The sequence below is a fragment of the Selaginella moellendorffii genome, unplaced genomic scaffold (assembly GCF_000143415.4).
Source record: "Selaginella moellendorffii unplaced genomic scaffold, v1.0 SELMOscaffold_0, whole genome shotgun sequence".
Taxonomy (NCBI): domain Eukaryota; kingdom Viridiplantae; phylum Streptophyta; class Lycopodiopsida; order Selaginellales; family Selaginellaceae; genus Selaginella; species Selaginella moellendorffii.
In genome coordinates, this window is record NW_003314261.1 from 6,268,968 (window position 1) to 6,338,089 (window position 69,122).

The 69,122-nt window shown below is 43.2% G+C and overlaps 8 protein-coding genes and 1 long non-coding RNA gene across 10 annotated transcripts; 5 read left to right on the top strand and 4 right to left on the bottom strand.

Moving 5' to 3' along the window:
* Positions 1-12,611: 12,611 nt before the first annotated feature.
* Positions 12,612-13,132, bottom strand: LOC112346119. Its single transcript, XR_002992291.1, has 2 exons — positions 12,814-13,132; positions 12,612-12,740 (listed from the first exon to the last, which is right to left on the bottom strand). It is a non-coding gene; the product is annotated as an uncharacterized LOC112346119 (long non-coding RNA).
* A 1,545-nt stretch (positions 13,133-14,677) lies between these two features.
* LOC9643095 lies at positions 14,678-18,140 on the bottom strand. 2 transcript variants are annotated; one of them, XM_024689674.1, is made up of 5 exons: positions 17,097-18,140; positions 16,948-16,999; positions 16,689-16,839; positions 16,544-16,591; positions 14,678-16,492 (listed from the first exon to the last, which is right to left on the bottom strand). In XM_024689674.1, exons 1-5 carry the CDS (start codon positions 17,846-17,848, stop codon positions 16,488-16,490), a joined length of 1,008 nt encoding a protein of 335 aa, XP_024545442.1. In that variant the 5' UTR covers positions 17,849-18,140; the 3' UTR covers positions 14,678-16,487. The 2 variants fall into 2 exon arrangements, with proteins under 2 accessions (XP_024545442.1, XP_024545387.1); XM_024689619.1 differs by having other exon boundaries at positions 16,667-16,839.
* A 73-nt stretch (positions 18,141-18,213) lies between these two features.
* On the bottom strand, positions 18,214-19,703 carry LOC9632792 (RNA-binding protein 42). Its single transcript, XM_024689900.1, has 7 exons — positions 19,465-19,703; positions 19,158-19,403; positions 18,899-19,076; positions 18,735-18,832; positions 18,566-18,662; positions 18,431-18,516; positions 18,214-18,332 (listed from the first exon to the last, which is right to left on the bottom strand). Exons 1-7 carry the CDS (start codon positions 19,609-19,611, stop codon positions 18,285-18,287), a joined length of 900 nt encoding a protein of 299 aa, XP_024545668.1. The 5' UTR covers positions 19,612-19,703; the 3' UTR covers positions 18,214-18,284.
* LOC9632793 (phosphatidate cytidylyltransferase, mitochondrial) lies at positions 19,702-21,429 on the top strand. The gene is made up of 10 exons (XM_002960593.2): positions 19,702-19,883; positions 19,935-19,991; positions 20,056-20,115; positions 20,175-20,243; positions 20,323-20,415; positions 20,484-20,588; positions 20,685-20,762; positions 20,813-20,947; positions 21,004-21,109; positions 21,188-21,429. The coding sequence occupies exons 1-10, from the start codon at positions 19,734-19,736 to the stop codon at positions 21,379-21,381; spliced, it is 1,047 nt and encodes a 348-aa protein (XP_002960639.1). The 5' UTR covers positions 19,702-19,733; the 3' UTR covers positions 21,382-21,429.
* Positions 21,430-21,467: 38 nt separating this feature from the next.
* LOC9632794 (nucleoside diphosphate kinase homolog 5) lies at positions 21,468-22,886 on the top strand. Its single transcript, XM_002960594.2, has 6 exons — positions 21,468-21,947; positions 22,060-22,142; positions 22,203-22,310; positions 22,376-22,476; positions 22,530-22,660; positions 22,725-22,886. Exons 1-6 carry the CDS (start codon positions 21,492-21,494, stop codon positions 22,812-22,814), a joined length of 969 nt encoding a protein of 322 aa, XP_002960640.2. The 5' UTR covers positions 21,468-21,491; the 3' UTR covers positions 22,815-22,886.
* Positions 22,805-24,651, bottom strand: LOC112351513 (pentatricopeptide repeat-containing protein DOT4, chloroplastic-like). The gene has a single exon (XM_024689548.1). The coding sequence runs from the start codon at positions 24,639-24,641 to the stop codon at positions 22,833-22,835; it is 1,809 nt and encodes a 602-aa protein (XP_024545316.1). The 5' UTR covers positions 24,642-24,651; the 3' UTR covers positions 22,805-22,832.
* On the top strand, positions 24,644-25,108 carry LOC9643096 (probable gamma-secretase subunit PEN-2). Its single transcript, XM_002960595.2, has 2 exons — positions 24,644-24,884; positions 24,935-25,108. Exons 1-2 carry the CDS (start codon positions 24,647-24,649, stop codon positions 25,087-25,089), a joined length of 393 nt encoding a protein of 130 aa, XP_002960641.2. The 5' UTR covers positions 24,644-24,646; the 3' UTR covers positions 25,090-25,108.
* A 45-nt stretch (positions 25,109-25,153) lies between these two features.
* On the top strand, positions 25,154-28,476 carry LOC9643097 (zinc finger CCCH domain-containing protein 27). The gene is made up of 7 exons (XM_002960596.2): positions 25,154-25,305; positions 25,380-25,476; positions 25,536-25,654; positions 25,716-26,566; positions 26,614-27,606; positions 27,671-27,892; positions 27,961-28,476. The coding sequence occupies exons 2-7, from the start codon at positions 25,421-25,423 to the stop codon at positions 28,237-28,239; spliced, it is 2,520 nt and encodes an 839-aa protein (XP_002960642.1). The 5' UTR covers positions 25,154-25,305; positions 25,380-25,420; the 3' UTR covers positions 28,240-28,476.
* A 99-nt stretch (positions 28,477-28,575) lies between these two features.
* On the top strand, positions 28,576-29,891 carry LOC9643098 (nudix hydrolase 16, mitochondrial). The gene is made up of 5 exons (XM_002960597.2): positions 28,576-28,845; positions 28,951-29,062; positions 29,128-29,211; positions 29,282-29,428; positions 29,490-29,891. Exons 1-5 carry the CDS (start codon positions 28,775-28,777, stop codon positions 29,616-29,618), a joined length of 543 nt encoding a protein of 180 aa, XP_002960643.1. The 5' UTR covers positions 28,576-28,774; the 3' UTR covers positions 29,619-29,891.
* Positions 29,892-69,122: the final 39,231 nt, after the last annotated feature.

Consider the following 69,122-nt stretch of genomic DNA (forward strand, 5'->3'; position numbering starts at 1 on the left):
CACTTTTGGCTCAAGGATCCAGCAAAGTTCCTGAACCGAAGGTGAGTTTCTGGCGAAATTTTCAGCCAAGCGTTCGGAGTTTCGCGAATTCCTGAACCAAATAGAGCTGATTTTCGCACTTCAACATCAGCGGTACCCCACTCCCGAGTCTCAAATCGGCGCGATTGGGACGTTGCTGGAAGGTGCAACTTTGTCATGGTTTTCTCCTCTTCTGGAGAAGAGCATGAAAGGGGTCGTGGTTCCGGAGCTGATGGATCTTCAATTGTTCAAAGAGAAGCTCGAAGCAAGTTTTGGCGAGACGGATCGGGTTCGGGCTGCTACCACAAAGATGAGACGTCTCTCTTAGGGGTCTCGTCCCGCCTCGATCTCCACTGCAGAGTTCCAACTCCTTGCCTTGGACACTCAGTGGGATGAGTGGGCCCTGATTGACCAATTTCGTTTCGGCCTCAACAACGGTGTCAAGGATTTGTTGCTCACCATGGAGGATCCCAAGGACCTGTCAGACGCCATCAACAAAGCTGTTCGATGTGACAACCGTCTCTTTGAACGTCGTCAGGAAAGTCGCCACACCACTGTTTTTCCGTCCCAGACTCAGGAATCCCAGCTTGAGTCTTCAAGGCATACTCCTGAACCTACTGCTCTGGTTCCGATGGATATTTCTGGTACTCCCCGACTCATTAGAGGGAAGTTGAGTCCTGCTGAGAAGCAACATCGAATATCTCATTATCTTTGCCTCTACTGTGCTGATCCTAATCACAAAGCAGCTGTATGTCCCAAGAAGCCTCCCCGACTGCTCGAGTTCACTCTGCCTCAAAGTCCACCTCTGTTGCAGTCGGGAAACGACCCTGTCCAAACAGAGTAGGAGCTGTCTGTTTGGACTTCCCGAATAAAAATCACTTTTCTTCTTTATCAAGCTCCTCACCACCTTTCATCAAAGCCACCACCAATTCCCGCAACTTTCGTGTCCCATGTCTCCTTTCTTTCATCGAACAATCAGGACTCAAGGCTCTAGCGCTACTGGACTCGGGTGCAACTTCCTGCTTCATGGACACGGACTTTGCTGCCCGACATCACGTTCCTCTTTCTCCTACCATACGGGATCTGAGGGTTGAAGGCATTGGCGGGCATTTTGTGTCTCCATCTTCTGGACTTAGGGAAATGTTGCCCGTTCGAGTACACATTGGGTCCACCGTCACCGATATCGCCTTCAACATCATCAATAGCAAGTCCTCCTCTGTGGTGCTCGGTCTTCCTTGGTTCCAACTACATCAGCCTCAGATCTGTTGGAAAGAATTATAGCTCCTTTCTCCCACATCACCATCTCCCACGGCTTCCCCTACTGTTCATTGAGTCCGAATCAGGAAAAGTTCCCTAAACTCAAATCGGGGTTATGTTCCTGACTCTATAAAGTTTTCACCCTCTTCTTTTTCTTCTCTTCCATCTTACACTGGACAATATCCTCGTCTCATCATTCCATTTAGTCGTACGCCTTCTCCTATCTCCACAATCACTATAAAAGAACTCCTTCATGAAGAACCTCTTTTCCTTTTTGCTTTGCATGTTTCTCCTGTCAGTCTTCTTGAGAAGTATCATGATTTTGGGGATGTGTTTGACAAAAAAAAAGCTAGTGTCTTGCCTGTTCATCAACCTTATGACTGTCCCATTGATTTACAGGAAGGAGCGTTACCTCCGTGGGGGCCTATCTACGGGTTATCCCTATCCGAGCTTCAAGCCCTCAAAGAGTACGTGGATCAGAACCTTGCCTCGGGGTACATTCAGCATTCACAGTCCCCAGCTGGAGCACCTGTCTTCTTTGTCAAGAAGAAGGACGGGAGTTTGTGGCTAGTCATCGACTACCGAGGTTTGAACAAGGTGACTGTTCGGAACCGTTATCTGCTGCCCCTGATCTCGGACCTATTGGAACGCCTCGGTGGTGCCCGCTTCTTCACCAAGATCAACCTCCGTGGAGCATACAACCTGATCCAGATCCAGCCTGGTGATGAATGGAAGACTGCGTTCCAAACCCGCTATGGCCACTTCGAGTACACTGTCATGCCATTTGGCTTGACAAATGCTCCAGCAGTTTTTCAACACATGGCAAACGACATCTTTCGGGAGTTTCTTGATCAGATGGTGATCGTCTACCTCGATGACATCCTCATCTACTCAAAAACTCAGGAGGAGCATGACGAACATGTACATAAGGTGCTGGCAAAGTTGCGAGAACACGGCCTATACGCGAAGCTTGAGAAATGTTCCTTCGATCAGCAGTCTGTGGAGTTCCTTGGGTACATTGTCACTCCTGAGGGTATCACGATGGATCCTGCCAAAGTCAAGACTATTCTCGAATGGGAGCTTCCCCAATCAATGTCGGACGTTCAGGTTTTTCTTGGCTTCGCCAACTTCTATCGCAAATTCATTGATCACTACTCTGACATTGTGCTTCCTCTCACGCATCTCACTCGCAAAGATGTTCCCTTCTCTTGGTCTGCTGCTGCTCAGCAGGCCTTCGACACACTTAAGGCGGCCTTCAGTTCTGCTCCCATCTTGATCCACGCTGATCCCTCACAACCTTTCTTCATCGAGGCTGATGCCTCCGACTTTGCCATTGGTGCTGTGCTGTCTCAACTCGGAGCGGATCAAAAACTTCATCCGGTCGCTTTCCATTCTCGGAAATTCCAGCCGGTGGAGATCAATTACGAAATCCACAACAAGGAGCTCCTTGCTATTGTGGATTCCTTTGGAGAGTGGCGTCGTTTCTTGGAGGGGGCAAGCCATCAAACAACGGTCTGGATGGATCACAAAAATCTCGAGTACTTTGCCACTTCCCAAGTTTTGAGCCGTCGTCAAGCAAGGTGGGCACAATTCCTAAGTTGGTTTGACTTTGTTATCAAGTACAGACTTGGAAAGCTTCAAGGCCTTCCTGATGCTCTTTCAAGGTGCTCCTATCTCAGTCTCAGGCCTGGTAATCCTGCCTTCGATCAACAAGATCAAGTTATCCTCGGTCCTGATCGGCTTCAAGTTATGGCAATTTCCCTGGCCCCTCAGGACTCCTCCTTGATGGATGCGATCAAAAACAATCTTCAATCCAATGATCTCACCAACGACATTTTCCCCCATCTTCAGGTTGGACACCCAGTGACTCCTGACTGCTGGCGATTTGACGAGTTCGAGTTCTTAGATGGCTTATTGTACCGTGGGGAGCAGCTTTACGTTCCTGAAGGTGATGCTCAAAGGTTGGTTCTGATGGCGTGCCACGATAGCCCGACTGCTGGTCACTTCGGCATTGTGAAAACCTATGAGCTGGTTGCACGGGATTTTTGGTGGCCTCACATGGACGACTACATCAAAGCCTTTGTTACCTCCTGTGACACTTCCACTCGGAATAAGGTACCTCACCACCTTCCTTCAGGTTTGCTTTGATCCCTCCCAGTCCCTTCAAGTCCTTGGGAATCCATCTCCATGGATTTCTTGAGTGATCTTCCCAGTTCTAGAGGCTTCAACAGCATTTTAGTTGTGGTGGATCGCTTCACAAAGATGGCGCACTTCCTGCCATGTACCAAGGAGTTTTCGGGCGAGGACATGGCAAAACTGGTATTCAGGGAAATTTTCCGACTTCATGGGATTCCTGCAGATGTGGTTTCGGATCGGGGACCTCAGTTCATCTCTCATTTCTGGCAACGGTTTTTGCAACTGCTAGGAGTGAAGGCCAACCTCTCCTCAGCATATCATCCTCAAACTGATGGACAGTCCGAGTGAACGATTCAGACGTTGGAACAATTCTTGAGGTGCTTCATCAACTATCATCAAGATAACTGGTTCGATATCCTTCCCCTTGCTGAGTTCTCCTATAACAACTCTATTCACTCCTCTCTTCGAGTTTCCCCCTTCTTTGTGAACTCTGGTCGAAATCCTTGATTTAATCTCTCACTTCCTTCTCCATCCGACTCCTTTTGTTCAAATCCCCGCTCTGAGGCATTTGTCTCCAACCTCCAGGAAATCCACAACTCCATCTCCATCGTGCTCAAGAATCTCACAAAACATTTGCCAATATCCATCGTCAGGATTGTCCCCCTTACAATATCGGGGATAAAGTCTGGCTCCTCAGGAGAAATATCTCCACCACCAGGCCCTGTCCAAAACTCGATTTCAAACGCCTTGGTCCATTCCCTATCACTGCCATCATTAATCCTATCACTTATCGCTTTGCACTTCCTTCGTCATATCAAATTCACCCCGTTTTTCACTCCTCTCTCCTTGAGCCTTATATTCCCAGTCCTATTCCAAATCAGGTCATTCCTCCGCCTCCACCAGTGCAGCTCGAGGATGGGTCTGAGGTTCAGGACATCCTTGATTCCAAGATTTCACGGTCTAAACTCTACTATCTGGTCGATTGGAAGGGTTATGGACCTGAGGAGTGCACTTGGGAACCTGTGGACAACCTGATTCATTCTCCTGACCTTGTTCAGGACTTCCACCGCCGCTATCCTTCTCGTCCCAGTCCCCATTCTTTTTCTCCATCTCCCATCCCTCGCCGCTCATCTCATCCTCCTCTTCGTTCACGTTCCCGTCCTCATTCCTCTTGTTCTTGAGGAGGGGGTGCTGTCAGGAATCCCCCAATTCTTGCCACATTCCTGACGCTCACCAGATTCCTGACCTGTAGACCACATTCCTGACTCTCGAGACACTTCCCTATTCCTGACTCTCTGATTTCCTGTACGATTCTTGAGTCTCGAGCCAGATTCCTGATGATGATGTGGTGCCTCCTCGACCTCAACTATATTTAGGCCGTCCTCGATCTAAGAGTGGTGGAACTTCATCAACCTATAGTATATATAGGTTAGCCTTGTTCCATTTCTCCACAATCTGAATCAACACCAGTCTAAGGCCTTTTCTTTGTTTCCACTAGCTTTTCTCTTTGTCTTTTGCATTTTCCAGTCTTGATCTTGTTGGGGGTCTTGACATCCTTGGGTTTGAATAATACTAGGCTGAGTGACCTCCCAGAAAGTCCAAATTCAAGAACTTACATTTGGTATCGAAAGGGAGATTGGAGTGCTGATGACGAGGAAGACAATGGTGGCCAGGATCATGGCGTCGCCCATGGCCGCCAGCATGAGGCCGACTCTGTTGGTTGGCTAGGGGAGTCACACCACAAGTTGATTGACATTTGGCTGGTCCAATTTGCTCCCGTTGGGCTCAACCCGAGGGGTAGCGTGTCAAGAGAGTGGGTCTCTCGGGAGAGCTGTGGCTCTCAGTTTTTGTTCATGAGGGTGTGAGCTTGCAAGGACGCATGGTAGATTGTAAGCAACCAAAGAGAATGACTCGAGATACGGTCTATAGGGTTCAAATATAAAAGGAAAGAGCTCATAAATAAGAGTGCACCCCCTTTTCCAATCGATCAAGGATCTTGGGATAGTTAGAGTTAAGCGTCCTTGGATTTGAATAGTACTAGGCTGGGTGAGCTTCTGGGAAATCCAAAGTTAGGAGCTTACAAATACTTCCTCCAGTGTTTCAGCATTCCTGTCCAAAGTGGATTTGTTCAGATAATAGTCCCACATTTATAACTAAGGCATTTCACATTTTGATATCTCAATTGGGGATATGCCACACTTTCACGAGTGTTTATCATCCATAGTCAAACAATTTGATGGAATAACTTGTTTAGACTTTTAAAGGAATGTGTGAGACACAAATCCTTAAGCCCCATAGTGGAGCCAAAAGAGTGTCATGTGGTAGTTACTAACGTAGAAGCTAAACGAGCGTAACATATTTGGATTGAAAGCTCTGACTTGAAAAGTCAAAAGCGGGAGTGGAACTCCCAATGAAGTACTTGAAGAATGAATACAAAGCGAGCAATAAGTGAGTCTCTAGAAAAGGGACACAAGAGGACTAACACATAACACGTGGGAGTGTCAAGATGGAGTTCGAAAAGGAGTCTGAGATGGACCTAAAGTGGACCCGAGATGGAGTCCAAGAAAGAGTCCAAAATGGAATCTAAGATAAACTTGAGATGGAGTCTGAGATGGATATAAGATGGAGTCTAAAAAAGACCCAAGATGGACTTAAGATAGAGTCCAAGATGGATCTGAGATGGAATTCGAGGTCGAGTCCAAAATGGATTTGAGATGGAGTCTGAGGTCAAGACTAAGATCGAGACCAAAACTAAGGCTAAGATTGAGATTAAGATTGAGTCCGAGACCAAACAAGTCCGAGTCCGAGTCCGAATTTGAATCCAAGTCTAAGTCTGAGTCCAAGTCCGAATTTGAGGGTGAAAACCCAAAGCATTTGTCTAATAGACTCTAAGGGGTTTGGTGAGCTCTAAAAGTAAGGGGAGGACTCCAATGGAGTCAGTTTAGTCAAAAAATACTCATACCCACATGTTAAGTGATGATATAACCATTGAGGAATATAAGGTTAAAGTGAATACAGACAAACAAGTGGAGTAACTTGGTGAAGTGTTTAAGAGCCAACTCTAACTCCTTCAAGAAATCAAATGATCAATGCTCCCAATCTAAGTGTAGGTGGCACCTTATTTGGATACTTAGTGTGGCTTATTAGAACCTCACTTTAACCACATAGCTAGGGCACTTAAAAGTGAAAGGTGGGAAGAGTACTTATGAGGTTTGTGTAAAGTCACGATGTTTCAAAATATTATTCTAAAATCCCAAACTGTGGAAAGGTAGAGGAGGAATTCTCTAATATAATTACCAAAAATACAATCATATGGTGAGGAAGTTTCAAAGAACAATAGGACTTAATGGTTAAACCTTAACCTAATGACGGTGTTGGCAAGCACAACTGTGGATGAAGAGGGATTTAATGAGGATAGAAGAAAGGACATTAAGAAAAGGTGTTCCCCTTTTTATGGGCTAATTGATATGCATATTTTTTGTATTCTTTTTTTACACACAGAGCGTGTAAGAAAAAATTTCATACATTAAAAATAATTTATTTTAAAATATATATAGTTTTATATATATATATGTATAATTTAGCATATTTAGTTATATTTTATCATATTTGACAATACTAAAATTCTAATTATGAAGTGTATTTCTGTAGAAATCCTTTTCACAACTTAAATATTTAAAAAAACTACATTTTCTATATATCTTGTTATAGCTCTTATATAAACCCTTATGAAGCTTTTGGAGCTCCTGGAGCAATCCCTGCCGGAAGTGAGTTTCTACCCCCATCCTAATCCATGTCTTCTAGGCAAGGCGCTGCGACCCACGTCCATCGGTGAGCACCCACCTGGTGGCTATCACCCATGGCCAGATTTCGTCAACAAGGTGGTTGAACACAAGCAGCGCTACTGCGGCGATGATTCCTCGTTTAGCTCGCCACCTGCAGCTCCTCGCGGTGGGCATATCGTCGTCGAGGAGATGGGAATTCGCTGCTTGCTCTACATGTACTGGGGGACGGCAATCAGCGAGATGGGCCGAGAACTTGTGACGAGAGGAGTGACAAGCGAGGCTCTCGAGTTTGCCTGGTCAGATGCTGTCCGAGACTTGCTGGGATGGCCGGATCACGTCCTCCATGTCAATGGCCGCTGCAAAGCTATCATCCTGGCCAAGACACGGCTTGAGCTGGATGATTCTGCCAGTGACTTGGGTGGATTGGTATCGAAGCTTGCCTTGCAGCAGATGCTTGCGTATCTCCGGCTCAACGCGCACTATGGCTTCGGCAGTGTGTATGGAATCCTGACCAACTTTGAGAGTTCTTGGTTCTGCAAGCTCGATGGCGATCGTCTCTTGGTCTCGGAGTCCATCAAGGCTAGCGAGTGTCGACCTGGGATCTACGCAGCGCTGTGGTATCTCTCGCATCTAGTGGTACTCGACGATCCGGGGAACATTGTTTCGTCACCCAGTCATGGTCTAGCTGCAACCAAGCTTGTTCTTGACTCCATTGTCAAGAGGGCGTGCGTGGCCGCGGATTTGCACGAGGCTGACATGCTCGAGTACTATCGGGTCTATGATCTCAAGAGCGTCGAGTTCCACTCTTGCTTGGGCCGTTTTGGATCGTCGAGCGTGTACAGGGCGAGACTGGACGAGGAGGCTGTTGTTCTCAAGGTCTTGGACGTGACGCAGAGACCACACCTGATGCTGGATTTCGTGAGAGAGATTGATGCGTATGACAGGCTTGTTGCGGTTGAAGGAGTGTGCGTTCCAAAGCTCCTCGAGTATGGTTTCTTGTCAGGGGCGCTCTTCTTTCTGGCCTTCTCGGATGCGGGGGTTAACCTGGAGGTGCTTGCGAACCAGAATGGAGGGAGGCTAGGCCCCGAGATGAAGCAGAGCGCCATACAATCTCTCAAATCCATTCACTCCCTCGACATGAGCCACGGCGATATCCGGCTTGCAAACATGTGTTACCAGTTGCAAGGTGGTAAAGCCGAAGTTCTTTGGATTGATCTACAACAGTCTTTCCGCTCGTGGACAGAGGAACATGAAAGAGAGCTCAATACGCTTGTCATGCTTTTAGATCAATATTAGATCTTAGCATATTTGCAAAACTTTATGAAGTGAGATTCTTGAAATCCCGAGAGCAAGGGAAAATAGTCCACATGCATGCATTCTTCCAAGTAATGCACTCCCGCTACAATTCTATTTGGCCTGGCAGTATAAAAAACCGGATGGACACCATAGGTTATGTTTGAGCATGACTTAGCGAAGAGCATATTCTCACCAATAAGGGGGACCAAATTTAAGAAATTCACAATATTTGCAAATATGTCAACTTCCTGCTTTCTCTAGATATTGAAATCTTCACAAAGCACATTCAAAGAAAAACGCTACTTCAGGCAATCTAGTAGGAATCTTTCAGAATCTGAAAAGCTTTTCCATGTGCCTTTGATCCCTCTTTGCAAACTGTAAGAACTCATCAGCGTCTTCATCCTTGTCAAACAAGCATGCCGCTCCAAGGTCTATCCACATGACTTTGCCACCTTCCCTGGACACAATAATGTTAGACTCCATCACTCGACCATGACTCACATTTGCCCTGTGCATCACAGTCAAGGCAGACTTTGCTGCCGAGAGGTAAGGCCTTAAGTTTTCACAGTCTTTGTCGATGCTCATGCCTCCAATGTCTTGCATTATGGTAACCCAGCCTAGTCCTCCATCCATGAAACCAGCAGCATAGAGGCGCGGAATCACGTCACCTTGAAGGTCCTTGAGTTTTACCATCATCCACACTTCACGCACAGCCTCCTCCAGCTGGTCGGAAGAGTTGCAAACTTTGACAATAGCCTTCCTCCCTGATTCCAAATCCCCCCGAAACACTGAGACCTTTCCTCCGCTATGGATAAGGTGCCTTGCATCACGCAAGAAGTCCAGCTCTGGAAGTTGGGGCATGACAAAGGCCTCGATGTCTTTGGGCTTGAAATTCAACAACCTGCAGAGTTTTATCGTTTGTATGCGCATATCTACAACATATCTTTTGTTTCTTGTATTTGTCTCGACAATAAAATCTGATGGATCCGCTGCTTCTTCTCCTAAAACTGTGGGAGGACGCTCGAACAAGAGGTGCATAAAGTAGAACAGAGCTTCCATGAATGTTGGAGCAAAGAAAGCATCAGAAACCAGGAGGACGTCGTCATGGGTCAGCTTGCAAAAGAACGATCGCTCTAGGCTGGTTACACATGCGTATCCAGATCGAGTTCTTCCACATGCACCATGATAGATATAACCGGCTGCCTGATCAAACACTTTGCGCATAACATTGCTGCCACCATCTATCCCCACCTGGAGAACCTCGTCGGACTCTACCAAAAGATACCCTTTGCCGGTATTTGCCAAAGAGGGAGTGCTATCCAGAGTTCCATACATAACGACTGCGCCTTGGCAATGACTAAGATGAATTCTAGAACCAGCTTGGAATCTCTTTTGGTACTCATAGGAGAGCTGTTGTACTGGAACCACAAGGGATGCATACAGTTTTGCAAATGCCTCATCGCGGCTTGTGGCTCCAGCAGCCACATGCAGCGGGCAAGGATCCATGGACATAGGGGCGTTATCCGGCTGCGAGTAGAAGCCTTGGAGCTCTGACGCAAATGAATCCCATACCTTGTAGCCACCTCTTGGAGTGTGCTGACACATCTCTCTAAAACGCTATAGGAACCCTAGAGTTAGGTTAACGTCGCGAGCGAAAGCGAATTGTTTGATGGATTTGGTTCGTTTTGCGGTGTGCTGCAGTGGCACTTAAATGCGGATTTGTACGAGACAGACCCGGATTCGAGACGAGCGAGGCTACGATTACTATGTATGTACCGAGAACCTTGTTTAAATCGTGCTCGTGCTCAGGATATCATCACAATCGCGCCTGGTAAGCTTCCCAACTACGAGGAGCGGATCCTCGACGAGATTAGGTACTGTCTCGAAGGAAGTGTTTTCGAGACAAAAAGATAGCTTTTGTTAACCATTCTTTCAGGCTACTTTGACGTTAGAGATGGCAGTGATCGGTGGATTCGTGTGTGGACTAGGAAGGCATGATCAATCTCCCAGCTGGGATGCATCACCGATTCACACCAGATTCAAACAATCTCATCACGGTTTGCATCGGATTCTCTTTAATCAAACAAAGAAGCTAGGAAATCTATACAGGTGATGTGCCTCTTTAGTGGACATCCAATTTGGACGGCGTTTAATCGGCCCCAAGAAGACAATCCTGTGATGTTTGTAGATACATGCTCTCATGAATCTCCAATCTTTTCTCAGATTGGAGTACGTAAAGAATTTCCTCGTGAACATAAAATGGACCAAGAATATTTTTTTCTCAAATATATCCAAGCTGGCAATACTATATGACTCTTGTTCCAGAGCATCGACCGCCATCACATAAACTCGATTTACGTTGGAAATTGTGCAAAGTTCTACTTGTTTCCCTCAGAGACACGCTCACGATGAGATAAAAAAGCGCCATGACACCTGGGCCTACAGGACGAGGAAGTCGTCCCAGTCCCTATCTCGGGAATGCGCGTATACATTCCAACAACGTAGAGAGGAATCGAGGAGCACAAGTTCCAACTATCCACACAAAGGGAGCTTTTTCTACTTTACCTCTCCGTGCATGGTTATGCCCATGGCTCCAGCGTGCTGATCCGCTGCTGCGTAAATACTGCTATCTCTCACCCTTGTACTTCGAATTCTCCAGCTGATGAATGCAATTGGGATTCGCAAGCTGCAGGACGATGGTAAGAAGCCACAAGAAAAAAATCATGAATGCAGCCAGCCGCTGGATCACTTCCTGCTGTCTGATTTCGGCGTCCTCCACAATGACACGTTCAGCATTTCCTGCTTGATCATTCCCATGGTTCTCGGATTTGCAAAACGGTGTTTCATTACCAGTTGATCAATAAGTGTTGCTTACATTCTAGTGTCGATATGATAATGATAAGGACCTTTTCAACCTCGTTGATTCGGCCGTAGTAAATGTAGAAGTCGAATGCAAACTCTGACGTTTAACGCTGTCCGTATCATTACGCTATAGAAGAAAAAGGAGCAAGGTCGTTCTTACATTTTAGGAGTATCAAGCCGCAGGAAAGAAATCCCTTCGCTGTCCTTTTGGGGATCAATTTCCTTGTCGTGTGCGGGAGAACTGTATGTGAAGGTTAACTAAGATAGACAGACAACTCACTTGGTCTCAAGGCTAGCTGGAGTTTCCTTTTTTATGCTTAAAACACCTGCATCCGTTCCTCATTGTTCTCTGCCTCACGCTCGTCTGAACCGGTTTTCTTGCTGTCAAGGGATAAAATGGACTGAAGTTTATCGTTGGGTTCATAAGTTGCACTATCCAACTCTGCAGATAAATGAAATAAGTACAGAAAATACGTGATCTTTCTCACCTCCATGCATTTGGAGATTCTGCTCTGGTTCAAGCTCATCTGATTCGGTTTCCTTGCATTCCGCCGCAGCAGGAGATCGTACGGTGCCAGGTTTATCGCTGAGTAAAGGTGGTTCATTGTTTGACAGGCCCTTCACGAGTCAATCCAGTTAGCCAGATCTGCGGAAATCGATAAATAAGACCAAAAGATACCTCATTTTTCTTACCTCCATGCATCTGCTCAGCTTCACGCTTGTTTAATTCGGCGTTCTCGGACTGAAGTTTAATGTAAGTAAAGGGGTTCATCTTTCTTCTTAATGGCAACTCCGGGACTCCGAGATTTTTCTTGGGAATGGTCGTGCCCATATAAATGTTCGTTTCATTATCGACCTGCCCAGCATCCGCACTAGCAGCAAGATGCTTACTATCCGACATACCGTCCGAGGCGTCAGGAAGTTTGTTGTCAGCATCAGGACCATGAAGAGCAGAATTACCATGTGTGGAAACAATCAATCACTAATAATACCCAGATACCCAGAATTGCTTCCAGCATTTCCATCACCGGTTCCAGAGTCTTCGTTTGCAATCCGCTACGTCAGTCGCACATACTATTTCGTTTTCTTTGCCAGTGACATTTTGGATTTAAGAGGTAGAGTCTTTCGGTTGCCCATCCTTAGATTCCGATGGTGAATTCTCGCTGAGAATCTTGAAGAATCTGGTTCTTCAGGTTCACTGCCGGGGCTTGAAATCGCACACTCCTCTTAGTGAGATCTTCAGTAACAGCGCAGTGGTAGAAAAAAGAAGCACCGGATTTATTAGAGGGAAAAATAGGATAGAGTGATACCATCGGTGTTACCAAATTGGGTGTCAGATGGGCTGTCAAACTTGCATATACTGGTACTCCTGATGAGCGACGTCAACTGTTCAGGTAAGCTCACGAAAGTGTTTGTTCATGACTGACTGTTGATCGCAGTTTATCTAGGGAACGCTTACACGCAAAAGGACCATTCTCGGCTAGCAGCGTTGGACCCCTGAAGATAACTCGGACGCTCGAGGAGGAAACGACGGCGACGAGTGAAAGCAAAAGCTATTTTTAGCGTCCAGCTCCCAAGACTGCATAGTTATACCCTCAATTCCTGTTACCCGACTTATACTATCCCCAACGGCGTTCCTGAGACCCAAGCAGACTTGAACGTAATCGTCCTTTCAAGGAGGAAAACAAAGAGGGGATTACTCAGTGAGCGAGATAGCCTTATCTTTGGAAGGAGGCGATTCGATGTTCATGGAATCATCAGAAGATTTTCGTGCTTGCCTTCGGATTGTCGGAAACCCTAATAGATTCTTCCTTCAGTGCTATGAAAGATTTCTTTTGACAATCCTCTCTTTGTCATACAAAATGAAATCTTAACCCTATTTTAAAACTAATCTTATGAAATAGAAATAATTTTTAGTACTAAAATTATGGTAAAAATCCTAATAGTTAGTATTGTCCTTAAGCTTTTGTTAAAATTTATATTTATTATAAATTTTCCTCACACTCTTTGTTTTTATAAATTGATTTAATAAAGTTTTGTATCATTTGGATTATTATAATTTTGTAATAATGTGGCATTTTATTTTTGGTAGTAACGTAGAATATGCTTAAATATTCTAGTATATTCTAATATCTAATGGTTGATATTAATCTTATATATAAACTATAAATATGTTTATAATTTATAAAAAATTTAAATACACCAGATTAAATTGTAAATACAACGTATGCTTCTGTGGATCAAAGATCAAAGAAAAAGTAATGATCTGAAACTCACACACTTGAAAATAAAGGAGAGAAAAAAAAAGAGAGGAATATGATGTTTCGCTTGTTTTCTTATGAACAAATCTTGCTGCCATTATCCGCTTTAAGAGCCTTTAAAACGAAACAAGATATGATCAAGCTTAGCTAGCTTTTGAGTTTTTCATGCCACGGGATCATTGATGCAAACGTCTTGCAAGACTCTGATCTTCCTCAGTAGCTCCTCTGGATACTCAGACTTGCGCTGGCAAAGCAGAAATGATTTATAAACATTCAAGAGAGAAATCTTTTACTGCACTTCCACAACGCTTGATGAGTAACGAGGTGGAATATTACATGAAGGTCTAAGAGCTAAAAGATTCGATTTATAAATTCTGAAAGTTATTCTTGAAGGGGTTCGGCTGGAAGGAGATGTTATCCCTCGCCTCTAAGCATCTGATTTCCTGGATGGAGGGATCTGGCTTAAAGAGCATTAACAGAAACTATGAGGAGCTTTACATGAAAAGAGCAAAGTCCGCCTTGAGTGATATGCGAGTCACGGTCGAGTTGAGTCCTCCAACATCATCGTTGGAGACGGTGGCAAAGTTATGTGGAGATCGACCTTGATGCTTCTGTGACAGTGATGGCGATGCAGATGATCTGTTGCATTCGTTCGTGAAGATCTAAAGCAAATTGCAGTTTGTAGATATCTAGAAATTGATATGAAAGTGTGACAGATACAAGAACTTGCACTTGGATGTTGAGTGAGTTGAGGTGCTCTTGATCTCTCTCTGATTCAGATTTGCAGCCATAAAACAGCTCAAACATTTTCATGCCAGTTTGGAGAGTCTTCTAAAATCACTAAAAATACCCTTCCATCTAAAAAACCTGCTTGATATAATTGTAACCATTGCTTTTACTTGTGCAAGCGTAAAAAGGAAATAATCCTTACGTTTTGTGAAGTCAACGGACTTGAAAATAGCTTCTTGGCCTCCATATATTCCACGGAATATGGAAACATTGGCATTGGAGTATAAAAACCCACCATAGCTACTTAAAATCTTAGCATTAGGCATAGCCACGTAAAAATATGCTGTATATCAGAAAACTCTAATACATACACGTCTAACCATGCCATCCATAGCTATATGCTGCTCAATGGCACTTGATCTTTTGCTGTGCCTGATGCAAAATTCACTTCTCACGGATCTGGCGAGCCTTGCACCGGTCAGATCCGGGCGGGTAATTCCTTTGTCTTGAACTTGGGTGAGCTCAATCGCATGGGGGCTTAGTGTGGGAGCTGGGGGCGTATGAAGCAAATGTAGGAAATAAAACAATGCTTCATAAAGCATGTGATGACCAGGTTGCGGTGATGCATATATCGCATCAGAGATCCACAATTCATCGTTTGCATCAAGTTTGCAAAAGAACGTTGGTCGCAAACTGGATAGAAGAGCATAGCCAACTCCCGCAAGCTGCTTAAACATCTTCTTGACATGCCGGTTTGTGGGATCATTCGCTTGATCTCTACAGGCTACACAGATTTGATGACTCGAGTCATACGGTGCGATACTCCCCAAATCTTTTATGGTCGAATCATTAAATATGGGTGGAGTATCCGGTAGAGTATAAACCGTTGTTAGAGGTCAAAGACGAAAGGAATTTAAGATTTATAAGCAGCAGGAGTATAAAGATCTGCCAAATTTGTGAACCGTAAGTGAATGACCAGTTCCTGTGTGGAACTGGACATTAAGAATGTGGTGGGAGAGCAATGTAAATAGAGTAATGGCCATGGCTCAATCTCTAGAGCAAGATCAACCTCAGCACGCGATGATCAAAGGATTGTATCTGAATGAGGCATCTTGTCGTCCATTCACAACGATATCTGGCTGCTCGATCGGCATTTTTCCATCCATTCTGACCGCCGTTCATCAACGAGCCATGAAGTAGCTGCGTTTCTCGGACACGTTGCAAGCGGCCGTCTGGGGGCTCCCGTGCCTGTCCGCCGGCTCTCCGCTGCGATTTCAAGCTCGCGGATTTCCTCCACAATGCGCTGAGACAGCGCGGACGATGTCTCCGACCAAGAGCTAGAAGCCGCCTTTCCTTCACCCAACGATATCTGGAACCGATTCGATCGGCACTTTTCCATCCGTTCAGACCGCCGTTGAGGACCGAGGCATTCGGCCGTTCATCAACGAGCTGCGTTTCTCAGACAAGATGCAACCGGCCGGCTGAGGGCTCCCGTGCCTGCCCGCCGTCAAACTCGCAGATCTCCTCCACGGCGCGCTGAGATAGCTCCTGTCGATCGATTCCTCAACCAAGAGGACGTCGAAAGAAGCTGCCTTTTGCTCTCAATCCCGGCTCAATCCCTCACGATGGCAAGGTCCAGGACAGCTCGGAGCCGGAGCAGTGAACTTCCTCTGCCGGCCGATTGGACGCGACGGTGTTAGCGCTTTGCTGAAGCGAGGAAAGAAGCTGCCTGTGCTCTCTATATCCCTGTCCGACAAGCCTAGAAGCTCAAGAGCAGCGCTACCGGAGAGAATCTGTGCCTTTCCTCGATGCTTGGGGAACGATGCGAAAGGAGAGAGAGAGAGAGATGAGAAACTGTTTGTCGCGCGCAATGCCGTGGAGTTGCTGTTCGATCCTGCGCTACAAGCCGAGGAAACCCCAAAGATGTTAACCAAGAAGAGAGGAAAAGGGCAAAATGACAATTTAAACTTACTAAAATAACCAGCTCGCTTTACCCCTTAAAAACACTGTAGTATCCTGGGAGATTTCTCTTCCTGGATTGTTCCAGACTTACCGTAAAGCGGTGTCCGTCCACTTGAAAAAATGCGCTCGCTCTCTCTTGGTTACTTTGGAATGCTCTTTCGGAGCTCTTTGTAGAGCTGGGTCATCCTGATCGACATCACAAGATTTTAGAGAATTCCTCAAAGAGAAGCTGCGAACCTTGCGTGTATGAGATGCGACACGGTTGGACGCTGATACGAGAGCAATCTGTGAGTGGAGTGAGCGTAAGTTTCGAGAGATCTTGAGCAAAGAACTGTCAAGAAAATGGAAACGAAAGCTTACTCATCCCATCTTCCACCTTTACCTCCTCTTCCATACATTCCTCCTCCAAAGCCATCATCGTCCATGGGCGTCTGAGCCTCAATCTTGATTGAGTTCCTCAGCCCGGTCCCGTTCTTCGTTGGCTCTCCCATCTTCACGGATAATTGCACTCCCGGCCTTCCATCAAGTCGGAACTACACATAAACACCAATTGATCATCTAGGAAAACGAAGAAAGAAAAACAAAAAACGAAGAACGAAACGAGCGAAAAGAAGAAAGAAAACGAAGAACAAAGCGAGAACCTGGACACCGTCTTTGAGAGCTTGCGTCCTGACGTTCACGTCCTTCATTGTCCTGGAACAGGCAAAAAGTTCCAAACATGGTGAGAAGCGAATGTCTGTATGCAAAGAAATGAAAGAAAAGCGATCAGCAAAGGCCACAAGAAAGAGACCTAACAGTTACCGATTGCGCAGGATTGTTCTCCAGATGAAAGTGCTGGCTCGAGATCAAAGCTCCACCGGAAGCAGTCGCAGTGATCCCACCGCCATTTCCACCACCACCACCACTTCCAGTTCGAGACAACGAGGTGGCGGAGCTCTTCCTGGGACTGCTCACTCGGATTTGCACTCCTTCCGTCAAGTCGACTTGCATCCCCGGCTCGCCATCCACTCTCCGAGCCGAGGAAGGCCGAGTATTCACGGGCGATCGCTGCTGCGGAGATCGCACTGGAGACCTCTGCGGAGATGGCGAGAGTCTGATCGAAACCGGCCCTCCAGGAGCTCTGGGTTGATCTCTTCCAACTCTCGAGGGAGAGCCAACATGGACCGAGACTTCTCCAGGGCGATCCATCTCATTCCTGCTAGAAGCACGTCCTTTGGAGAGCTCCGACGCTGGCCTGGAATGCGACGACGATGCCACTTCCTTCCGGGGATACTTCCACACATCAGTCAAACTGTGCTGGTTTCCAAGCTGGCCTTTGGATCGCGGCGTATAGTCGGAGCAGCGCCTCCCCTTCTTGCTCACAATCTCGTCCCCAAACGCCACATTGAGTTCCTCCGGCGAGAGCTGGATGAAAACCTTCTTGCGATCCCTCTCGCGCTCCAAAAGGTCGGCCTTTCTCACGCCCGTGTTGGCGAGATCGAGCACCGGCGAGCTCGGGGGATTGTAGTATCCACTGCTGAGAACAGCACCGCATTTGCGCATTTTCCAGACCCTATGCTCTCCCTGGATGCCCCAACCATCTTCTCGGCACCATCACACCATGGCGATGATCAAGATCCCTCCGCAAACGCAGTGATGATGATCAAGAAACCCTGCCACTTGATATTTCGAGGGATTCTCACAGCGGGATCCAAAGCGCTGTGCGATTGATCGATCGCTCGCTCTCGATCGTGCCGGATCCAGCGGAGCGGCAGATCAAATCGAGGAGTTACCTCATTGCCAGATCTTCTCCTCTTCGCTGGACTGTCAAGCCCTAACCTCTTGCTGGTCTCTGCCACGTCGTCAACGGCCTGGCTTCCTGCGAGTCCGGGGAGGCTACCACGTCGGATCCACCGTTTGTACACGTGGACCAATGGAACAATGAATGATCGATTAAATCAGTACAGCAGTGTGTTCCTTTTCATTCTTTGTATTTCTTTTATTTGTGTAGAACGTTTTTCTTCACGATCTTCGGTCTCTTGAAGCTCTGGAAAACCATAACGATTGCTTAGAATCACGAAACAAAGATAAAACATTGACAAATAGTATGGAATTTGGAAGAAAAGAAGGAATCGAGCATTTTACCTTCTGCTTTTCAAGTGCCTCGTAGTCAGTCCTTTCTTTCCAAGTGCTCTTCCGAAGCTTGATCGGCCTGTTACCAACGTACTTGCCTGGAGGAAAAGAAGAGATTAGTTTAGTGACTATGAGAAACGAACTTACCATTCATTTCTTTCATCGCAAAGGCAAGATCAGCAGCACTGGAGAAGCTCACGAATCCATAACCCTTCGTTTTCCCCGTACGCTTGTCACGAACTACCTGTACCCGACATCCACAAGCTGCATCAGAAACTTTCAGTGCCAAATACCGAAAAGGATGTGTGATGCTTACTCGAGCCATGTTGAAACTCGGAAATCTTGTAAAAGCTTTGGTTAGTACTTCGTCGTTAACCTCGTTCCCCAAATCCCCACAAAACAAACGAAAATCATCTGCAAAACAAAGCAACAACGATGAGTTTCCAGGACGATTGCCTTCTTTTTTTATTCGCAGCTTACTTTCTGGCCAGTCTCCGAGAGTGGAATCCTCCCAAGATTGTCCAGCTGCTTTCCGAGGAATTGCTCGCTTCTTTGCCTCTGATTTCTGCTCGTTGTCACCACTAGCAAGAGCGGCTTTTACATTCTCCAGCGCTTCCGGGTTTATAGTCTGTGCGTCCTTTTGAAACAAAACTTGGGCCTGGAGCAAAGAAAGAACATAAAAACCAAACCAAAAAATTCAGGAACAGGAGTTCTAGAGGAGAGCTTTCTTTTCTCTTACTTGTTGTTGTTGAGGGTGATTGTAAAGGTCTGGAGCACCTTGGTAGAGTCCTTGGTAATGGTACTGCGGCGCTTGAATCACAGCCGAGGTTGGAGGCTGCTGATACTGTGGCTGGAATGGTACGTGAGTATAGAAGGTTGGAGTGACTTGTGGCGCTGAGAATGGTTGGCTCAAGTATGTGAACTGCGAGCTTGGAGGTGGAGCCGGCCTAATTTGAATCGGTCTAGTAGTCGGACCAATCGGTGCCTACCAAGAAAACAAAAAGTTCGATCACTCACAGCGAGAATGCGAGACAAACAAGCCATACCTGGATTGAAGCCGGAGGTGAAGGAGAAGGGCCGATCATTGGAGGCGGGCGTGGCGGCGAAGAGCGCGAGAGAGGCGTCGTGAGCTCCGATCCCAAATCCTTGATCTCTGCCTCGAAGCGCTCGAGCTCGCTCATGAGATTCGCCATGGCGGGCGCCCCGCCGCAGTCACAGCGCAAGAAAATCTCCCGCTCTACCTGGAACGCTCTCCTCCTCCGCCGGAGGAACCCTAACTATTCAAAGATTTTAGGCTAGGGAAGAAAAGGAGATTATGCGGGCAAAGAACGAGGAGGAGAGCGAGCGCGCTCGATTGGCGAGCAAGGAGGAGCTCGCGGCGCCGCTCCAGGCGCTGCCGCCAGTCCAGTTCGCATTCGCCTATGGCTCGGGAGTTTTCCATCAGCGCGAGATCTCGGAATCATCGGTGAGTTTCTTCCTCATTTCTTCTGGATTATCGACACTGCGATGGCCACAGGATCGCATGGTGGACTACATTTTGGGTGTCTCGTCGCCAGCGCAGTGGCATTCACAGGTAACAAATGTTTTAGAAGATTTTAAGGACCTAGAAGGAACTTTGGTTGTTCTTGTTCCTGTAGAATATAGAGATGAATCCATCGCACTACTCATCTTGGATCGCTCACTTTGGCGGCAAAGCGGTACGATCCTGCCTTTCGATCGATGAAGTTTTGTTTGATAACACTTGTCTCTGCGATAGGTAGCGGACGCAGCTTGTATTCTTGGAGTTGGCGTTCACTTCAATCCCTTTGTGGAGTGGCGGGGCAAAGTTGGTATTACACACTTATTTTTCTCGTATGTTTTCTTCTCTTTACTGTCATTCCTGATATGTTTTTCCCTCTTGCAAGGTGATCAAATATGGTGTTGTTGGTCTTTCTGATCTCGTGGGCGACATTCTAACGTGGAGAAGACTCTACATTAGTGGCCGGCTCCAAAAGCCTGTAAAGTTTTTCTTCTTTGGTTTTCTCTTCGAAACGATTTCACGAGAGATCCTTGCACTTCTTTGTAGGTGTGTATGCTCGTGGACCATTCTGGGATAGCACAGAAGAACAAAGTAAATCTTCAGGCCGCTCTTTCGACTGCAATGCTTCTACTGCCTGACGAATTTTCCGAGGTGAATTTTTGCTCTACACCTCGTTCTTTTAGATTTGTTTTACTTGGAATGCTCTTTCTCTGTTTCAGCTTCTCGATGTGTGAGTTTTTTCTGCAGGAACAACTATACGAAACAATTTGCGGACTATCCTACCAGGGTGACATACGACTTCTTTTCGCCGAGGATAAAAATAAGGTAACTTAATGGAAATCTTAAGAACATCGTCTTACATTGATCGCGTACAGGTTTCGAAGATCGTCCAGGGCAGTTTCTCGAATTTCCGCAACTTGTACAGTTCCTCTATCCAACAGGCAACAACAAGTGACGTTCTGAAGCTGTCTCAGAAGGACGAGAAAGTTCTCAGTTCTCGATTTTCACAGGTATTTCATTTTAGTTGAGAAACTACCGCTGGCAAGCGTCTAATTGCGATCGACAGGAGCTTGGCCCTGATGCCGTCCGGGAGCATGTTTCTCACCTCCCTTCGACGCTTCTCCAGCGTTTGGCAGCTAAAACGGGAACAGGATGCGAGAATTCATCGGGAGGTACTCAATATGATCGAAACAAAGCTTGAGCTTCAGCACACCCTGTCGGTTTTTTTTTTTTGTTTTTTGGGATCTTAGGCAGCGTCGCGGTCGCCGATGCGCTGGTGAGATTTGGGAATGCCCGGCAGAGATTGATCAAGCAAGCAGTGGCGAGCATCGTTCGCACGTCGAGCTTGAAGCAAGCGCTCTCGGGATTCATAGCTGCCGGTGGAGTGAATGCGTTCCGATACGCGTCCAGGAAAGTAAGCAAAGCGTGGAAATCCTGCTCCTGAGCGCGAAATATCTGAATTTAAATTTTGAAATTTTAACTTTTGGCGCCATTTAGTTTCTGGGTTTTTAGGGTTCTAGAAGAGGCGTAGCACTCGAACGGTAAGCGCTAGCTATGGCGGAGGAGGAATCGGCAGCAGCAACAGCGGCGATCGTCGAGGAAGAAGGAGTACCGACGAGGCTGTGGGTATCGGTGAACAGTCTCTCGCAGAAGAAGCCCGTGACGCTGTTCGTGGAGGATGTGGACAAGACGCGAGGGGCGACGTCCGGGGAGAACGCCGCCGTCGCCAGTACCGTATCGGATCTGGTCACGGAGACGATCAAGGCGGAGATTCTCTACCAGCAAGATCAGGCCAAGGTCGCCGTGGAATCCGTGGACAGCGTAGTGGATGAAGCGATCAGGACGGAGCTCCAGCACAAGGCGCAAGCAACGACGCACGACAAAGTCCCTTACACTGAGCTCACCCTGGCGCTCATCAAGCCCGACGCGCTCAAGGCCGGCTACGAGAGAGAGATCCGGTACACGATGCAGGCTCACGGATTCGTCATCGTTCACGAGTCTCAGATCCAGGTAATGCTTTCTCTCGGTTTCGTCATCTCCCAGGGATGGATTTTTGCTCGCTGCGTTCTTTGTTCTTCCGCGAAGATTGATGATAAACAGGATTCCAGCTTTGTGGATGCAGTTCACGAACGTCCGGGCTGCGCTCTTCTATGATCACCACCAGGACAAGCCGTGGTTTGAGAAGCTGACGCGCTACATGAGCAGGTTTGGTTCCATCCATAGTCGATAGTTTCTTCGCTGAGTTGTTTTTTTTTTTCTTTTCAGCGCTCCGGTTCACGCTTTTGTCTTGGGCAAAGTCCGAGCAGCGAGATCGTGGAATGTAGCAATCGGTCCCACGGATCCGGAGCAAGCTCGGAAAGAATCGCCTCTAAGGTTTTCTCTCGTTCTTAATTTCCTGGGATGTTTTAACTGCGTGACACGAGCTTTTCGAATCATAGCTTGCGAGCACGCTTTGGAAAGGACATACTTCGCAATGCTGTTCATGGCAGCTTCAACGCTGCTCGAGCAAGACACGAGATCAAACTTCTCTTCCCCAACTGTAAGAAGCATATCTTTGTTCACTTGAGGTGGATCATCTTTCTCCTTTTACAGTGATTTTGGACCCTCTTCTCGATCCACCCAAGGCTCGCTTCTACTTTGACAAGTTCCTCAAGAAGACTTTGATCGAGGGGCTGACTGCTCTTGCCACAGCCAAACCACATTCGGAGCCACTCCAAGTGATCGTATCCTTTTCGTCTTTCCTCGTTTAATCCGTGTGAAGTTCTCCTTGACCAGATAGTTCTTCAGAGATGGTTTGCGCAGTGGCTGCAACACCACAATCCATACAGGCCTTTCGTTGACGGCAAGAAACACGTCGAAGTGGTCATTCCAGACTAGAAACTCTGCGAGAGCGCATCACGTAAGCCTCTCAGTTTGTTCTTGCTTTCTTAACCAGATGAAGCTCGACTCCGTGACGGCCTTGAGTCCTTTGTCCGCCATCTCCTTCCGCACTCGCTCAGCATCGTCCAATCGACCAGCCGACGCAAAGATATTCGCTAGCAGAATGTATGCCGCGGAGCACTCCTCCTCAAGCTCCGACACCTGATACAACGCTTCCGACGCCAGCTCCAGATTGGAGTACGCTCCACAGGCACTCAAGAAGTTCGTCCAGGCTATAACATCCGGCACAAACGGCATGCTCTTGAGCAACTCGGCCGCCTCGACCAGCCTCCCGGACCGGCTCAAGAGATCGACAATGCAAACGTAGTGCTGCCGGACCGGATCGATCGCAAACTCGCCCCGCATCAGCATGAAGTAGTCCCAGGCCTCTCGGAGCTTCCCGGCGTGGCTACAGGCGGAGACGAGATTGATGAAAGTAACATCGTCGGCGAGGCCACCTTGGAGGACGAACTCGCGGAAGCTCTCAAAGGCGAGCGTGATATGCCCAAACCGGGCATACGCCGCGATCATGGACGACCAAGTCACGACGTTCTTGCTCGGCATCGACTGGAAGGCAGCTATGGCGTCATCGATGCTACCACACTTGGTATACATGTTTACCACGGCGTTCATCAAGGTGGTGGCGGTGGTGGTGGTGTTTGATCGATCGAGCAAGGTGGTGGCGGTGGTGGAGTTTGATCGATCGAGCAGCAGCCCCGACTCGATCAACAGCGAGTGGATCCAGCGTCCCTCGGCCAACGTCGCGGAGCCAAAGCAGGCATCCAGGATCGTCACGAAGGTGACGTCGTTGGGCGGCTCCCCGGCGTCGATCATCCGCTTGAAGAGCTCCAGCGCCTCGCGGCCATACCCGTTCTGGGCATAGGCGGTGATCATGGCGGTCCAGGAGATCACATTTCGACGGATCATCCGCGAGAACATCGCCCAGGCATCGCCCACGCTGCCGGATTTGCCGTAGAGATTGATCACCGCGTTGCCCACCGCGACCAGCGATTCCAATCCGGCCTGGCTCGCCTTGGCGTGGATCTCTTTGCCTCGCGCTAGATCGCCCAGCGTGGAGCAGGCGTCCAGCGCGCTCACGACAGTGATCTCGTCGCCCTCCACGTCCATGGCGCGGTGGATCGCCAGCGCCTCGATCGGCATCGCGTTCTGGGCGTACACCGAGATCATCGCGTTCCAGGAGACGAGGTCGCGGAGATTTTCGCATCGATCGAAGACTCCCCTCGCGACGATCACGCTTTGGAGGCGGCCGTAGGCATAGATCAGCGAGTTTGGCACGCAGACGTCCTCGCGGTCGTGGCCGCTAGCAACGATCATCGCGTGGATGGATCGCGCTTGATCCAGGCTCTCGCAGGCGCCAAGAACATTGACGAAGGTCACGTTGTTGGGGTGGATTCCATCCAGGAGCATCCGCCGGAAGAACTGGAGAGCCTCGCGCGGCTGCCCATTCTCGGCGCTGGCCTTGATCATGATCGTCCACGAGTAGACGTTGCGGTCGCGGATGGAATCGAATACGCCGCGCGCGTCGGCGAGAGATCCACACCGGCCATACATCTGGATGACGAGATTTCCAAGCAGTCGATCGTCGCCATAGCCGGATTCTTGGATGCGAGCGTGGATTGCCTTGCCGCGAGCGAGCGATCGCGCGGCGCCGCATTCCTGGAGCAGGGAGATGAATCGTTCCACCTGGATGTAGGGATCGACGGAGGAGTCGTCGATTTCTTCCGGCGATCGGCAGAGCTTGCTGGGATTTGGCAAGAGCGCCATTTGGAATGGAATCTAGGGTTCTTTCGATGGCGGACGAATCCGGCGGTGGCGATGGCGGCAGTGGCGGCGATCCAGAGTGGCCGTCGGTGGATGGCGCGCTGGGAGCGCAGCCGGAGAAGGCATTGAATCAGGCGCGCCTCCTCTTCTACGCGGGATTCTTGCTCCTTCCCTGGCTGTGGTTCATGAATTGCTTCTACTTCTGGCCAGTTCTTCGCAGCCGCGCGCACAGCGCCATTCGACCCTGTGAGTTCTTGGATTGGATCATTCTTGGATAATCGATCTGTCTTTCGCAGATGTCGTGCTTTCGGGCATTGGATTCCTAGCCTACAGCGCGATTCTACTATCGTGGGCGCTCGCATTCTCGATCGGCGGAGAGGCGATTGTGGGACGAACCCTATGGAAGAAGCTCGCAGTGATGACAATCGTGGAAGAGTACCAATTGAATTAAAAGCTTTCGATTCCTCGCCTATTAAACTCCATTTTAGGGCAAGCTGAGAGATTCTTTCCTCGCGTTGGTTTTTGGGGTAAAGAGGGAAGCTGGAGGGAGCGCTGCTGGGCAAGAAGAACCAATCAATATCACGCCCCGCGCCTCGATTCGAATCGGTGATCTCGCCGCGTCGCCATTCTCCGCCAGCGCTATCGGCGCCGATTCTAGGGTTCTTTGGTGAGTACGCATTTTCTTTGTTTGCGCGGGCGGTGGAGTGACCCCATCTCAATTCGAGCATTGGTTTCGTGCAGGCACGCGTAAATGTACTAGATTTTCTGCTAGTGGCAGAAGCATGAAGTTTGAGGATGGGCCGCTCAAGAGCTATTTGGTTAAGAACCTCCAGCCCTTGTAAGCGTTTCTATTTGTTCTTGGTTTTGGAATTCTTTGTTAACTTCTCTTTCCTTTAGGACTGCTGCGGACCCGGCGTTGCTCGCAAACTATGTAGCTGCGCTCCTCAAGAACAACAAGCCCAAGCCAGAGCTTCAGACCCTTTGCGTGGACAAACTCTTCGATTTTCTGGGCGATGGTACGTTTTTGGGAAACGCAGAGAAAGAGATTGTAACTCTTGTTCATGTTGTCTGTCACAGGCACAAAACAGTTCGTAACACAGCTTTTTAAAGACATAGAAGATGGTACTTTGGTAGAGGTCCCAGAGGACTCTGTCTCGCCCGCTGCTCCTCCGGCTGGCGATGCAACGACGGAAGTGAAGTCTTCTCCCACGCCCGTGACCCGGACAATACCATCAGCAATTCAGACTAACGACGATGGAGACGAGAGCTCTGACGACGAGGATGACGATAGGAATCATAAGCACAGAAGACGCATTTCTCGATCAAGGTCCTTCGACAAGGATGCCGAGGAAAACGAGAGAAGCCACCACAGGAAACGGAGCAGATCAACGGAGAATGGTCACTACAGGGACAACCATCGCCACTATGATCACCGGAGGTCTTATCGAGGTAGAGACGGCCTGGCTTCGCGAATAGTTGTTGATGGAGCTGTCCACGGAGGTGGGATGCGAGGTGGTCTTCCGTTTAGAGATGCTGGTGGCCCGAGGTTTTTCGGTCCTGGTCTGCAGCGGAATATGGCTGGTAATGGTGGACGTGGTTGGCTTCCTCCGGATCAAAGATTTGCCGGGGGTTTTCCTCCCGACTTTCCACCCGCACTTCTAGCTCAAGGACCTTCCACTTCGAACATTTTTCCCGGAAGAGTCCCTGGTGGTAGAGGTGGTCCTCCGCCGCAACCCCCGTGGGGAAACTTTGGACTGCTGGAGAACGGATCTTTGGAAGTGATCCCACTCAATCCTCGTGGAAGCAATCCAATGGCGATGATAAGCAGGACCAGGTGCTTGGACTTTGAAGAGCGTGGATATTGTTTGCGTGGAGACTTATGTCCCATGGAGCATGGTGCAAACCGTATAGTCGTGGAGGATGTGCAGGTATGTCGCATTTACTCTTTATGCTAACCCACTTTCTACTTTTGCAGAGCCTCTCGAAGCTGACTTTACCGATCGGAAACGCAAGGAATGGAACATCATCGGGTCCACCAGAAAAGGTGGCTCGAACAAATCGAGAAAGCCTTGGTGGAGAGGATGGCAATCCGGCAAGCACGGTGTCGGATTCCTATGACCCGGACCAGCCTCTTTGGGGTGGCAAGGATCCGTCCGACAAAGTGAGGCACTATAACTCGGAACGGCAGTGGGACAATGGATCGGATCCACGGGAAGTCGGGGTTGATGACAAAACAGGTGACAACACTTCCAAAAGTCTAGAACCAGGTGTTTCTGTATGGGATAGGATCGGCCCTGTAGATGGTGAGAAAGGTAGCGTGAAAAGGCCGAAACTTTCAGGAGCAGAGGAAGGAAATGGTCATATGGCAAACAATGGGGGTGTACAGGCTGAGAAGCACTCACATTCGCAACGAACCGCAGCTGGGACTAGCTACGGTGGAACAGATGGCCGGGACGATAGAACGGAAAAGGCTCAGCGCACGCTATACGTGCGTTGTATTCCGACTGACAGTAATAAAGCCGATATTCTCAAGGGACACTTCCAGAAGTTTGGCAAGGTGCTAGATATTCGGATTCCGACCATGTGGAAGGACAGGGCCTTCGTGCAGTTTTACGAGCGGGAGAGTGCACTGGCAGCTCTTGCGTCACCGGAAGCTGTTCTTGGCAACCGATTCATTCAACTCGACTGGGCAAACCGTGACAACAGAGTCCACCCGCATCCTTACGACTATCATCGTTCAAAGCCAGGTGCTCCGGCGACGGGAAAGGAAGTTCCAAACGGGACGACGGCTACACCAGGGACTCCAGCTCCGGAAGCGAAAATGCCTGCTACGAATGGCATGGCTTTGCAGGCGCAAAAGAAGCAGGAGGAGCTGGAACAGATGAAGGAGGAGATTCGGAAGAAGCAGGAGGCTCTGGCCGCGAAGAGGAACGAGTTCAAGCGGAAGCTAGACAAGCTTGCCAAGCAGGTTTGGCTCTGGTTTTACTTTCTTCTTGTTCTTGTCATTGACTCTTTTCCACTGTTGTTTCCAGGGTGTTACGCTTCCTGCGAGTGAATCTGATGCACAGGATACGGAGGATACGAACTCGTCTACCCTTCCAGCTGCTGCGAAGTCTCCAAAATCTCCTTTTCCTCGTCCTGGACAACAATTTAACTCTGCTGCAACACCACCATGGGGACCGTCTCGGTACAAGCTTGATAATAGAACGACTGTATTCAGGATCACAAGTCCTCCACCTTCTGCGCTTTCAGACGTAAGTTCTTCTCGTTTCTTTTCGTTTGTGGCTGTCAAGACTTACGAGAGTGTGATTCTGGCTTACAGATAGTGGCACTGAAAGCGCATTTTGGAACTTATGGTGAAGTTTCCGACTTGGAAGTAGTCGAGGAAGGCAGCGCTGCCCAAGTCTCTTTTGCCACACGCCGGGACGCGGAGAAGGCTTTTGCGCAGGGGAAGTCGTGGCAAGGACAACCTCTCCAGTTCGCGTGGGTGAACAATCCCACGCCATCGTCAACCATAGCTCCGCCGCCATCGAGCTCTTCAAACTTCTCGCCCTCCATCGCGCAGCAAGACGCGACTGTTGGAATCGAAGGCACAGTCTAGCGTGAAGAAGGTCCTTTTCCTTTTTGCTCTCAAGCTCTATCTCGGTCAAAACCTCTCCTCCCAAGGTACAGTACTCTAGTGTTCTTTCGTTCTTTCGTTCTTTTTCTTTCCATTCTGGAGCTAGAGAGAAGGGAAAGAAATCTTTGCAGCTGTTACTTAACAACAGGAGAAGATCTCTCCAAAGCTTGTATTCTTTTACTACTGAAATTTCTAATGATCTACAATCGTGCATGCAAAGAAGAGGACAATACTAATTGGAATTCTCGTGGCTTAATGTTTTTTTTTTTTTGGTTAGTGATTTGCGCCTAAAATTTCTGACCGTGAACCATTTTTAGGGTTAGGGTTTTGGGAGAAGAGAGAGCGAGCCGAGCGATCTCCTGTCTTTGGCGCTCGCATTGATCTGTTTTCCACCGCTGCTAGGTTTCTCATGGATGGTGATGCTCTGGGCTCAATCGCAAGGGCAAATGTATGCCGGTTTTCCACTGAGATGCTGAGATTTTAGGATTTCTCGCCGCGATTGCGCCTACAAGCAAGCATGACAGCGCTTGTCTCTCGGACTGGGCGGCACCAACAGCGATATCACACTGGCTATCGTCTCGTGGCTGGGTATGAGCTAGGATTTCTTTTTCTTCTTCTTCTTTTGCTTTTCTTGTCATGCTTTTCCCCGGATCTTTTGGAGTGATTGAATGGCCCGTGGCTTTTGCTTTTTAGATGCATACCATACAGATACAAGGAGGTGGATGGTTGCAATGGAAAAGAGGAGCCAGTTTTGGAGGTTTTGATGATCACTTCGAAGAGTGGGAGAGGGCTCTTGTTTCCAAAGGTAACGAAAAAAAAAAACTTTTTTTTCTTCTCCAAAGCAAACGAAACGAGCGTTTTTTTTCACAGGGAGGCTGGGAAACTGATGAAACTGTGGAAGAGGCTGCGGTGCGAGAGGCACTGGAAGAAGCTGGTGTTCGTGGCGATTTGCAGGTATGAAGTTGTAGTTCCTTTTGCTTTTGTTTTTTCTCTTCGTGATGCCCATGGCTGTGGCTTGTTTCAGGGAGATATTGGGACGTGGGAGTTCAAAAGCAAGCGCCAGCAGAGTGACTTGAATCCTGCTGGCCTTTGCCGTGCGCATATGTTTGCGCTGGAAGTGAGAGAGCAGCTAGAGTCGTGGCCCGAGCAACACTCGAGGCAACGCGAATGGGTAAGTTCGTCGCTTTTTCTAGTTTTTGGGAAGCTCATGGAGTCTGTCTGGATTCTCGCAGTTTGTTGTTTCCGAGGCGGTGGGTCAATGCCAGGTCGATTGGATGCGGAAGGCTCTCGATAAGTGGGTGTCGTGCTTGAAAATCAGGCAAGGCGCCACCACTTCCAACCAGGGGCAGTCCTTTATTTGAGCCAATGCCGGAAAGAGAGCGTTGGGAGAAAAAAAATTTTGTTCCACGAATGCTGGAGGATGAGGTCGAGGCCGGTAATTTTTTTTAGGTGTTACGAGGATTTTGGGGTCCCTGGGTTGCTTTTTAGGAGAGTGGAATAACTTACAAGTGGCATAGATAGAAAAGAAATCGAAATGTTCTGCCAGGGAGATGGATGCACGCAAGTGTAGAGTTTCCATAAATTTGAATGCTACCAAAGTACGAGTGAGAATGGCTCCTCGCTCATATTCTGTATGAGTACCAAAAGCATATGATCTTCACAGGAGAACTCTTGACTTGGAGTATCATCCGGATACATAGACTGCCAGTAGGCAGGGTGGGATTAGAAACGCAAAGAGAACAAACGATTGACATTCTCCAGATCGAGGTTGGGGTTACACACAAGATCGCGTGAGTGGAGTTATACAATCCTCTTCAAATTGTTAGCTATAATCTCCAGGACACAGAGATTGCTGACAGTGATTTTGTCCGGTGTGCCCCCAGCGGTCCTTGAAAATCTGGAGGAGCGAGTGTTGAGCTTGCCTGGTCGTACTCATAACTGCATCAGGTCTCCAAGGTGAGCAGCCTTTAGTCGATGGAACAATGTAGGTAAGGGAAGTTACAGCATGTATTAAAAGACAAATACTCTCTTCAATATGGTCAAAATTCAGCATACACTGGTAGTTAAGCCCAATCGATAACAATATTCCCATGGTGAGAAAATTACTATATGAAACATGATATGATTGGGCAAGAAACCCCAGAGCAATGGCTCTTGCTGCCAATTAGACCAGGTCTTCAGCCTAAACAACCATGGAATAACACATGGGCTATAAAAGTTATGGAGAAAAGTTGCATGATTTAAAATTTGCACACCATAAACAATAAGAAAGGAAAGATCAATCCATGGCATGGCCTCATCTCCTCTCTTGAGATTTTGGAAGCTCACTCGCTTGCTCTCCCGCCCTAAATCGATTCCAAGCTGCTCTCGCTTGCCCTTGTACAGCCACTGGTCAAGGTCATTCTCACTGTGGTGAAACATGGCCAGCTAATGCACATTTATGGACTTTAGCATTACGTATCCCTTGCCATATAAGAGCTATTGCTAAGAACCAATATCAAATAAAACCAATACATATACATTGTCATATGAGAGCCATGCATTTTGCATACATATAAATATTTGAGGGATATTTTTAATACTCTATATTTAAAAATATTCTTAATCCAATCTATTGGAACATTTCTTGGCCTAGAATGAAGTTAGATAGTTGAGAACTATGTACATAGTTGTTTGACTTGCCAAGCAGTTGCATTGGCATCATTTGTGATCTTTGGCCTCTCCTTCTCTGTTTATAAACCCTTTCTTTTTATATTTGAATTCTAATGTTGTCTTTCAAATGGTTATTTATATTATATTTTTTAATCCATTATGACCTTTTGCTAAATTTGTTCTACAAAACCCTAAAATTTTAAATAAAATTATTGGTTGTTTAAAAAAAAAGAGAAAAGATTGTTGGCAAATGTAAACCCCTGAAGTTGAGGCTCCTCAAAAGACATCTAGCCCAATACTACTTAGCACTAAAGAGCACCATTAAAATTTGCCACTTGGCCCACACAATGGCTCCCTAAGAGGCAAAGACAGATACCAAAAGTGGATCAATGACTTTTGTTGTTGGCCAAGCTAGCATCCATGTAATATCAATAATATAACTCTATTGGAATAACAAGTGCTATAATCAATTACTTCAAAGGTATCTCACTATATGCTTAGCAACTCACCAATGTGTGGTGGTTGGTGGCATGTTAAATTGACTCAAAGTAATAGTTGCATACACAATATCAGAGTGAATTGAGAGAGCCAAATTTATGAGGCAGTCATAAGGAGTTTTAGTTGGTAAAGGAGTGCTTAATTAAGATTGATGGCACCAACAACTATTAGGGTCTTGCAATTTCATATATGAAATTAGACAATCACCTTCTGTCACTGTTGAGCATGAAGCTCTTAGCCTTGGGATTGTATGTGACTATGAAAATAGGACATTTGATTAAACTCCTTCATCTAGAGCTATTAATAATTGATAATGACAAGAAACCTGAATCCCAAATTGAAATACGTCTTTCTAGCAAAAACATGAAAACCTATTGGGAATTACACATTATTCCTCTTTACATTGCTGATTTCCTCATCATGGGTGATGATCTAGATGTTATTATAGGTTTAAAAATTGCTTTTATAATCATCTTACTCCCATCCTGAAACTTAAAAGTAAGAATCTTGGAAGAATTATGAAGAGCATCTATATGTATATTGGCATTGGGCAATTCAGTTTTTGACGTAGAGGTAGGTGTTAGTTGTGCATATTTAAATTAAGATAGTGTGGTTGTTACAACATTAGGGAAATATTCAATAGGAGGGCATTGATCAATTGTGGGTGGCTAGAGGAGTTTAAGTATACTCATTTTCATGATTAATTCTCACTTTTATAATTTTTTATTTGGATGCCAAGATTTGTGTTTGAGGTAGAGCTCGTGGCTATAATGGATTTTCCATTTTTTTTCTTGAGATAGGAGGTTGAGCACTTGACATGTTTTTTAAGGTATGTAAATTCTTTCTACTTGAATGGGTCTAAAGTGTATTTGAGATTGCTTATGAGACATGAGAGGGTAATTTGACAATCAATTCTCACCAATACATTATAAAAAGCTAGAACATGGAGATTATGTTAGCTACAAAGAATATCCATGATTTAGTTGATGATAGGTAACTTGAGGAATATATAAACTCATCATGCAAAGGCTCCTTCCCAATGTAAATAAGAGGAAGTCATTATAAACTTGCAAAAATGTCACGAATGTAATTGTGGGTATTAAAAGTGAGTCTTTTCATTCTTACTGCCATGATAGCAAGATATTGGTATTGTTGGACCCTTTATCAATCTTTGCCTAAACTAATTGAGAAATTGATCATCATGCATATACTTATGCTAGAGGGGATGGTCCAAAGTTGAGTTGAGCTCAATTCAACACAAGTCAACTCAAGTCAACACAGTCAACAAGAAGTATTACAAAGGAAATCTAAATTGAACAAATGAATAAGATTGAATTGTTTAGAAAAGATAAAGTTCATGAGAACCTATCTTTTATAAAGCTATATTATTTTATTATGACTACTATTACAGCTGTCATATTTTGATTTGACTACTTAATATTTTGAATACTTTTATAATTGTAAATACTATTCCTTCATTCAAAAGATTTTCTAAGGTTCTTGAGAAGATGGGAAGCAAGGAAAATACAAGATCTGTGAGTAAGAGTTGTAGTGCAAAGGAATGTTAGAATGCTAATTTTGTTTCACTACTACAATCTCCATATTATGCTCATAGTCCTTATTACTTATTTGGGAATGTGGAGATCACTATCATAATTGATAAAAATGTTCTTGTTACTTCTGAAACAACAATCTAGAGCAAGAGAAATGAAGAAATGAATAGCATGGTAAAAAGCACCAAGAAATCTACTCCATAAAACTTTCTATGACATTTGTAATTTACATATTAATTCATATTAAAAACTCTGTTGCCTACCTATATTGCAATCCTCTCATATGGTAAAACCAAGGTATATTTTTGTAGTGAATCCTCATTAAAAGTTTTGGGAGTTGTTTGTAAATAATAATAAAAGAAATTGAAATCTTTTGAAAGACTCAAAAGTAATATCACATCAAAGAATCAAATTTATCTACATTTCCAAGACTGAAAGGCAATTTCACATGAGAGAATGGTAGCGTGCCAACGTGCTCTACCACTATAATGTGGTTTATATTTTCTTGCAGTCTATTTCCCTAGACATTTGGCATGTGTAGAAAAGAATATATGTGTAGCAAAGTAGGATTTCATCATAATGATAGAGCATGTGTATACATGATAATCTAAAATTTTAGAAGCTCTTATGTTTATAAACAAGCTTTGATTATGAAGCCCCATTTCGAAGACTGATATTTAAAGAATCTGAGTATTGTCAGTGTCATAATAAATAAACCTCATTCCTGAGACTAAAACTTAATATATAAACTATCTAGAAAAGTTATAGTCATCATAGTTTTTTTGTTCTCCTTGAGCTTCTTAGAAGTTTGTATTGAAATGGCTCAAAAGAAACTCATTGCTACTTGTACTTGGCCCCCCAACATTTCATATCAATCTCCACCTCCATCCCTAAGTTCTACCAACATTCCACCTTCATCTCCACATAATAATCCTTTTCTACTGAGGGCTCTAGTGAAGCTAAACTAGAGCTCCTTATATATAAAATTCCGAATCTTGCTATTAGAGAGGGATTGCCTCTAGTGCTTCAAGAACAATGCCACATGTTTTTGCAAGATCTTGCTCCTGACATGGCGGGATTACTTGAAAGCACAGAACACTATTACATTCGGTGTCCAATATATTATTTTTCCTTGGACCAAATGGCTCTATGGGTTTACAAACTTTTCTTGAGCACTGTAGGAATTGCCCAATAGCAGGTATAGAAAATATGCACGTATGGATGTACAATAGATTCAAGAATGAGTTACGGACATATACGCTTCATGGTGAGGAACAACATCCCCTTGGGAAACACTGCATTGGCTAGTGCAAAATATAGGGTTTTTAGGCCACCCTATAATGGAATGTAAGATCTAGAATTACTTTACTATACTATAGTATTGTCACTATTAAAAGAAAAAATATAATAAAATGATATTAGTTGTAGGTAACATACTTTGTTCTAGAAGGTACTATCATATCACATACAATTGTTTACAAAATGTTGAAGGAGGAGATGGCAACACATAAGTGCTATAAAGTGATGGTGACGTGAAAATAATTTGCAATTATGATATCTGACATTGACACTGACATCTGACACTTTTACTAACATCTGACACTTTTACTGACATCTGACACTTTCATTGACATCTGATATATAACAAGTTTTTCATTTTATGTAAGGATGCAATTAACTTTCTTCTGCCTCATCATCAACATAATGATTTCTTTTATGCTTCCTCCTATATTGGTATTGTGGGGAAGATTCACCTTGCATATGTTGAGCCATGGCTTTTGCATAGTCAGGGAGACTTCCAAAGCCTCCAATTCTAGAAACTCTAGGTGATTGTGATCTATAAAATAGAATTAAATATATATTGAAATTTTAATAAATATAATTTACCTCCTTGAGGTAGGAGGCAATTCATGAAATCCTTTGAGCCGGTGTTTGAAGAAATGATGTTCTTCAATAGCAAACATTGACCTACCAGAGTCACGTGTTGCCTCCACCATAGAACCACTACCTACTGTGCAATCAATCACAACACCATCTGGTGGGCAATAGAGCTCAAGCAAAACTTGCATTGCCAATGGAGTTCGAAATCAGTACTCTGGAAACGTGTTGCAAATTTGCTCATCCACAAGGTTGGGTATGATGTTAGTGGAACTGTCGTACCCAAGCAAAACATATGCTACACATTCGCTATCACGAAACCCATAATGTGTGTTTCTGCAGAAGGCATGATAGGTCCACATCATAACCTGGAAAATAAAAATACTTAGAAATTAGATAAAAATATAAAATACATACTCACCTTTTAGGCTTCTCGTGGATGCCCCTCGTATCGACACTAATAAGATCCATGATGCACCTGGAAGAGAATGACTTGAAATGAACTTCTGCTACGCATGTCATAAGATCATACATTCAATTGGGGTCGTTCGGCAGGATGAAGACGACATGGCCAACTTCGAGCATAAGTGCTTCGGACAATAGGAATGCATCGCGTATGTGGTTAGGTGTGAGAAAGTTCCAATCCTCAACTTTCCCATTGATATTTAAAAGATCATTTGGAAAGTCAAAGAGAATGAAGTTTGCAACTGGGAGCAAGGGCTTTTGTATCTTTTGGCACCAACGGTTGAATTGGCACCATATATCCATGTTGATGTCGTCTTCTATGAAAGATGTCAACAATCTACTGTAAGAGCCAATGAAGATACTCACAATGCCTCGTTGTGTTATTAGGGATACAGGACAAACCTATAAAAGAGTTAAGTGAATGAAAAAAACAATAAATAATATGCTACTGTCATATGGCGTGTTGTCAATGAGAGTTCCTCCAACTCCTCTTCACGAGCATCTCGTTGAGCTGGAATGAAATTACTACCAACAGTCATTGCTGCAAAAAATATGTATTACCACCTTTAGTTTGTAAAATTCACTTTGGCTTACCTCGAAGTTGATGTGATATTTTGTGAACCACTTGATCATCATTATTTACTGATAGAACCTGATCTGGATCTTGGTTATTTGATGGTTGAATTAGAGCCTGATCCTGTCTAGTGGTGGAACATAAACTTAATCTAGAGCTTCCTCATCCTCGTCTCCATCATCACTTGCATTGCCATTGTTGCTAACATTAACAACTTCCTTGTGATCTAGTGTAGAGGTCTCCTTCCCTAGGAGCTCCAACTCCCAAGGGCATTCTATTTTCTGTGCCTTCAGAACTCTTGCAAACATTGTTGGTTACATTATTCCATCCCTTACACCCTTTGCAACAAGTTGAGTGCAAATTGGTGCCTCAAATGGCATGCCTCTATATTGAAGATACCTGTAAACACTATATATTTAAAAAAAGTCTTAGAAATCATATTATACTTGTAAACTGCACATCACATGAAATAAGGTTGATCATGTTAGCAATCATAAGTTGTTGTGCTTGTAGATTTCTCTGGTAGCCACCCCTCTTCGATCCCTTCTAATGACGTGTAGATGTAGGTATCAAAAGACATGAATGTGCCATCTAGATTGTCACTAATATGCGATGCCAAAACCTTCTCACCTTCACTTATAGTTTGTGTGATGTAGACAACCCTTCTCATCATGTTCTCAAATAGTTCTGGCAGTCCTTTCTCTTTGTTCATTAAGGAGAAATTGAGGAACTCCAAAGTCTCTATCTGTTGCTTATATGGAAGCTTCGATTTTGCAATATTATAAATCATGTCATTTGGAGTTTTGTTCACTGCAAAAATAATATATGTATAATTGAGAAAAATGAAGTGTGATAAAAAACTTATATTCATGAGAAGAAATTTCGACTATAGTCTCTAACCACTCCTTCAGCCTATGATTATCTACAATGCATATTAGTTTCTTCAACTTTGAAGACTTTGCATGCTGAATTTTGTGCTCAATTTGTACGAACTCAGTTGAGAGCTCTTCCTGATTCTTCTCTGGATATGCAAGTTCATAAGCATCTTGCTTGACCTTCATCAAAGGCTAAAAACCAAAACAATAAAAAGAGTGCCTTATAAAATAAAAGGGAAAGACATACCTTACACCATATAGCGAGCATAAAATTGATTGGGTTGTTGAACCAAGTTGTACCATCATTTTGAGTGCATGAGTGTCGAACAAATATTGCAAGATCATCACCATGATGTTGGCAAATGTCATCCTCACTCAAGTCTACCAAAAATCGAAGTTGCTCGATGTCATGGACAAGGTTTTGCTTTTGAATAGTGAATTGTCCAAGCCTATATTTAAACACGACAAAACAAGTTAAAGTGGAATTATAGGTAAAACTATAAAACTTACACATTGATCTTTTAGTAGGCCAAGATAAGTCTGTTGACATCCAAAGGTCCCCTCGCATAGACATGGCCGACTGGAACATTGATATAGTAGACGGGATCATCACGAAAATGATCATCAATACAGTTCATCTAAATTCCATATCGGTGGTTACTATCAATAATTTGGAACATTGTCCCCGCAAGCTGTTGAGTCTCAAGATGTTTGATAAGTATGTTATCAAATTCTAGGGACTTCCTCCTTCAAATAGGATCCTAGCTATTCACAATCTCAGGTGTGAAGGTAATGATCTCCATTTTTCCTGGCTTGCAAAAAGAGACTAGAAACATACTAGTATTTGTTGCAAGGCCATTCTGTTTGAACAAGCTGTATATATCCGAGTTGACATACATGGATGCTGTGCAGACAAGGTTCGTCTACTGCAAACGGCAAAGGGGGATTTCTCTGATCAAGTCATAAGGGCTTGGCCACTTGAGTGTCTCAAGTGTTTGGTGAACTGCTTTTTCCCTTATCCGCATAACAGTCTCTTAGAAGCGCTTGTCCACCACGTGTTAGGAAGGTCTACAACTCTTTCAGCTCCAAGCTATTCTTTAGATTCCCTATCGTGAACACCACTAGATTGCCCAACTTTAGGGATTTGCGCTGGTGGTGGGCCAGTGAGGAGTAAAGGTGGAGGTGGTAGTGGTGATGGGGGTGGTGGTGGTGGCAGTGGCAGCGGGGGTGGAGGCAATAGTGGCAGTGGTGGTGGCAATGGTGGCGGTGGCGGTGGCGATGGCGGTGGTGGAGGTGGTGATGGTGGTGGTGGAGGTGGCAATGGCGGTGGTGGAGGTGGTGATGGCGGAGGTGATGGTGGTGGAGGCGGTGGATCTCTAAGTAAATGTGTCTTTTGTTGATGTGCCAATAGACATGTCGATCGTGATGTCGTCGTCAGTGTTGAATTGAACTTTTTGTGTCTTCTTAACTCCAACAACCTTTTTATGTATTACAATTTTCCTTTTCTACAAGAGAAAAAATTTTGTTAGTCAAATTAAATAAAGATAATAAGAAATTCAAACAATCAAAGAGAGAAAAAAAAAATTAAGTGGGCCTAGACTCCACCTTGGGCACTTTGGTTGCCTAGGGGGCTGAGTGTAAGCAACCAAAGGGAACGACTCGAGAGACAATTCATGGGGTTCAAATATAGAGGGAAAGGGCCCATGAACAAGAGTGCACCCCCTTTTCCAATTAGTTAAAGGTCTTGGGATAGTTGGAGTTAAGCATCCTTGGGTTTGAATAGTACTGGGCTGGGTGACCTCCTAGGAAGTCTAAACTCAAGTCGCTTACATTTGGTATCAGAGCGGTCTCAAGTTCGACTCTGTTAGTTGGCTAAGGGAATCACACTATATGTTAATTGACATCTAGCTGGTCTAGTTTGCTCCCGCTGGGCTCGACCCGAGGGGTAGGGTGTCAAGAGAGCGGGGCTCTCGGGAGAGCTGTGGCTCTCAGCTTCCCCTCGGGTGTCAAGAGAGCGGGGCTCTTGGGAGAGCTACGGCTCTCAGCTTCCGTTCACGAGGGCGTGAACTTGCAAAGAAGCGTGGTGGATTGTAAACAACCAAAGGGAATGACTCGAGAGACGATCCATGGGGTTCAAATATAAAGGGAAAGGGCCCATGAACAAGAGTGCACCCTCTTTTCCAATTGGTCTTGGGATAGTTGGAGTTAAGCATCCTTGGGTTTGAATAGTACTGGGCTAGGTGACCTCCCGGAAAGTCCAAATTTAGGAGCTTACACTGAGGTTATTTAAATAACCTGTGCCCCCTAGGCAGCCAAAGTGCCTGAGGTGTCAGCCCGAGCCAGACAGCAATCAAGAAAGAAGAAAGAAGAAAAAAATGGAAGTGGAAGCAATTAAATCGACACTCACCCTTGGTGGCATCTTTCCTTCCCAATTTCTTGATCGTGCTGGATTTCTTGTGTGCTCAATCTTTCCCACTCATGCGCTCAATCTCTCCCGCTCACGCACTCAATCTCTCCCCCTCACATGCTCAATCTCTTGATCTCTTGCATGCTCAATCCCTCGATCTCCTTCGCGCTCAATCCCTCGATCTCTTGCATGCTTCACTCTTAGTGCGAACAGTAACCTAATCTTGGCGGCTACCCTAACCCTAATCCTGATGGCTGCCCTAACCCTAACTAATCTCTCATCCAGGCTGTTCATTCTGAATAACCTAAATCTCAACCACCACAATATCTTCAATCTTATTTTATCTTATCATTATTATTATATGTAAATTATGCTTCTTTATTTTGTATATTTTAATGATGATATAACTAGCACCTATCAACATTTCTGTTATTAGAGATATGATATTATATTTTACAAATTATCTAGAAAGGATGCATTCTCATCAATATTTTGTACATATTTTGGAATCATTACAAGAACTTTAAAGAGTATAAATAGGGTACATTAAAATATGTTGTACTATATCCATCTATGAATGGATGAATCCTCATCCAGAAATTTATTTTGTGTTGTATTAGATCCTAATCAATAGGCATGTGCTTTAAATGTCATTATGCAGTGTTCACAATTATGGATAAAAGTTGAGTTATACTACGAATCAAATCTGTCATTGAAGAATAAGATTTGACAAGATTTATTATCATCTACCACTTAAAATTTGACAACTTGACATATCACACGTGTTGACAGTTAGATTGGATCTTTTGGTTTGACACGCTATAGTAGTATGTCATTATTGGTATCATTATTAACTATCAAACTTCACGTGCTGAAAATCCTTCCTTAGATCTATGTGTATACATGCATCAGACATCATAATAGATGACAGTAATATTAATACTGTCACACTTGCACATGTTAAATTTGCTATAGAATTTAAATTCATTTTGTACGTTGTCTTCTTATTGCTCTATTTAAATTTCAATTATGTTTCACCATGGATTTTTACAAGTAGCATAAAGAGAGAGAACTCCAAAACCTATTGAGAAGGATAGAGAGGTTTCTTCTTCATTTTTGAGATCACCCACCTTTTTTATTTTCTCAGAGTATTGTTTCTGAAAGTTTTTTATGTTGGCGTTTTGATCTTCATCTTGGCTCTATTTTTTTAGAGGCTGTGATTCACAACGACACCAGTATGTTTGCATACTTGGAGTTTCTTCTTTCTGGTGTGGGTGAGGGTGGACAACAATAGGATTTACAGAGTTCCAAGTCGAAGGAGATTCGAGTTTTTGGATCTTTAGTCAAAATGCCAAAATGTGCTCCAGCTAAAGTGAATGTGAAGCAAGAGTCAGTCATTATCCTCTTGTCCTCTTCTAGTTCAAGTGGAGAAGTCATGCTAGTGTCAATGCCAAATTCACCAGCTCCAACTTCAGCAATATTCAAAGCCATTAGCAATGCTTTGCAGTTTTCGCACCTCTCAATTGACGTGCACTTGGTTTTGTATAAGTTTGTGAACAAGCTTCCATCCTCCTACAATGGCAACATTTTCTTTGAGCTACCACCTTTTGTCATCAGCACAGGTTCCAAATGGAAGGGGATGGAAACGAAGCAGGATGTTCACAATTGGTGCAAGATCAAGACCACACATTTCCAACATTTTGAAGGCACAATGGCTATAGTTCATTGTGGTAGACATTTAGATTATGTGGATGAAGCATGCAATTGAAACCACTGTAGAAATTCTATATTTTTCGAAGGGTCTGCAATTAATCCTCTAGCCTGTGACACCATTGCTGTTGGATTCAAGTGTCGATTCTACAAAAAATGCTCCTCTATGTCATGTTATTTGTGAGGCCAAGATGTACTACTTTCTTCCACGGGATGGAGTGGCTAGAAGAGCTTTAATGCATGTTGGCATACGCATCCAATGCAAGAAGGGATACAAAGGAGTTCTCTCAACCATTTCAAAGATGCTATGCAAGAAAAGACTATGAGAAACTCATTTGCAACTCTGAAGCATGTTCAAAAGACCGTCCTCAATGATTTTATTGCAAACACCTTACTCAATCTAAGTTGCCAAAAGACTCAACTAAACAAGGCAAGCTTGCGAGACTTACTATAAGGAGTACAACCTATGACTAGCCTAAGGAGGTACATCCATTATATTTCATACGTTATAATAATATCTTTTTCTTACATTATATTGTTTAGGATAAAATCTTGGATATGTGAATCTCGAGAGGGGAAGTTGCAATCAAAAATTGACTCCATCCTTGAATTGAAACGGACCTATCCATACAAGTTCATCCACAGAAGTTTGTTTCCAGACTAAGTTGTGAATGAGCAAGAGCGCCCCTTCATCTTCAAAATATCTATTATAGGCCCTGCCTTTAGTGTAGATTTTGTCTTCCGAATGGACATGTTTGGGTCTAGTGACCTTGCAAATGCATGAGTACATTTTGACTATATGGAGCGCATATCGGGTTGGACGACTATGGGAGCTCAAGTGTATGATCCAAGGTAATTTTTATTCTCATTATATTGAAATTGTTGTAATATTTATGTTTTCACAGGCTACGTTATAACTTGACAATTGCGACAATAGAGTTTAAAGTACAAAACCAAACAGCCCAGGAAATATTTTGGAAGTCCCTCTCCGATATTGTCGTAAAGCAGACTGGTAAGTCTGCAAACTTTCACGGTTTCATAACAGATGGGGTTGGTGCAAACTGGAATGGTGTCCGAGCAGTTTTTGGGTATGGTCAGCCATTGGAAGGTCATAAGAGGACTTGTGAGTTCTATTGGGCTCAAATCCTAAACCAGCACTGCCACCTTATCAAGCCAGAGTTTCAATCAATATTTAAGGAGTTGTGCAAACAATGGCAAGTTGCACCTTCTGAAGAAGAGCATGAGGCAAAAGCAAATGAGATTCGAATGTGGTGGCGTGAAAGTTGGCCATACAAACATAAGTTGCTTACCACAACTTGAGTCATGGTTAGGGTGGTGGGAAGTTAGGATGTTCTAGTGGGGATATCACTCTTTTTAGGTTGGTTTCTATTTTTTCTTCTCATTTTATTACTTCTTAATATTGCTTTTTCCATTAGGATCAACCACTTGAGGACCTCGCATACACCCCAACTGTGAATTTCTTCAAAAGTAAGCACTAGAGTTGGTGTTCCTCTGAGGCAGGGGAAGGGAAGATGAGTCTATATGAAGTCTGTCTATCAGATTTGATACGTGCTATAGAGCAATCTTCAAAGGCACTAGCATTTGGGGAAGGAAGATATGTGGGAACAGGGCCTTCTGTTGAGATGTTACATGATAGGATAAAGAGAAAATTAACTTCACCCGCCCGAACAGTGGCAACTACAGTTGAGGAAGTGGTCCATGGCACATATATGGAGTACACTCCCCAAGCTTCTATTGGTGATATAAAGATTGTCTGCTCAAAGCGTCGTTTTTCCTTTGCTGGGGAAGATGTTGGTATGGATCTTGGAGCGAAAAGCTCTCACAGGCCTGATGTCGAGCACTATTCTGCTCCAAGACACTGCTCTCGGACCGAGCCCCTCAAGTGGTTGATGAAGAGAGTTCATCGCAACAGGTTGAAATTGCTTACTATAGTGTGGAGCCGAAGCAATGGGCAATCCGACGCGTGCCAGCAAAATCGAATGTAAGGTGTGTGGGAATGCTTTCGAGGGGCAAGTGTTGGGCCTGGATTCATGGTGACAAATCTGTTTTTGTTCAAGCCCCATGTTTCTATGGGGAACGAAAGCAAGCAGGATTTTCAAGATGGTGCTACGAAGCGGCTTGAAGACACTATAGTGACTAAACCTAATGCAATACCTAAAGAATGGCTGGTTGCTAATGGGGTCGCGCTAACCTCAAATGAGATTGAAAACCTTGAGAAATCTAGTTTCAATCTTGAGAGGAGAGTTGGAGACATGAGTGACAGAACTAAGACTATTCCTATAGAGATGCACAAGAGGCCAACATAAAAAGGTAAGGCAGTTAAATTTATTGGTACCGTCTCCAAGCAGAAGCAGGGTAAAATAAACTTAGCTCAAACACTTGAGTGTGAGATTCTCTCTACGAAGTACATCACTGTACTTGCAAAGGAGTACATAATCAAAATAGAAGGTGGAGAGTACACAATTGCCATTCACGACTTTCCTTCTTACACATGTCCAAACTTTACGAAGCACGAGGAACATGGGAGGGCATATGCTCCTTGCAAGCATATGTACTACATTTTTATTAATGTCTTGCACTAGGATTCTAAAGTGGATATTCATATACACAAAGCAAGGTTTACTATTGTTGAGTTGCAGAAAACTTTTGGAGCTAACTAGATTTCTTCAACACTATTGATGTTTATTCTCTATCAATAAAACTTATTATACTTTATATAATTAATAAAAAAGTATTTTTTCATTTCATTTTTCATTTTATATGCTTCTGATTGTTTTTTTCGCAATACTACCCATAGTACTCATGTGTCTTCATTTTTGTCTTTACCATCTCAAAAAAGATTTCATGGTAGTCTTTTGGGTGCATGATGTTGTAGTGTGTAGCGAGAGCATATGTACCATCATATTAATCATCGTCATTTTTTCCACCAGATGCTAGAAAACATATGGGCATTTCTTGAAAGTGGCAGAATTACACTTTTCTAAAACAAAAGAGCATTTTTTTTCACCCAATTTGTTATACCCTTTGTCATTGCATTTATCTCCAACTCATGATCACTATCTTCACTATCCTCTCTTTCATTCTCTTATGTGGTTTCGCAATGGGATAGTTATTGCATTTCCTAGCCCTTGAACCTTGAAAAGAAAGATTGTGAGAGTTAAAATTAGCAACACTAGAACCTATAGAAATTTGTATGTATTTCCCTTTTTTTAAATGAGAGTGTGAATGAAGATTTATAAATTCTAGATAATATGCTATGGCAAACCCCTCAAGAATGTATTCTAGAAAAAAACCAAGTCTTTCTTTTATATGCAATAACCATACATCAATGGTTATTTCAAACGGTTATATTGCTTTACATAGAATCTTATTTCAAATTTAATAATTTTTTTAATTCTGACAAACCTGACATTTACTAGCTAGAAAGCATAGAGTACAAATTTAAAGAAATGACAAGAATACTCTTTTTGCAAACATTTTATTTTATATTCTAACAAACATCCCTATTATTGCTTATAGTAAATATTTAAATTATAAGAACAAGAAGTGTCCTTTAGAACATTTTTATCTATATAATATATAGAGAGTTATGAAATTATTAGATTTGCTATAACCTTAAAATTTTAAACTTTATAATGTTTGTACTAAATTACAATTGAAAATTGAACTTAACTCGTGAGCTCAACTCTTCAGCTCGTGAGTTCAAATATGGTCTACGCTTATGCTAAATAAACATAAGGTAGGAACCTCTATATGTTTCTTGCTAAGCATATTGGCCTGGTATGAGAAATTTATATATTGGCTTACATTTGTTAGTGTTTGGAATTTTTATGTTATTGAGTTTGGTCCCTCAATACTTGCTAGATGATAGTTTATTATGTCTACCAAAACACTTTTGCTATCATGCCCCATATGTTGGTTTTGTTTTGGAAAGTGTATAGATTTATTGGTTGGGTATATCTATTGAATATAAAGATTGTCATGAACACAATACCATGTCCAAATTTGCAATCTAACATTATTTTATATTTAATAAATTTTCATGATTATCCTAGAGAATAACTTTTGGGACTAGGGTGAAAGCCCAAAGCATTCATTCCTCAAAAGGGGGTTCCAAATTTATAGTAGGGATAGTGGGTAGGTTGAGACCTGAGTGATAGTTTAACTCCCACTTATATGGATACTCCATTAATTAGCATGGTATAGAGCTTGGACTTAGACCCTAATTAGATGCAAAACAAAGACAAAGACACTTATATTCTTACATTACACAACTAATGTGTTAAAATAGTGCTAAACTCCATTTAACTCCATTTTGTGTGTTAATCCTAGCATTAGGATGTTAGATGCTCTAAGACTATTCCTATGCCATTCCATACTCCTATCCCTGTGCTCCTTAAGTAAAATACTCAAAAGTTATTTTGTGCTTTAGTTCCTTCACTTCTTAACTCTGTATCTAGAAATTTAACTCCATCATTTCATTCTTTGGCCCAAGGCCCTAAAATTTGGGTTCCACTCTACTACCCTTAGCCCATATGTCCAAAGGTTTAAGTTCCGCTCCGTGGTTATTCTATGATAAATCATGATAGAGTAAAGGGTGAAAACCATATGTGCTAAAAAAAAATTTAAAATTTATTATCTCTAAATGAGAATATATTTCTCACTTTTGTTATTTTAAAATTCTTTTACCTCTACCACTATTTTAGTATTGTAGGTGGACAGCAAATGCCCCCATAACCTCATAGTGACTTGAACATTCATAAAGGCTATGCTGAACTTGTCCATGGGAAGAAGGTTAATTATGAAATTCAAAGGTGTACCATTTCTTTTGTTAATTAGAACAAGAAATGACTTATAGACATGATTGATGAATAAGATAGATAATAAAGCTAGAATAGTAGCATTGAATTAACCCTTTTCATCACACTTATGGTTGATAAGCTAATCAAAGTTGCATAACACTTTTATAATAGATTTGACAAAGTATACAAATTAGATTTTTTTTTAACTTGAAGTTTATAATCAAAATGAGCCATTTACTTTTGCTTTTATTTTCTCTATGATGCTAGTGATGGTTAGTGTAGCTTGTGCAAAGCTTCAAACCACCACTAAGAGAGCAATTTCAATATTATCCATTGATGAAGAGGTAAATGTTTTATTTTGTATATCTTCTCAGGCAAAGCAGAAGAAGCAAGCTTAGGCAAAATGGAGTTACATCTAAGTTTAGGCATCCAAAGAAGAAAGACCCAACCTATGCAAAAACAGTTAAGAATAATTATAAAATTATGTAATATACAAGTAGCACTTAGACATGCTGGAAAAGAACTCCCACTCACTATTGTATGCATTTGCATTAAATTAACTATCTTTTCTTCCACTTATAACTATTTGTGTAAATAGAGGTGAGAGAGTGACATATACTTATCCTTATTCATGCTTTTGAGGTTCAAGGCTAAATTCTTTTATATTCTTTTTCTCTCTTCTCCACTTCCATGTTCTCATTTTTATTTGTTGGTCACTGTTTTGTAGCTAGTGGAAAACATGAGTATAGGTAGAAAAAGCCTTATTGACTTTTGGCGACCATGGTGGGATAAGCCGTCACTCTTTGGCGTGAAAAATAGCTGAGAGAAAATTGTTTATGAATTCCAAATGTGCTCAACACTAAGAATCATAAGTAAATCTCTTCAATGATTGTAGAGACCCTGAGCCTAAACAACAATGAACAAAGGAGATCTTTTTTACGATTATAGTGGTTTAGTGCCCAAACAACGCAAGAAAGCAGTTCTTCAACTGTCATATAAGCCACAAAGCTTGGGACAAGTTTGAAATTGGAATTTAGTATATATTGCCAAGAAACTCAAATTCAAATTGTTTCATTAGCAATTTTGTTGAGAAAAATCTAAAAGAAGAAAGAATGGAATTTGTTTGATGTAAAAAATACAATCGACTACTCTAGAATTCTTTCCTTCTGAATGAGTTCTTGGTTTTTAAAGGACACATTTTTTAACAATGTATCACAATTTTTCTAGGGAACAACAAAAGGCCTTGTTCTTAGTATCTTTCTTCTTTGAATGATAATGCTTTTGAAGACTACTCTATAGCATATATCAAATCCAATAAATATGTTTTATACAAATTTATCTTCCTTTTACTTGCTTCAAAATAATACTAACTCCAATGCTTACTCTTGGAGAGATTCATAATTGTGGTGTATATGAGGTCCTCAAGTGGTTGGTTCTAATGAAAAAGATAACATTAAAATGCAACAAAAATAAAGAAGAAATAAGAGACCTCATCTCTTCCAACCACTCTATCCCACAAAAGGAAGTAGTATATCTTGGCTTTATAAATGGTACAATATAAAGGAAAATTCTTGCAAAACCAACACTTGAATCCAATAATAACAATGTCACAGGCAAGAGGATTAATTGTAGACTCTTCAAAAAATATAAAATTTCTATAGCCGTTTTGATTATATATTTCATCCATGCAATTTAAATGCCTACTACAATGAACTATAAACATTGTTCAAAATGTTAGAAGTGTGTGGTCTTGATATTACACTAGTTTTAAACATCCTACTTAGTCTCCATCCCTTTTCATTTAGAACTAATGTTGTTGATAAAAGGCTTTAAATCAAAGAAGATATTGTTGTTGTAGTAGGATGGAAGCTCACTCATGGGTTTATATAGAAATAGGTGTATGTTGATTGAGAAGTGGGAAAAGTGGAAAGCATTACTAATAACTTTGAATATTATTAAAGATGAAGCTCATGAATTTGGGGCTGACACTAGCATAACTTGTCCACTTGAATTAGAAGAGGAGGAAAGGATGATAACTAACTCTTTCTTCACATTCACTTTGGCTTAAACACTTTGATTGTAAATCCAAAAACTTGAATCTTCTTGAACTTTGAATTCTGCAAATTTTATTATTATCCACCCTTGCCCACAATAGAAAGAAAAAACATTGAGTAGCAACCATACTAGTGTTGTTGTGGATCACAACCTCTAACAAAATAGAGTCAAGATAAAAATTAAAATGGCGATATAAAAACTTTTAAAAACATGACTTTGAGAGAACAAAAGCGGTGGATGATCTAAAAAATGTAGAAGAACCTTTTCATCCTTCTTTATAGGTTTTGGAGTTTTCTATCTCCCTTATGCTACTTATAAAAATCTATAGTGAAACATAAATTAAGATTTAAGGAGAGCAATAAGAAGAATAATAACAATGTACAATAATATAAATACTATAGCATATTTAATATGTGTAAGTGTGATAGTATTATCATGTGTTCTGCTGTCTATTACATGCACACAAATCCAAGAAAAGGTTTTCAGCATGTGAAGTTTGATTGTTAGTGATGATAGTAATGACATTTTGCTTTGGCATGGAGATCCAAAATATCTGATCACATGTAAAATATTAGTAGTTTGTCAAATCTTTAGTGTTTGGTGATGTCAGTAATGATAATTCTTCAATGACATAGTTTTGATTCTCAATATGAGTTGAATTTTAGCCATATATGCAAATACTGCTCAATGACATTTAGAGCATGTGCCTATAATTTATGTTCATACACAATATAAAACAAATTTATGGATGAGGATTCATCCATTCATAGATTAAAATAATACAATATATTTAATATATTAATACAACATACCAGATTTATACTATTTAAAGTTCTGTCACAAATCCAAAATATGTATGAAATCTTGTTGAGAATGCATCCTTTCTATATAATGGGAAAACTAATATTAATATATATATATATATATATATATATACCATCATTTATAAATTTTAAAAAAATTCATATATAATATGAATGTATCTTATGTTATTGATAAAATAAAATAGGGTATAGGTCAAGTACTTTCTGATCTATACCCTCGAGGGCCTGAGGTTATTCAAATAACCTCAGGCCCCTGGACCCGGAAAGTGCCCGAGGTCGAGCTCGGGCTCCCCACCTCAGGCACTTTCTGGCCTCGAGGGCCCGAAGTTATTCAAATAACCTTGGGCCCCCGGACCCGGAAAGTGCCCGAGATTCAGCTCTAGCTCCCCACCTCGGGCACTTTCTGGCCTCGAGGGCCCGAGGTTATTTAAATAACCTCGGGCCCTCGGACACGGAAAGTGCCCGAGGTCCAGCTCCGGCTCCCCACCTCGGGCACTTTCTGGCCTTAAGGGCCCGAGGTTATTCAAATAACCTTGGGCCCCCGGACCCGGAAAGTGCCCGAGGTCGAGCTTGTGCTCCCCACCTTGGGCACTTTCTAGCCTCAAGGGCCCGAGGTTATTCAAATAACCTTAGGCCCCTGGACTCCCAAATTGCCCAAGGTCCAACTCAAGCTCACCACCTCGAGTGGTTTTTAGCCTCAGGTGAGCTCAATAGTGCCACTAACATTATATCAAATCTTATGATTGAGTAGATGTGCAATCCATTCCTAGGTATTGATTTGAAACTCTATCAGCAATATAAGTTTTTCTTGAGCTCTATTACCCACTAGATAGTATTGTGATTGATTGCACAATAAGTAATGGTTCTATAGTAGAGGTAGCATATGATTCTAGTAGATCGGTGTTTGCTATTAAAGAACATCATTTATTCAAACATTGGCTTAGAGTTACCTCTAACCTCAAGGAGGTAAATTATATTTATTAAGATTTTAATACATGTTTAGTTTTGTTTTATAGATCATAGTCACCTAGAGTTAGAGGTTTTAAAAGTCTCCCAAAATATGCAAAATCTATAGCTTAACAAATGCAAAATAAGCACAATCTCAATATAGAAGAAGGCATAGAAGGAAATGATATATTGATGATGAGATAGAAGAAAGTTTTATTTGAGAAGAAAATCCTATCATATATCAAAATGTCAGTAATAGTTGTCAATGTTAATATCATATTCCATAATTGCAAATTAGTATTCTCACATGCAACTGTCAGTTTGTAATGCTTATGTGTTGCTATCTCATCCTTCAATATCATGTCAACAATTATATATGAAGTGATAACACCCTTTATATAGTAGTTGCGGTAGTGCTTAAGAAAACTATAAAAGCCCATAAAAATATCCTAACCCAAGAAAAAAAAGGCATATTAGGCATCTTAGTATCAAACTCTCAATTTGTTCATTAATTCCCACTAAATCAAGAGTAAGTTCTTCTATGGATTGGGTGTAGTAGATTTCAACTTGAAGAAACTCCCCTTTGTCAATAGCTTAAAAAACCCATATTTTACACTAGCCAATGCATTATTTCCCAAGGGGATATTATTCCTCACCATGAAGCAATAGTGGGTATATGTTCATAATTTATTCTTGAATTTATTGTACATCCACACTTTTAGACCTGTTGTTAAGCAATTGCTATAGTGCTTAAGGAAATTTTGTAATGAAGACATTTTTCTTGTCCAAAAAATCAGTAGCATACTAGACATTGAATATAATAGCATTTTGTGATTTTAAGCAGTCTTGTTATATTAAGAGCATAATCTTGCAAAAACATGTGGCACTACTCTTAAAGTGTTGGAGGTATCCCTCTCTAGTAACAATATTCAAAATTTTGTATATAGAGAGCTCTAATTCAACTTCATAAAAACCACAATAGAAAAAAGATTGTAATGTGGTTATAGTGGAGGTGAATGTGGAATGTTAGTAAACTTTAGGGATGAAGGTGGAGACAAATATAAGGTGTTAGGGACTTATGTATGAGTAGCAATGACTTTCCTTTGAGCCATTTCTATATTAAATTTTTTAAGAGCTTAAGGATAATAAAAATACTATAATAACTAACTTTTCTTGGCATTTATATATTAATTTTTAGTCTTGGGAATGAGGTTTATTTATTATGACATTAATAATACTCAGATTCTTGAAATGTCAATCTCAAAAATGAGATTTCATAATCATAGCCTACTTATGAATAGAAGAGCTTCTAGAATTCTAGATACACATGATAGAATATTTATCATTCTAATGACCATCTATATATATTCTTTTCTACACTTGTGCCAACTTTCTAGAAAAATACACAACAGGGAAATATAAACTATATTATAGTAGTAGAGTATGCAAGCACGTAGGCCCATATGCATTCTCTTATATGAGATTATCTTTCAATCTTGGAAATGTAGATAAATTTGATTCTTTGATGTGATATCACTTTTAAGTCTTTTAAAAGATTTTAATTTCTATTATTATTATTCACAAATAACTCTCGAAAAATGCTAGTGATGATTCATCAAAAAAATATACCTTGGTCTTCTCATATAGGAGGATTGCGCTGTAGGAAGGCAAGTAGAGTTTTTTTATATGAATTAATATATAAATTACTCTATAGAAAGCTCTATAGAGTAGATATGTTTTCTTTTTTTTGTTTTTGCTATGTTCATTTCTTCATTTCTTTTGTTCTAGACTATTGTTTTAGAGGAAATATGAGCATTTTTATTAAAAGTGATAATAGTCTTTACATTCCCGGATGGGTAATAAGGACTAAGAGTGTAATATAAAGATTATGATAGTGACAGGAAATTAATATTCTCACATTGATTTGCCCTATTTATAAATTTTTTATTTTACTTAAGAACTCTAGAATGAATGAAATAGTACCAATATACACTATTAATGGCTACCCTTTAAAAATTTTATCTTGATTCATATTTAGGTTTTTTTAACAAATTGCAAGAAAATCAAAATATGATAGTTGTAAAGATAGTCTTTAGTAAGAAAATAGATAGGTTCTCATGAACTTTATCTTTTCTAAATAACTCAATTTAGTAAAAACTTTTGACTTAGGTATTTATATATTTTAATATTTTAAAGTTTATCAAAACTTTAACTTTTTTAACATAGATTTTCTTTGTAAGAGTTATAGTTGACTGCATTGACTTACATTGACTTGTGCTGAATTGAGCTCAACTCAACTCTGGACCATCCCCTCATATGTTAATTAAGCTTTTGCCAGATAAAGTAGTCGAGAGGCTTTACGCTATAAACGGAGAATAGAAAGTTATAGAGCTTGCTGCTAAGCATAGATGTGAGTTTTAGGGACATTGTTATTGTCACTTTGATCTTTAAATAACTAAAATAGTCTTAGAGATATTAGAAATAATCTTAGAGATTTGTCTAAAAAGTTGAAATATCTTTAGACACTCCTAGAAATTCTGAAATACATTGCAAAACTCAAAAATCTGTTATACAAACTTAAGTACAGACTTGTATTGACCATAACCGCCTGTTAGCAAAGAGGCTAAAGAGAAATTTGCGTTGAAAAACAATTTTTGAGTTATCACATATTTGAAAAGCTTTTTACATCATTCCACAAGAAAATTAATCTAGAATAGGCTATCATGTATTAGACAATTTAACTTTTATATTGATTCCACATGGCAATTTCATGGAATGGTCTTCACATCTCATTCAAATTAGTCTTTTGTGTTGATCCATTTAGAAAAGGTTTGCCCAAAGATTTGCCAAAAGCAATAAGCTACTCTTTATAATTCCACAATTATAAAGGCAAAGTTGGCTATAAGCTAGAGGGTAAGACCTATTATGAAGCAAGCAAACTACTTTGGAATTGGCTATCATGTACTAAAGATCTTACATTGAATTAATCTTAACTACACTAGGCATGGGTAGAAAGGAAAAAACCTCTTATGCACCTAGGTGGAGAGATTGAGGATTGACAACCCTCCACTATCCTAATAGAAGTTGAATGGGGGGGTAAACAAAATGTGAATGTTTACTAGCAATCCACCACACCTATCAGAAGATATATTTTTCTTATAGATCAAAATGAAAGTTAGTTGATCCCCACTATAGTGCACATGGTTTTTACCTTTTATTCTATGGTGATTTACCATAGGATAACCATGAAACAGAACTTAATGTAAGTGACTAATTTTTCCATTCTACTTTAGTCACTTAACCACACCTCCAACCACTTGGAGGAGTCTCATTCACAACCTCCATAAGTCCCATTCAGGACTTGGGGCTTGCTAGCCCCGAGAATGGCATCCATGCCACTCAACCTTTGCACTTGGTCCAAGTGCTCCACGTGTCCGATCCCATGACCGACACCCAAAGGTACCACTGACATCTCGGCCCGTTACGCTAAGGCCATGCCCATTCACCTTTGCTGCGCAAATGGTCCAATACCACTTGCATCACCATCCCGTCTCTCCAAGACTGGGCCATCTATCTACGAGGGGTCATCCTAGATCCACTCCTTAGCATCCTTAGGATGCCCACAGACTTGGGGAATCGCCTTCCCCAAAGTCCCTTTGTCAGTTCCTACCAAGTCCCTTTCTGCCCCTGGCCGTGTTTGCCAACACTGCCACTGGATCGAGGCCCACAGGCCCGACCACTAAGTCCCACGGTCCTCTAGGACTTCCTCACCACACGACTGTGTCCTTGGTCACTACCCCAGAGGACTGCTCCTCTTCCTTTCCACAGTCTGGGTCTTTGGGACGACATTTCGAAACACCGTGGCCTTACGCGAGCCACCTGGGTACTCTCCCCACCTATCGCCTTTAGGTGCTCTAGCCATGGGCTTAGAGCGAGGTTCCGTTGAGCCACGCCTGGTATCCAAGTAGGTAGTGCCACCCACACTTGGACTGGGAGCATTGGCCAGTCGATCTCCTGGGGGAACTAGAGCCGGCTCTTGAACACTTCACCAAGCTACCCCGCTTGTTGGTCCGTATTCACTCTAGTCTTGGACTTCCCAGTGGTCAGTTCATCACCCAACACTGGGTCTGGCCTTCCTGGGCCAAACTGGCCTTTCCTGGCCAAACTGGCTCCACTGCAGTCCTCCCCCTACTATACTTTTGGAGCTCACCAAACCCCCCAGGGTCTGGGAGACGAACGCTTTGGGCTTTCACCCTCTCAGGCTCCGGACTCGGACTCGGACTCGGACTCGGATTCGGATTCGGACTCGGACTCGGGCTCGGGCTCGGTCTCGGTCTCGGTCCCGATCTCGGTCTCGGTCTCGGTCTCGGTCCCGGTCTCGGTCTCGACTTCGGACTCCATCTCGGACTGCATCTCGGACTCCATCTCGGACTCCATCTCGGACTCCATCTCGGGTCCATCTCAGGTCCATCTCGGACTCCATCTCGGACTCCATCTCGGGTCCATCTCGGACTCCATCTCGGACTCCATTTCGGGTCCATCTCGGACTCCATCTCGGACTCCATTTCGGGTCCATCTCGGGTCCATCTCGGACTCCATCTCGGACTCCATCTCGGGTCCATCTCGGACTCCATCTTGGACTCCATCTCGGACTCCATCTCGGGTCCATCTCGGGTCCATCTCGGACTCCATCTCGGACTCCATTTCGGGTCCATCTCGGGTCCATCTCGGACTCCACTTCAGACTCCAACTCGGGTCCACCTCGGACTCCACTTCGGACTCCATCTCGGACACTCCCACGTGTCATGTGTTGGTCCTTTTGGGTCCCTTTTTGGAGCCTCGCCTTTTGCTCGCTTCATGCTCGTTCCTCGAGCACTTCGTTGGGAGTTCCACTCCCGCTCTTGACTTTTCAAGTTGGAGCTTTTTGTCCAAACGTGTTACGCTCGTTTGGCTCTCGCTTCAGCCACTACCATGTGGCGCCCTTCCGGCTCCACTTTGGGGCCTAGGGATTTTGTGTCTCACAACTCCACCACCCATAGACGAAGTTCGATGTCCTCATCGAACGGTGAACCATTTTATAAAGTAACACCCGCATGTGTTACCATTTCCATCCTTGGCGCGTAGCCAATATTTGTCAATGGTGTGACATTGAAGGCTCACTATGCCTTCTCCATATTCGTCAATGGTTGGACATTGAAGGCTCACCATGCCTTTTGCATATCCTCTAAGGAGGGTAGTCTCTCCAACTTAGAGACTGATTGGACCACATATAGTGGTTCTCTCCTTTTATTGGTTTAGTTCTCGCTAAACCTCTTAGAGACCCTTCTCTAAGTCAATCCCACTACTCCTTCTCGAGTAGTCTCAATTTCCATCGATATAACCGTTGCACTTTGGAACTTTGAATTTTGACTTCTTGGAGTCAATTTCCTAGGTGTCTCCGACACCTTGCCTTGCACCTTTTGTGCAACTCCACTTCCCATCCTAGGAAGTTCTTTACTCGAGGGCACCATCATCCTCTCTTCTATTTCGTGCCAAAGTTCAAGTTATCATACTTTGTGCTAGGGCTGTTCATGGCCCTATCATTTGGCTACCTTACCGCTCCCTCCCTTGGAGCTTCCACTTTCGCCAAACCGGAGCATTTCGGAATCCCTCCTTGGAAACACACTTCCTTTCCCGCAACTTGTTAGCGTCCAACACATTAGTGTTCCTCGCCTAACTTTGTCACTTGGATTCCCCCCAAGGGATTCCACGGCCCTATCTTGGCCACTCATCTTTTGCTCCTATCCGTTGATTGTTGCACCAAGCAACATCGAATCTCTACCTCCCTCCTTGAGGTATTGTTTCAGTTCCATAGCAAAGACTCTTCTTTGCCAAGTCCGGAGGATGTCCACCCCTAGTACGTCTCTTTAGCATCTTCTGCTATGGGCTCTATCCACGGCCCAACTTCGTGACCCTCCCATGGGTCTTTTATAGAGACTACTTTCCTCGGACTCACTATGCCATCTCACGGACATAGTTTATTTCCCTTAGGTGTTCTTCCCACTTGGTCATCACGACCAAGCCACACCACCTTAAACAGTTCAATTTCAACATTTTGAACCAGGAACTTCATTCCTTAGCCAACCAAGGACCTTGTCCTTATCTGGCCATAAGATCACCTAGTGATCTCACCTTGGCACCTTAACAGAGTTGCCAAGAGGTACTTGGTCTTCTAGACCTCCAAGTTGTTGACTATAACCCCGGGGGCATCCCCCACACTTGGCGGTGCACCCAAGCCAGCCCTTACGGACAAGGGTTCATAGCAACTGAGATTAGGTGTCCCCATCTCACTCACCACAACCTTGGTGCCACTTGCACCAAAGCGTTCAAGTTAAATATGCTGATCTTTCACACTAAGCAATCTAACCGTGCATCATGACTCCGAGGCATCCCTCGCTTGGCGGTGTGCCCAAACCAGTCTCCCCACTGAGAGTCCATGACCACCGAAATATGAGTGTCCTCATATTCCAAACCATCACCACGCCCTAGTGATTTGGGACTCGAACCCAAGCACCAGAGGGTCGGGACTCGAACCCAACCTCCGTATATGCATCTACGGACGGCATCACACAAGATGCCTGGCGTGACTCCCCACGCCGGTGCACCAACTTATTTTTAAAGCGCGCTACAGATCACAGCTTAAGAACCTAGTTCTTCCACACTGCCAAGTCCTCTCACTTGACATGTCTGTGATCATGCATGGACTCCTCCATGCTCGGCCCCATGGCCCACCCTTTTTAAAGTTATCACCTTCAACTAGGGTATTTGTTCCCCCGACGTGCCAATCTCGCTTGGCAAGTCCTCCGACCACTGTAACATGGTTCCTGCATAAGCGTGAAAGTCCTTGACCATCGACTTTCGTTCAAAGCCCTCTCTTTGAACACTCGGGAACTACTTCCCTAACCTTGATAGCCTTGCCTCATGGCAAGCTTCAAGACCACGCTTCTGCTGCGCCACTTTGATTTCGCGCGTTCCATGAACCATTTACACTTGGCCTTTCTAGGTACTAAGCTACCTAGAATCGTCTTTGGGAACCTTGAAGGAACTCTATCCCTCAGCTTGCTAAGGCCTCCCTTTTTGCAAGCCTTCCAAATGCCACATAGTCTAACATGGACAATTCCATATTTTATACTCTTCATGGCATCACAGTTGCTAACGGCAACACCCTTGAGCCCCCACTTGATTCTCCACTCCTAGCTGGCATAACCAACCTTGGTTATGCCCTTTGATTCCTACGGTTCGGTTCTATCCCCTTCTTGCTTTTTGGCTTCACACCTTTCCTTTGGTCATTCTCCTCCAGACCAGGAGGATAGCTTTGCACTTTCTATCTTGCTTTAGCAAGTATTCTTAGGGATGAACTTACCCAATAGCCTAGAGAGTGGTTCCTCAATCCGGGTATACTCACCTTATAATCCCACACACTGGGATTACATTGTTGCTTATGGGCCTTTACATGCCCATCACTAGCCTTGCCAAAATTCCATTTTTGGCTTTGTCCAACTCGGGTAGACAGTCCTCTCCTGTCTCCGCAACCTTGGACATTTGGATAGCACCTTCTATCCATCATTTGCTAGGGACTTAGTCCCTTGGGCTTTATCCATTGCCCTCGGGACATCAAACACCACCTTCTGGTGTTTTAGAGTGTTTGGGTGTCCCAATGATGGCTTTCTTGACAATGAGTATTTCCTTTTATGACATTGACTTACTATATCGCAACACAAGCAACTTATCCCCCGTAAGGGTATATCCAACTTCCCTATGCTATTAAGAAGTCTTGGGTAGCTACCTTCTACCCGTTTAACCAGTTATTTTGCACCTCTTGCTTAGTTGCCTCATAGTTGTCAAGTCCTACAACTCATTGCTTGGTGCTTTCACACCTCCATCATTATCTGGGTCACCACACTCCAACTGCATGCTCTGCAACTTAGGCTATACTATTCCCATTTCCATTGGGATTCCTTTGGCAAGGGGTTCTCATGAACCCACCAACATAGCCTCAAGGTATCACACCTTGGCACATTTGGTGTCTCCACACCATCGGCTCCACGAGCCTACCTCTATGACATTTCCCCTTTGTGTCTAAGTCTTTGCCAAGACCAACACCGCTCTTTCTTATGCCAACCATCCGTTAGCACTGCACCATAGAGGTCACACACAACTTTATGTCAAAGTTGTTTTCTTCTAGGAACACCTTTCCCATAACTTTAGTATGGCACATTCTGCCATTGATGAGATACCCTCTGTTCTAATCCTTGGATCCTATGATCCCCTCCCATCCTTTGTGGGGTACAACACGCCTCAGTCCAAATGCTTCCATCAGTCCTTTTAGGACCATCCGTTGACTCTACTTGAGTCATCCAGCAGTTTTGGACTTGGTTAATCCACAGACCCGTAAGGTCCTACTTGTGAGGCACTAGCTCACTGGAATACACTTCTTGCATTCCTGTCCTACTCAAAAGGACTATTTTCACAAGTGTTACTCCGACACTTGATTTTGTTCTCTGGGGGCAACCTTTGCCCCTTAGGACTACTTGTCTATGTGATGAGAACACCAACTCATCCACTTAATACACCCCCAACTCCTTGGGTTGTTCCAGCATTTATTAGAGGTAGCCCCGGCTACCTTTTCAAGGGCTTGAGTCCTCTTCTGTATTTGACCTCCCACGGTCATTACTTCTGGTCTCACATTCATGAGCACCAACCTCAACTATATGAGGAAAATCTTGTGACTCCTTTATTGCTTTGGAGTCTTTATCTTTCCCGTGATCCCAACTGTAGTTGTTTACCACAACTACATTAGCCAGTTTGCTAAGTCAAACGCTCATCTGGATCACATCCTCAACTTTTTTTTTGAGGAAAACCATATACTATTCCCAAGATCCCAAAGTCGTTCCATTATTGGCCCTTTTCTATCCACCACCCCGTCTACAAGTTCACACATGAACTGTAATGGAGAGCCATGTCTTCCCGACTTGCTACTCCTCAAGGATAGGCCCACTCCTCGGACCTTCCGATGCCAACACTAGTGGTGATATACTTAAGCACCAATAAAAGTCGGACTAAGGAACAGCTCCGATACCAAATTGTAAGCAACTAATTTTTCCATTCTACTTTAGTCACTTAACCACACCTCCGACCACTTGGAGCAGTCTCATTCACAACCTCCATAAGTCCCATTCAGGACTTGGGGCTTGCTAGCCCCGAGAATGGCATCCATGCCACTCAACCTTTGCACTTGGTCCAAGTGCTCCACGTGTCCGATCCCATGACCGACACCCAAAGGTACCACTGACATCTCGGCCCGTTACGCTAAGGCCATGCCCATTCATCTTTGCTGCGCAAATGGTCCAATACCACTTGCATCACCATCCCGTCTCTCCAAGATTGGGCCATCTGTCTACGAGGGGTCATCCTAGATCCACTCCTTAGCATCCTTAGGATGCCCACAGACCTGGGGAATCGCCTTCCCCAAAGTCCCTTTGTCAGTTCCTACCAAGTCCCTTTCTGCCCCTGGCCGTGTTTGCCAACACTGCCACTGGATCGAGGCCCACAGGCCCGACCACTAAGTCCCACGGTCCTCTGGGACTTCCTCACCACACGACTGTGTCCTTGGTCACTACCCCAGAGGACTGCTCCTCTTCCTTTCCACAGTCTGGGCCTTTGGGACGACATTTCGGAACACCGTGGCCTTATGCGAGCCACCTGGGTACTCTCCCCACCTATCGCCTTTAGGTGCTCTAGCCATGGGCTTAGAGCGAGGTTCTGTTGAGCCACGCCTGGTATCCAAGTAGGTAGTGCCACCCACACTTGGACTGGGAGCATCGGCCAGTCGATCTCCTGGGGGAACTAGAGCCGGCTCTTGAACACTTCACCAAGCTACCCCGCTTGTTGGTCCGTATTCACTCTAGTCTTGGACTTCCCAGTGGTCAGTTCATCACCCAACACTGGGTCTGGCCTTCCTGGGCCAAACTGGCCTTTCCTGGCCAAACTGGCTCCACTGCAGTCCTCCCCCTACTATACTTTTGGAGCTCACCAAACCCCCCAGGGTCTGGGAGACGAACGCTTTGGGCTTTCACCCTCTCAGGCTCCGGACTCGGACTCAGACTCGGACTCGCACTCGGATTCGGATTCGGACTTGGACTCGGGCTCGGGCTCGGTCTCGGCCTCGGTCTCGGTCCCGGTCTCGGTCTCGACTTCGGACTCCATCTCGGACTGCATCTCGGACTCCATCTCGGACTCCATCTCGGGTCCATCTCAGGTCCATCTCGGACTCCATCTCGGACTCCATTTCGGGTCCATCTCGGACTCCATCTCGGACTCCATTTCGGGTCCATCTCGGGTCCATCTCGGACTCCATCTCGGACTCCATCTCGGGTCCATCTCGGACTCCATCTCGGACTCCATCTCGGACTCCATCTCGGGTCCATCTCGGGTCCATCTCGGACTCCATTTCGGGTCCATCTCGGGTCCATCTCGGACTCCACTTCGGACTCCAACTCGGGTCCACCTCGGACTCCACTTCGGACTCCATCTCGGACACTCCCACGTGTCATGTGTTGGTCCTTTTGGATCCCTTTTTGGAGCCTCGCCTTTTGCTCGCTTTGTGCTGGTTCCTCGAGCACTTCGTTGGGAGTTCCACTCCCGCTCTTGACTTTTCAAGTCGGAGCTTTTTGTCCAAACGTGTTACGCTCGTTTGGCTCTCGCTTCAGCCACTACCATGTGGCGCCCTTCCGGCTCCACTTTGGGGCCTAGGGATTTTGTGTCTCACACTTAAATCCTCTGTGCCATGTGTTATATGCCACATGCCACATGCCACGTGTCTAAAGGACAGTGGTGTAGAACCTGAGTTTCAGGGCCTTAGGCCACTAAATAAAGGAATGGAGCCAAACTCCCAAGCATGGAGATAAGGAGTGATGGAATTGGACCATAAAGTAATTTTTAAGCATTCAGCCTAAAGAGTGAAGGGATAGGAACACAAAGCGATTTAGAACAGTCCTAGAGCATCTAGCATCCCATTGTCAGGACCAACACGCAAAATGGAGCCAAACGGAGTCTGGCACTATTTCAACATACTGGTGGCCCAACGTGAGGATATGGGTACTCCATCAATTAGTATGGTATGGAATTTGGGCTTAGACCCAAGCTAGATGTAAAACAAGGACAAGCACACAAGCAGGAGCTAGACTATACCTCTAGTTAGTCGGCTATTCCCAACATACCCCCCACAGCCCCCCCCCTATGAGGAACACATGCTTTGGGCTTTCATCCCAAGCCTCCCTTAGTACCAGAAGTTAGTCTCTAGGATAAGTTTGAAACTTACTAAATATGGAATGTCCCTAGATTGTGAATTTGAACATGGGATGAACACCATTGTGTTTAGAACAATCTCTACATTCCATAGATATGCCAAATAAACAAATCTAAACACTTTCCATAATTAGCATTTGGGATCAAAATGAGACTAACACAAAGGGCATGATAGCGAGAGTCACGGTAAGCTATTGTTCAGTGATATTGAGGGACTAGTCTTAATACGCGAGGGTTCTTATCAAGCTAATGTAAGACAAAGCAAAAGAAAACTAACAAGCCAGGCCGAGTATGCTCAGCTAAATAGACACTTAGGAATTTCTTCCTTATGCTCATCTGACTAAGTACAAATGCTAAGCTTAGTTTACTAACACTATTGATAAAGGGTTCAGCAATACTAACCTTCTGCCATCACGGCACTAAAGAAGGAACAACTGAAAGGACTAGCCGATAGGTAACTTTCGATACCCATAGTCATATTCACGACACCCACTCTATGTGACTAAACAAAAGTATAAGAAAGCAAAAACCAAACTATTTTGTATGCCTAACTAGGCTAGTGAATAATAAATTTAACGAAATTACTTAAACAACTTAATGAATTACCGAGCGAAATATTTAACAATATTTTACTCAAGGTATACAGAAGTCTCACTCCTAGTGCTTTTACTATTGTCAAAGAAAGTGTGATAATACACTTAGATTACTTTGTAAGTACACTGAGACATATATATATAGAGTTATCTATACAAAAAGAAAATAGTACCACAGTTTTTCCTAAACAGAGAGATAATCTGCTTACTTAAGTTAAATGCAAATCCTAAGTATTATAACTTACAAAGGATTTATAAAATTCTACCTACTAAATAATTGCTACAATTTTATGCAATCTTAGGTAAAGAAGCTATTGTTAAAACTTTAACGGTCCACAATATAGCTTGGATACTCATAAAAAAAAATACATTTACTGATAATTAGGCTAATAGATGTTGAATTAATTCTGAATTTAGATTAATAAGCAACAAAATTTTGTGGAGTAAAAATCTTTTAAGGTGGACTATACTTAAGCAAGATAGATATGCTATGAAAAATAATGTTTGTTGCTCGAGAAATTTTTAGGACTTCATATAAGAAATGTCTTGGATATTTTGCCTCTAGAGGAAAGCCATCCCTATTTCAAAATTGATTAGAAAGTTATATGCTTGCTCCTAAGAGTAATTGATAGGTCAATTTATAAAGTGAATACATTGCATACTAAAACCTTATACTAGTTGCTCAACCAAGCTAGAGAAAATTTGAAAGAGAGTGAATTGAAAGCATATTGGGTACATCTCAACGAAGAAAAAATCAGAAATCTTAATACGACTTTGATAGTCATCCAAAATACTTAAATCCATACGCTACTCCTCCTTGGTAGTATCAGCACATAGAAAACACCTTTGCTCAACTGAGAGTATTAGAACATAAAACAATTGGAGTGATTCCCCACAAAAGAAATAAGAGCTAAATTTACAACCCTTACCCTATGATAGTGATCCTGGTTCCCTTATGAACCAAACATTTTTTTTGCTTATACTAGTTACAAAATAGAGCATTTCTTGTGAAATTGTAATGAGCACAATGGCAATTGCAAGAATAATAATAGGCACCATCATCATATATCTATCCTTTTCTAAGATTAAAGGAGAAGACCCATAATTGTATATTGAGCAATATATAGAAGCAATCAAGTTTAATCAAGCAAATAGGCAAGAAAAGAATCTTTTCCCCTATACGCTCAAAAATAAAGCTAAAGACTGGTACTATAACAATAATGTCAAAAAGTTTGGCACATTTGATAAGCAGACAAGGTTTTTCCTTAAAGCTTTCTCCATGAAAATAAACCTAGGAGAAAATTATGATAAACTGGAAAAACTTCATCAAGGAAAATTTGAAATAATTGAGGAATATAAAACTTGATTCAACAAGTGTTATAAGCATTGTAAAGACTTAGTGTCAGACCAAATGCATCTATGTCTATACATACAAGGCCTCAAAAAAATTTATCATGAACATGCTATAAAGAGAGTTCATACAAATTTCGATGATTTGAAAAAAGCTATAATTACCTACCAATATCTTATAAAATAATATGACATGGTAGATATGGTGAAGTCAGATGAAAAGATGACTCCTATAGATAGGGAAATCAATCGTTTAAGAATTCTTAAATTGCAAAATAATTCCAAATTAGGGATTTGGTGTACTAAATGCAAAAATAAAGGCCATAACAAGGAAAAATATAAACTCCAGCTGATCAAGTGCCAAATTTGTGAAAAAAAGAAGTATAAAACTAAGGAATATAGAACTTTTTTAAACAACCAAAAGGCTAACAAGCAGCTTGAGTTGATACAACAATATGTAGGCAAAGCTATCCATTTAATGATAAAAGTTATTGTAGAAAGAACAATTATAATAAAATTCAAAGTGCCAAATATGAATACTCATGTGCTGAAAGGCAAGATGACCATTTGTAGCGCACGTGGTTTTAACCCTTTATCCTATGGTGATTTACCATAGGATAACACCACGAAGCGGAACCTAAACCCTCTTTGTGCCACGTGACAGATGCCATGTGTCACATACCACGTGTCCATGCCATGTGTCCATAGGAACTCGAGGTTCAGAGCCTTGGGTCACTAAACAAAGGAACGGTGCCAAACCCCCAAGCAAGGAGCCAAGGAGTGATGGAACCGGACCACGGAGCAACTTTTGAGCGTACAGCCCAAGGAGCGAAGGGACAAGAGCCCGGAGGGACTTGGAACAGTCCTAGAGCAACCAGCATCCCAATGCCAGGACCAGCACGCAAAACAGAGCCAAACAGAGTCTGGCGCTATTTCGGCATACCGGTGGCCTAACGTGAGGATATGGGTACTCCACTAACTAGCATGGAATGGAACTTGGGCTTAGACCCAAACCGGATGCAGAACAAAGACAGGCACGCAAGCAGAAGCTAGGCTATACCTCAAGTTGGTCGGCCATGCCCGACCTACCCACTATCCCTACTATACATTTGGAACCCCCCACAGCTCCCCCCGCGCCCCCCCCCCCTTTGAGGAACACACGTTTTGGGCTTTCACCCCAAGCCTCCCTTAGTATCAGGAGTTAGTCTCTGGGACAAACTCGAAACTTATTAAATATGGAATGTCCCTAGATTGTGAATTTGGACACGGGACGAACACCATTGTGTTCAAGCCGATCTCTACATTCCGTAGATATGCCAAATGAGCAAATCTGGACACTTTCCATAAATAGCATTTGGGACCGAAATGAGACTAACACAAAGGGCATGATAGCGAGGGTGTTTAGCAGACACGGTAAGCTATCATGTAGCGATATTGAGGGACCAATCTCAATATGCGAGGGTTCTTGTCAAGCCAGTGCAAGACAGAGCAAAAGAGAACTAAAAAGCCAGGCCAAGTATGCTTGGCTAAATAGACACTTAGGAATTCCGTCCTTATGCTCATCTGGCCAAGTATAGGTGCAAAGTCTAGTTTACTAACACTTGAACAAGAGGGGCTGATAAAGGGTCTAGCAATACCAACCTCCTGCCATCGTGGCAGTAAGGAAAGAATATCTGAAAAGACTAGTCGACAGGTAACTTTCGATACCCGAAGTCACATTCGCGACACTCTCCCCCCCTTGGGGAAAATTGATGTCCTCGTCGATGCATACTCGAGTCTAGAATACTGCCAAGGAAACAACTCCAAAACAAAGTTCACGGTACTCACACTATGTGAGAAATACACCAACTTAAATGAGTGAGGGGGCAACCTCTTTGTCTAACGCAGATTCGCTACCAGCTCAAACACCTTCTGGCCGTTGCCGACAAGGAAATGACCAATGAAGTCAGCCACCCTTGCTGCTCTAGGTGTCACCTAGCTACAAAAGTGTGATATGCCCCTGCCCGCAAGGACATAGAGAGAAAAGCCAGAGGCCCCAACCCTTCTGAGCAAAGAAACCAAACCCGTTGGTAAGGTTTAGATAGACTACTGTAAACAGGCAGTTAGAGTTGTTTACACGGTCACGCCCTTTCAACGAAATAAGGAACATCGACAAAGAGGTGGGTTATGTGACCAGTCGACAGTAGCTACCCCATGACTAGAGATTTCAATATGCACACGAAGTGCCAAAGCTAGTCTGCCTATACTGGCCCAAACTCAAAGATGAATACATGGACAATATCAAAGTCATAGACAATGATATCTTAGGGTTTTAATTATCAGAGACTATATCTTAGATTAGAACACAAAAGTATTCCAAGTAAGTTATCATCCGATAAACTAATATTTGAGTATAGGAACCACCAAGATCATCAAAATTGGTAAACACAGGATTCACCATCCAACAAAATTCAATAGCAAGTATATCATCAAGTAAACTCAATGATGAAACTTAACTACCGAAGATAGCAGACAGTAAGCCAACAACTTACTAAAGATAACTCAAAGAACACAAAGTATCATTGACTGACAAGCACAATGCTCGCGAATGTATCACTGGAAGGAAATAGCATCCCAACCTATCAGAACTAACTCAAGCAATAATCAACAGAATAGAATGAATGCGGTAAGACTAACAAACACCCATTCATGCCAACTATCACACTAGCCAATTCAAATAGATCCCAGCCAACAACACCAAGGAACTCAAGTTGCCTAAGCAAGTGTTAGCAACATCCTACTGATGTCTCAAACCCAAGAGACCAATCCAGAGCAAACCACAAACAACAATTGGTATTGCAAAAAGCCATAATCCATCAAAGAGAACAACTAACCATCATGAAAGATCATTAATCATCCCATCAATAGAGAAATGTATAATCGTCATCCAAGAAAAAATCCACCATCCCGAAGAATGGCAAATTATTCTAGATCAACAATAATCAAGAAAAACCTTTGACAAGGATAATCAACTATCCTAGATGATAGTCAATCATCACCAATGATGGCTAGATGCAAAAGCTAACTTCAACATCGAAACTAATGAGCCAAAATGCCTTCCCCAACAACTTCTAACAAATGGAACAATGAACACAAAACTCAAGGAACCAAAAGCTCGAAAAAGCCTATAGCCAAGTCTTGCCTACTAATGATCACAAGTTTCATAGAAGCTAACTTCAATGCTAAAGAAGAAATCATGGTGCAACCCATAATATCATCCTCAACACATCCATAAGCTAAACTTCATAATTCCAAAGCTAATGAAGAGCATTTCTGCATCAATCCAAAAGCTAAACACAATGGAATTATGCCCAACAAGTGATCACCAAACGATCCTCCATGAATCCATCTACAACAAGACGTAACTCACTTCATAACAAACACAAGAAGAATCATCAATGATCAATATATCCCGAACTCAAATCCAATAAGGACTCAAACAGTCTAATATCAAACATTAATTCTTCCTCTTGTAAAGTTAGCATAGTTCACGACTAAATCACTTTTCAAGGAAAAGCTTAAAGCTCAACCCTTACTAAACAATCTCGTTTAGAACACAACCAAATCAATTTGCCATGCAGTTCATTTGAACGTCAACACAGTTGCTAACTAGCAAATGCATGAATGTCAACAACACAAAGCTAAAGCCAAATCATCAACACTATTTTCATCAAGACTAATGAAACTCAATATTTATTCTTGGAAGGATATCTCATTTCACTCGAATCTCAATATCAACAATGTCAACAACAAGGCATCACTTCAATACCATCAACACCAAAACAAAGCTAGAAGAAAGCACGAGTGAATCACCACCCAAAACTCTCTTGCAACCAAGCTAACCAAAGTCGAAGATACTTAACTTAGTATCTTAGACTAATCCTTCAACAATACTCAGTTTCAAATAACACATCATCAAGGAGTGATTCATCACATCCAAGACTCAATGAAATCCAACACTACAGACCAAATGTAACCAAATGATATCGATAGAGGTAGAGTCGACATGCCAACATGGAAAACCTATATATGTCTAACGACATGATCCTTGGCAACACCATCCGGTAAAGCAAGCCCATCACTGCTAAATCATCATCGAGCAAAGCAAGTGTCAACAGTCCTTGACGAAGTCTATAAGTAATCACTAGTCGCAAAGCAACTAATAATCACTCCTCAACTCGCCTTCACAAGACCTAAACACTAACTCTTGTCATCAAGTTATATACTTGTCCAACATGAATATGATACCCCAGGTATGAGATAAAAGTTCATAAACAAGCACAAACTAAATAACCACTCGAATCCAACTCAACCGCAATAAGTTTACTAAAACATTTAGCCACTAGCTCTAAGCATGCCTTGAAGAGGCTAACTATGCAATCAACACTCAGTCGAAACTAAAGTGAAGACCATGAGATGGACTCATGCCGGTACACAACCTCCTTATTGACAAAGCTATAGTATGGGTACCAACATCTCAACCTCAAACAACTAAGTTGGACATCACCATCCTTAGCCAAGGCACAGGGCCAGTCAAGATCAGTGAGAGCTCACTACTCTCATAAAGTCTAAACAAAATGTAAGGTGCAACCTGCCACCGAGCATAATGCTACAAAAGAAAGGCACAAGGATCACCCTTCTTAGAAAAGAACAATGGCCACTTTTCTATACCAACTCTAGATTCTATCCAACTCAATTGCCTTTAGCCTCAAAAGTCAGCATCCCTTTCGGGTCGCATCATACAAACTACCTACCAAGGTCTAAGCTAACCGAAGTTAACTCTAACCCCTTCACTAGTTTGTACTGGCTTACGAAAACGGAATGGTTTTCGGGCAAAATGATCGATAGATCAGCCATTGGAAAAGCCTGAGAAAATTTGTGGAAATTTTCCATCCTAGAGAAAGAATAACTCTCAGTCCAGGAATACAAACTTTCAAGACTCAACCAACTTCCTCCTACCACCAACTTCACATAGGTTCACCTCAACACAAATTCTCATGACCTATAGTATGCTTAAGCCTCGAACATCTTTGCCCATCTAACCAATATCCAACACCGACATCCGCAAAATGCAAAGTGAACACCCAAGGCTTGATCACGAAGACCACATCTTCGGATATCCATATTGCATTAACACTCTTCTTCAATCACCTTCAAGATTCAATGTGAAGTCAAAACACTAACAAGAAAAATGACATGAAAAATCAAGGTCTAAGGAAAATTCCTCATCACTCGAAATAACAATGCCACTTCCACTAACACCAGTGCTAGCAATGTCAATGCCCCAAGTACACACCTTCTCCATCCAACAATCTACTCCAAGTGCTAACGGATCAACCGACAAGTCATAGCAAGTGAATGCTATAACCCTTTTCCAACACCAATGGGCAAACTCAAGGAAACAAGGTACCAACTTAAGCTTAGCACAATGGATCACCATCGAGAATCCAGTCAAAGCTACTACAATGCTACTTTGTGCAAGTAGACTAGCTTCACCATCAACCACTTTGGGGTTGATCATCATTTAACCAAGCAACTTCGTAAACACATTGCTCATTATCACATGGATATGATATAAATCACAATGACTTGATCATCAATCAAACAACACTATAAGCAATGCCTATGTCACTACTGCAAAGGTTTATGTGAATAACAAGTGTCAACTCGATTCGACAAAATGCAACATAAATGCCACACCCCATCAATAGAGATTTACAACACCTAACACCGCTAACTTTTGTTCACAAGACGGACAAGCTCATGCCACTCTCTTTCCGACCAATCTCAAAACTAATCCAACACCAAGCTACACAAGGAGCAATAGCAAGGTTCCCTAGAAAAGAATTGAGCATTGCAACCCAAGTCTTCCAATAGCAAGCCTAGACAAAATGGTATAGCGCTTCAACACTATCCATCCCACAACTCATCATTTGTAAGACCATCATCTCCAACATGCATCAAGGTAAGGACTCTTGATTGCATAATGTGAACACGAGCAATGAGTCACACCTCGTTGTAAATCATCTTTCTGAGAAAAGAAAATGATTTACGTGTTTGATCCTTCGTCTCTGATGACTCTCTTTTCGGTCTCATCTTTGACTTAACCTCAAGCTTGCTTTCGCACTGCCTTTAGTCCAATCCAAGAAAAACTTATGAGAGAGCATGACAATGACTACCTAAACCAATAGACTAATCCCTATAGTCTTGGTTGATCCACTTGTAATCATGCCTAGGAAGGATCTACTAGTGCCGTGCTAAACAGCTATGGACCA

Coding starts and splice junctions, on each gene's coding strand:
- LOC9643096 (XM_002960595.2), top strand. CDS start 24,647: ATGGAATCTAGGGTTCTTTCGATGGCGGACGAATCCGGCGGTGGCGAT. Junction 24,885..24,934: donor GCACAGCGCCATTCGACCCT/GTGAGTTCTTGG, acceptor TGTCTTTCGCAG/ATGTCGTGCTTTCGGGCATT.
- LOC9643095 (XM_024689619.1), bottom strand. CDS start 17,848: ATGCGCAAATGCGGTGCTGTTCTCAGCAGTGGATACTACAATCCCCCG. Junction 17,000..17,096: donor GCGCAATCGGTAACTGTTAG/GTCTCTTTCTTG, acceptor TGCCTGTTCCAG/GACAATGAAGGACGTGAACG. Junction 16,840..16,947: donor CTCTCAAAGACGGTGTCCAG/GTTCTCGCTTTG, acceptor GTTTATGTGTAG/TTCCGACTTGATGGAAGGCC.
- LOC112351513 (XM_024689548.1), bottom strand. CDS start 24,641: ATGGCGCTCTTGCCAAATCCCAGCAAGCTCTGCCGATCGCCGGAAGAA.
- LOC9632793 (XM_002960593.2), top strand. CDS start 19,734: ATGCGGGCAAAGAACGAGGAGGAGAGCGAGCGCGCTCGATTGGCGAGC. Junction 20,244..20,322: donor TTGTGGAGTGGCGGGGCAAA/GTTGGTATTACA, acceptor CCCTCTTGCAAG/GTGATCAAATATGGTGTTGT. Junction 20,948..21,003: donor TCAGTTCTCGATTTTCACAG/GTATTTCATTTT, acceptor TGCGATCGACAG/GAGCTTGGCCCTGATGCCGT.
- LOC9632792 (XM_024689900.1), bottom strand. CDS start 19,611: ATGGCGAATCTCATGAGCGAGCTCGAGCGCTTCGAGGCAGAGATCAAG. Junction 18,833..18,898: donor TCTCGGAGACTGGCCAGAAA/GTAAGCTGCGAA, acceptor TTTGTTTTGCAG/ATGATTTTCGTTTGTTTTGT. Junction 18,333..18,430: donor AGGCACTTGAAAAGCAGAAG/GTAAAATGCTCG, acceptor ATGGTTTTCCAG/AGCTTCAAGAGACCGAAGAT.
- LOC9632794 (XM_002960594.2), top strand. CDS start 21,492: ATGGCGGAGGAGGAATCGGCAGCAGCAACAGCGGCGATCGTCGAGGAA. Junction 21,948..22,059: donor TTCACGAGTCTCAGATCCAG/GTAATGCTTTCT, acceptor TTGTGGATGCAG/TTCACGAACGTCCGGGCTGC. Junction 22,661..22,724: donor CGGAGCCACTCCAAGTGATC/GTATCCTTTTCG, acceptor ATAGTTCTTCAG/AGATGGTTTGCGCAGTGGCT.
- LOC9643097 (XM_002960596.2), top strand. CDS start 25,421: ATGAAGTTTGAGGATGGGCCGCTCAAGAGCTATTTGGTTAAGAACCTC. Junction 25,655..25,715: donor CTTCGATTTTCTGGGCGATG/GTACGTTTTTGG, acceptor TGTCTGTCACAG/GCACAAAACAGTTCGTAACA. Junction 26,567..26,613: donor TAGTCGTGGAGGATGTGCAG/GTATGTCGCATT, acceptor CTACTTTTGCAG/AGCCTCTCGAAGCTGACTTT.
- LOC9643098 (XM_002960597.2), top strand. CDS start 28,775: ATGACAGCGCTTGTCTCTCGGACTGGGCGGCACCAACAGCGATATCAC. Junction 29,063..29,127: donor GAGGGCTCTTGTTTCCAAAG/GTAACGAAAAAA, acceptor TTTTTTTCACAG/GGAGGCTGGGAAACTGATGA. Junction 29,429..29,489: donor ACTCGAGGCAACGCGAATGG/GTAAGTTCGTCG, acceptor GGATTCTCGCAG/TTTGTTGTTTCCGAGGCGGT.